The 72,089-nt window shown below is 41.9% G+C and overlaps 1 protein-coding gene across 9 annotated transcripts; it reads left to right on the top strand.

The window, feature by feature from the left end:
- The first annotated feature begins 14,853 nt into the window (after positions 1–14,853).
- Positions 14,854–69,342, top strand: MARK1 (microtubule affinity regulating kinase 1). Of its 9 annotated transcripts, none has more exons than XM_045587104.1 (19): positions 14,873–15,057; positions 39,123–39,326; positions 40,493–40,546; positions 41,417–41,465; positions 42,724–42,789; positions 46,859–46,929; positions 50,928–50,984; positions 52,330–52,566; positions 52,675–52,794; positions 55,300–55,399; positions 56,418–56,530; positions 57,190–57,199; positions 57,657–57,853; positions 59,239–59,339; positions 60,900–61,064; positions 61,991–62,242; positions 64,498–64,509; positions 65,139–65,183; positions 68,806–69,342. In XM_045587104.1, exons 1-19 carry the CDS (start codon positions 15,007–15,009, stop codon positions 69,158–69,160), a joined length of 2,259 nt encoding a protein of 752 aa, XP_045443060.1. In that variant the 5' UTR covers positions 14,873–15,006; the 3' UTR covers positions 69,161–69,342. The 9 variants fall into 9 exon arrangements, 8 of the variants coding, with proteins under 8 accessions (XP_036309360.1, XP_036309359.1, XP_036309358.1 ...); XM_045587103.1 differs by having other exon boundaries at positions 14,875–15,057; positions 57,190–57,343; XM_045587105.1 differs by lacking the exon at positions 60,900–61,064 and having other exon boundaries at positions 14,872–15,057; positions 57,190–57,343.
- Positions 69,343–72,089: the final 2,747 nt, after the last annotated feature.

The raw sequence follows: 72,089 nt of genomic DNA, 5'->3' as shown, positions 1-72,089 counted from the left end.
GATATGAAATACATTTTAAATATATTTTTTATTGACTTCGGAGAGGAAGGGAGGAGGAGAGGGGGATAGAAACATCAGTGATGCGAGAGAATCATTGATCGGCTGCTTTCTGCACGTTCCTAGTGGGGAATCAAGCCTACATCCCAGGCATGTGTCCTGACCAGGAATCAAACCATGACCTCCTGGTTCATAGGTAGATGCTCAACCACTGAGCAACACCAACCGGGCTGAAATACATTTTACATCAAGACCCTGTACTCAACACACGACTAAAGTGTCATTAAATTATACTTGCCCTGATTGCCTTGGAGGCACCAGGGATCATTTCCTCCTGTTCTAATTTGTTTTTAATGCCCATCGTGACTCATGGCACAGGTCACAACTGGTGATTTGGAAAACACAGTGTCTGGATGAAGAGGAAATGTTTCAGGAGGCTTGAATCTCACATTGGAGATCCCAAGGTAGAAAAAGAGCTTCTCTTCCATGATAATTGCTTACATTAGAGGTTTTAAACTTTTATATGCAGCCAAAATTGGTTTGGCTCAGTGGATAAAGCGTCGGCCTGTGAATTAAGGATCCCAGGTTCAATTCTGGTCAAGGGCATGTGCCTTGGCTTCGGGCACATCCCCAGTGGAGGGTGTGCAGGAGGCAGTTGATTAATATTTCTTTCTCATAGATGTTTCTAATCTGTATCCCTCTCCCTTCTTCTCTGTAAAAAATCAATAAAATATATTTTTTAAAATAAAAAAAAACCCTTTTATATGCAACTCTTGAAAGTCTGATGGGAACCAAAGCCCCATTTTACAGAAAAATTGACATGCACACAGGCTGTCTCATCTTTTCAGGGAGCTCCTGGGTGTCCCTCTTTCTCAGTCTTCAGTAAGGTAACCCTGAATTGACTTGTAGCTCTATGCAGAAGCAAGAACAAAGAGTGGGCGACCCCCATCATTCCAGCATGGGGGGCGGGGCTTGAAGTTCCAGGAAATTATTTCCTTTTCATCTTTTAAGTCATAAAGCCTGGTCCCCACGGGCTGTTCTTCTTTACTTCCTAGTTATCTGTTATCACAGGAATGCAGTCATCAGAGAAAAATGTTGCCAAAGGATAAGAATGGCTGATTGAAAGCATTTTTTTTTTTTTTTTAAGGACTCAGAGGTCATTCATGGACATGGCACAGGTCACCAAAATCAAAGGGTGGGAAGGGAGAAAGGACGGCCATGGTCCCTGACTCACTTAGACCAGGAATGGGGCCCGGGGAGGCGTACCTGGCATTACTCTGGGATGGGTTCCGCTCTGACTCAGCAGGGCCACAGCACGCCCCAGGAATCCCCCAGAGAGCCCCCGGAGTGGCGTGCAGCCTTGGAGTTGTTTGGGCAAGCCTGGAATATTTAGCTGTCTTACCAGAAGGCTGAGTGATTAAGTGATTAAGGCCACTCAGATGAAGCTCCTCGGCTGCAGCTCTAAACTTGAAACGGAGGAAAAAGATGAGAAGATGCTTGTCTGTAAATGCCCCGACACTAGCTGCAAACCCCTCCATGCGTGGTCCCGCTATCAGCAATAGGAAGGGTTTTGGGGAGGACACGGAGAGGTGATGGACAGTTTGGGAAGAGGGCTTTAGGGTAAGGTGACCAGACGTCCCGCTTTTGGCGGGACCGTCCCGATTTTTAACAATGTGTCCTCCCTGGGACTGTTAAAAATCGGGACTGTCCCACCAAAAGCGGGACGTCTGCGTCTGGTCACCTTACCTTAGGGCAGCTGACTCCACATGGTTCATTGTTGTTCAGCAATGAGCTAGGTAGAAATCGAGAATGCTTAGAAACACAGACTTCAGCAGAGTCATTTTACGTCTGTTGAAGGTAATAATAAATGTAAGCTTTTATTTTTGTATGTCTGTGTTTAAAATTCTTAAATGTTTTCTACAAATTCATTGGAATTGCATTTGACAGCAGTGTCGGTTTGGGGCAGATTTGAAATTTGGAGGGAAAAAACCCTGGCTTTTCAGCATGGATGTTGTGAGAAGCACTGTTCTAGGAAGATACATGCATGTTCTAGAACAATACATGCATGTTCAGAAGCCTGGGAGAGATTCAAAGGCCCAGCGACAAACCCCTCTCAGAACTGGGCCACACAGAAATGAGCACAATTTTCAGCAGCACTTCAGTTGCCATCTGAGAGAGCTAAGATGAATGGTCGATGCGCTATTTGGGGCATTTTCTTATGACGTCACCAAGATTTTATATTTTTACCATATTTGGAAGAGATCTTTTAAGCCTACATTTACATATTTATTTATTTATATCCTTTGTTTATATTGATACTTGCACTTCACTAGGACTTTGCATATCTCTCATATGCTTCAACTATGAAGTGAAAATGGCTCTCTCCATTTGATAGGTAGAGAAAATGAGGCACTGAGACAGAAACCAGGAATCAGCAGTTCCAATCATTCCATTCATCTGGTATGGCTTCACATCCAGACCCCACTGCCTCCCCGGAGGGGATTCTGGCGGGCTGGGGTGATGTTCCTGTATTGTTTATTATGTAAACCTCTTGTTATCACAAATACATGGCCCGTAAACACAACAGGCAGAAACACAGAGCAAAGCAAACATGTTTCTTCAGCAACGCATTAAGGCATCTGACGAGAATGAGTTTCCGCACGTCGAACTGGGAAATATTCTTGCAATACAAATAGTTGTGGTCTTGTTTTGGGGAAAGAATGTCAGCACACCCGCAATAATACATTTCAAGTCGAAATGAAAACAGTTCCGCCCTCAGGGGAAGGGAAAGTTTGGTGATTTTTCTTGTTGGGGTCTTTAAACCCCAGGGAGTGAGTGCCGCTAAAGTTCAGAACAGCCCACAGACACGGAGAACCGAATGGTCCCATTGGGAGAAGATGATGAAGGCTTGGAAGAAAGCAGGCAGTGGTTCCCAGCGTTATTTTAAAGCCCTATCGGTAGAGCTCATGAGCTTTCACACATGAGCACGCTTAGTGTGTCCTTAAATATATCTGCGTGTGGCCAAAGCCGGTTTGGCTCAGTGGATAGAGCGTCGGCCTGCGGACTGAAAGGTCCCGGGTTCGATTCCCGTCAAAGGCATGTACCTCGGTTGCGGGCACATCCCCAGTAGGGGGTGTGCAAGAGGCAGCTGATCGATGATTCTCTCTCGTCAGTGTTTCTAACTCTCTCTTCCTCCCTGTGAAAAATCAAAAAAATATATATTTTTGAAAAGTATATTTGTGTGTGAATGATTCCTCTGGGCTGCGGCCATCTTTGTTCCAGTCACGCAAATCTGCTTGTTTCCTCCTGTCCACGGCGAGCTCATTCTTGCCTTTGGCCATTTTATTCTCACCAGAGAATGAATGATTCACTCCGCTTCGCTGATACAGCTTCTTTCTGTCCTTCAAAAGGCAGCTCCAGGCTCTACTCCCCAGAAGCCTTTTCCAATCATGGCCCTGATGGATGCATCTCACATTATAGTTCTACGCAGTTATTTTTCTATATATTTCATTGATTTATTTTTTTTTTACAGAGAGGAAGAGAGAGGGATAGAGTTAGAAACGTCGATGAGAGAGAATCATCGATCAGCTGCCACAACCAAGGTACATGCCCTAGAACAGGCCGGCACTCTATCCACGGAGCCAAACCGGTTTCGGCTGCAGTTATTTTCTTTTATAGGTGCTTTGTTGTGAGCGTGTGCGTGTGCTTGTGCGTGTGCGTGTGTGTGTGTGCGCGCGCTCTCGCATGCGTGCAGGTCCTGCAGCGGTGAGATGTGGTGGGTGGGGGCCCTGGTCTCACTGGGTCCATTGTGAGCTCCTTGACTGTAGGAAGGATTCCCTGGTGGCCTCAGAGTCTGGCGGAGTCTGACGTATCCCCTTAGCGGTGTGTGGCTTTGGGTAACTCCCATAGGAGTACCGTGGAGATGAAAGAAAATGCCACATGTGAACTGCGGGGAGCTCAGTAGGTGTCAAAGAATAGGAAGCGTCTCAGGCGTCTTCAAACTACGGCCCGCGGGCCACATGCGGCCCGCAGAGGAGTCTGATCCGGCCCGCCAGGTTTTTTGGGCAGTGAGCGCAGCCGAGGTGTTACAGTAGGAATTAGTAGTTCATATAGTCCGGCCCTCCAGCTCTCTGAGGGACCGTGATCTGGCCCCCACTTTAAAAAGTTTGAGGACCCCTGGTCGGTAGTGATTCTAGCCCAAAGGTTGGCACCTGAGCTCTTGCTTCCTGATCGCTGGTTGTTTGTGTTGCTGTTGCTTAATAGCAATGACCCACAGGTGCTCCTCTGAGATAGACGGTCCTTAAAACGGACACGCCTCGGACACACCTTGTCTTTCACTGACTCCTTCTCGGGCAGGTGGTTGTGCAGTCAGTGAAGCTGCGTGCACTGAGGTTCTGGGACCATAACTAATAATAGTAAAGCAATCATAGTAGTATAATAATAATAACAATGAGAAGGGACGGCAATAAAATAACATTATTGAGAGATAATTACGGTGCTTAGAACTATATTATGCAATTTATGGACTGACTACATAAATTGTGGGCCCAGGGTACGGGCTCTTACTTAAAAAGTATTCAGAATTTCAACACAGCCAAAGAAGAGCGTAGCACCAAGCACAGGGTTCTTATGAGTGTGGGACACCTGTGACTGCCCAGGGCGCATGCCCACAGGAATGGCACTGCTATTCCCATGGGGGCAGTTGAGTTCTTTGTGTCCATTTGACAAAGAGGACTGGCCTCCTAAATCTTCTGAGGGTCAGCTCACCCTGTCCACCACTTCCCCGGTGCACCAAGTAAGGCACTTTCTCACACTTCCATGCACTATGCCAATCGGGGGTGATTTTATATTCAGTACCTGTGTTGTATGGTGGCCTGTCTATTCTTGGTGTACACTGGTCGAGTGCTCAGAGTAATTTTTAGCCTGATAGTTGCTTAAGTTACTTAACCTCCTCCCACTAAAAGAAAAGATCTAAAGCCTTAAAATATAATTTGTTGACCTGGCCGGATAGCATAGTTGGCAAGAGCTATGGTTGGCAAACGGCGGCTCAAGAGCCACATGCGGCTCTTTGGCCTCTTGAGTGTGGCTCTTCCACAAAATACCACGGCCTGGACCGGTCTGTTTTGAAGAAGTGACATAGAAGAAGTTTAAGTTTAAAAAATTTGGCTCTCAAAAGAGATTTCAATCGTTGTACTGTTGATATTTGACGCTGTTGACTAATGAGTTTGCCGACCACTGGGCTAGAGCATCGTCCAGTATGCCAAGTTTGCCAGTTTGATCCCTAGTCCACAGCTCTCTCCTGACTATCATCCAGGCGAAACTTCTCTCCATTTCCCCACATAAGTGTGCTCCCCTCCTTACCCGTCCCCGCACACACAAACATAACCTCCAGGCTGAAAGTTACATCTTTTCATGATTCCTTTCCTAATTCTAGTTTGCTCTTGGTTTTAAGTCTAATCTGATCTTATCCACATCAAAACATCAAACAAGCTACATAAGCCAGTATGGCCTCTAGGGCAGGACCTGAGTTTATTTCACATTTATAGCAAATAGGTTCACAGCAGTTACTCACATGGCTCTCTGTCCTTAACCCTCACCTCCACGCCTCAGTTGCAGTGGATTCAGAATGCTGATAGTGCTTAGTGGGGAGAGAGAGGAGGACTATGGGTACTGAGTCAGCGATCCTCCTGTAGATGTCTTGGAGTCCAGGAGAAAAATCCAGAAATAAATGAAGAGAGGCCCTGGCTCCGGGTGGGAACCCGTTTTTCCAGGTCAAGCGTCTCCTGAAATGGATGCCACTAGGCAATCATTTCACCTTTTGAGGTTTGATCTCTTCTCTGGGGAAAGTACCAAGAATAGTTGTCTGCATACCAAGACTTTAGTGTGGATCACAAGAGATAAGATAAACACGGGCTTTAGGAAATACACATAAACATTGGCTCTTTTTGTTTTATTTTCATTGAGGTATAATTGACGCTTAGCTTTATATTAATTTCAGCTATCCAACGCAATGACTTTTTTTTTATTTGCATGTGTTGTCAAATGATCGCCACAAATCCAGTTAACATTCGTCCCCTTACATAGTTGCAAATATTTTATCTTGTGATGAAAACTTTTAAGATCTACTTCCTTGGAAACTTTTAAATATGCAATGCAGTACTGTTATTAACTATAGTCCCCATGCTATGTATTACTCCCTATGACTTCTTTTTTAACTGCCAGTTTGTACCTTTGACCCACTGCACCCACCTCACTCTCCTTCCAGCTCCCTCCTTCGGTAACCACCAATCTGTTCTCTGTATCTATGAGCTTTCTTTATATTTAAATTTTTTTTAGATTCCACATACTCCATATAAATGAGATCATATGGTATTTGTCATTCTCTGTCCAACTTATTTCACTTAGCATAATGCCCTCAAGGTCCATCCATATTGTCAAAAATGGCAATATTTCATCCTTTTTTTATGACTGAATACTAAATGTATTATATGTTTTCCTTATCCATTAATCCTTTGGTGGACACTTAGGTTGTGGCTATTTCCATGGTTTGGCTATTATAAGCAATGCTGCAGTGCACATGAGGTTCAGATATAAGTATTTTTATTACCTTTGGATATATTTATATATCCAGTAGTGGAATTGCTGGGTTATATGGTGCTTCCATTTTTAATTTTTTTGAGGGACCTTCCCAGTGTTTTCCATATTGTTTGCACCAATTTACATCTTCACCAATAGTGCACAAGCACTCTCTTTTCTTCACATCCTCACCAGTACTTATTTCTTGTCTTTTTGGTGATAGTGATTCTGACAGGTGTGAGGTGATATCTCAGCATGGGTTTGATTCGAATTTCCCTAGTTGGTGATAGTGACCATCTTTTCATGTACCTGGTGGCCATCTGTAAACATTGGTTCTTAATAGAGATGTTGATGATGAGTATTTTAAAAAAATGTTGTTTTATTGATTTCAGAGAAGAAGGGAGAGGGAGAGAGAGATAGAAGCATCCATGATGAGAGAGAATTATTGATTGGCTGCCTTCTGCACATACCCTACTGGGGATTGAGCACACAACCTGTGCATGTGTCCTTAACTGGAATCGAACCCGGGACCCTTTAGTTTGGAGGCCAGTGCTCTGTCTACTGAGCCAAACTGGCTAGGGCTTGATGATGAGTATTGATGCTCTTATAATGAAACCTCTTTTTTTTTTTCTTCTTTTTTTTTACTTTTGTCTCTAGTACCCTTTGATCTAACAATTAACACTCTAATTTGTTCTTTATATTCTTGTGTCATTCTATCAAGATTGCATGTTCTTTAACTACATGAGCCACATGATCACGTGTAGAAGTGATTATAAAACAATGAGAACCTCTCTTTCAAGTAATCAGTTTTCAAGGTTTTTTGCTTATTCTAAAAAGGCTGTCATCTTTCAGTGTTTTCATTGTTTCTTGAAAGCATGATTCAACTTGATGAATATGAGGAAATATTGTTGAAACTATTATACTTCTAATATTTACTCAAATGTGAGGTTATCCCATTTAATCATCCCTACTATCCATCAAAGTTGATTCTGGATGACTCGGCATTAAAAATAAACCCTCCAAAGACTATGACTTACCACCACTGAGAATACACAAAAGCTCGGTGCCACAGACTCCAGAAGCAGTTACAAAAGAGGAGTTCCTTTTTTGTAGGGAAGGTTCAGCTCTGATTTGCGATACAAGTCTTGGCATATTTATGTAAAAATTAGAGCAGTACTAAGCACATAGTAGGGACTCAGGAGTATGCAGTTAATTTGTGGCTTAGTGTAAAGATGGAATAAAGGTTTGATATGCCACAAGGAGAGAGCAAAAGAATGGTTAAAACATAGTACAAAGGAAGTGCATTTTTTCACATATACGTAAACCTGGATTCTTGCCATGGTAATCTTCTGAGATGTATATTCCACGATTTTAAAGCTTTTAAAAAGGGGGCATTTATAATGTTAGAATTTGGATACTTGTTTTTAGAACTAGAAAAAGAAGATAAGGCAAGTAGTGGGAAAAGTTCATCTGGAGCCTTGTCAATGGAACTATTTAGCAATGGGGGCGAATGCCTAAGGGGTGATTGTGGAGGGAGTTTGGAAAGATGAAGGGACACGTAAAGGGGCCCTTCACTTATGAATGACGGTCTACCATTGGCTGCCTGAAAGTAATCTGGGATCTGAAAACATGTGCAAATGCAGAGAAAGCATTAGATCTGTGATACATCCTCCATTCAGTGTCCATTGTAGTTAATTGAATAGCTACATATTCCAGGTCTTTAGAAGGCTCTGGAGACACAGTACCAGAAAGAATGCTCAGTGTCTCCTATCAGTCATTATAAGAATGATGAAGGGAAGAGGAATATACCACCAAAGTGAGTAATAGGAGCTTCGTTTTTATAGGACAGATAGGAAAGAACTTCCCCCAAAATGTTTTGGGGTTTTTTTATGTTAAAAAGGGTTCTTCTCAAATGGCTATAAGCATAGGTTCTTATTTATTGCACGATTCTTGCAGACCTGCTAAAATATTGACAGTTGACTAGTGGTTGAAGGCAAAGCAATTGCTGATGAGGAAGCGCAGAAGTATCCCGGTGTCAAGATAATAAAGCTGAGATAATATTACAAAACGTAGATCAAATGCAAGTCACCTGGGCAGGAAGGCATCTTTATTATTGGGTTTAAAGTACCCAAGCTACCCGTGGAACCAGTTGAAGCCGTTTAGACAAAAGCTTATTGGAGAAGGGCCAAAATATCGAGAGAGAGAAAGCAATTACCTTTAGATTGGAGAAAAGATCTAGCTACTGCCATTCATTACTTAAGAAAAAAATAATCCTGGTGCTTTTGTTAGTTAAAAGAGAAAAATAAGCAATGTGTAACATAAAAGGTTATTTGTGTTAGGGGAGGCTCTGGTTTTGAACTGTCTAGACACTGCAAGTGCCTATCAAAATGTAAACTTGATGTGGGCGGGACTTCGGTCTATTTTGTCTACTGCTCTTTGTGAAGACTTTTGAATGGTGCCTCGCATTAGCAGGGCTCAATGTTTTTTTAATAAATGAAAAACAAAGTAACAAATGGTGTCAATACTTATGTAGAAAGGAAGGAACTCATCAAAGTGTAAGAAATGTAACATTTAACATAGAAAACACAATTTACAGGGATTGAATCAATTGAGCGTGTGGAAAGAAACTGCAAAACCGATCATTTAATACTAACAAAATAAGTATAAACTATAAGGGAACAGGGCACCGGAATATGGTCCCTGAAATCAGATAACCAAATCACAAGGCTGTTTAAAAGGGTGTTGAATTACATCATGTTCAATTTATAAATGCCAAGGGAAAGAGAACTAAACTCTTACTGTAGGGTGGCTACCATAAGACTGTCAAAGGATTGCTTGGCTTCCTATGTGTCATTACAGAACTGTTGCTTGGACAGGACACTAATGTGGGTGTAGCCACACATATGGGAATCTATACGTAACAATATCCATTATTTGAAGATGCTGCTGTTCATTTTCATCTGCGTTTTTTCCATGTTACCAGAGACGGGTGTGTAACTCCCACCAGTAGGCACATCCACTTACGTGTCTTGTCCTTTGTTTTGCTGTCCTGAGTTCACTGTCAGGTGATGCTGTGACGCTCAGCCTGCCGAAAGGGGAGGTTCTGCCAGCCCTATTGCTCTCAGCATTCCATCATCACGTGATTCCACCTCTGACTTTTCATCCTACCCTTCACTTGCTTCCTCACAACCAGGGAAGTACTTGCTGTCAATAGACCTTGGTTTATGGAGAGGCTTATTCAAAAGACTGTTTTATGAAATATCCGTGATGAGCACTTCCTATGGATGAATACAAAAGAATGGCGACAGCAGAATCACAGAGTAATAACATTAACAGCACTGTGTTAAGCTACTACTCTATAGGGGATAGAAAAGAATCACGTTGCCATCCAATCAATAACATTTATTGGGAAAATAGTTTGTATACTACGTGAAATCTTATCTGCTTCTACAGTCCCTTCCTGCAAACTTTAATGATTCTCCTGTACTATTTTCCACTCCTATGTGATGCTTCTTAGAAATTCAAAAGAATATGGAGTCCTAGCTGGTTTGGCTCAGTGCATAGAGCGTCGGCCTGTGGACTGAAGAGTGCCAGGTCCGATTCCAGTCAAGGGCATGTACCTTGTTGCAGGCACATTCCCAGTAGGGGGTGTGCAGGAGGCAGCTGATCAATGTTTCTAACTCTCTATTCCTCTCCCTTCTTCTCTGTAAAAAAAATCAATAAAATATATATTTTAAAAGAGAATATGGAGGTACAGGAAAGTTTACAACATGGGATGAGTCAATCACGGTCATTTAGGGAACTGGGTAACTGCCAATTGCTAGGCACTGAGCTTGGTCCTGGGCAAAACGAGTTAAAGAAGACATTCCCTCCCTTGACCCAGGCCTCAGTCCCAGTCTGGTGGGCCACCAGCCAGGCACACAGAGCGAGGAGAACAGCAAGAATGACCAGGGTGCGGAGGTGGCGAGAGACAGTGATTGATGAACTCTGTGGGTGTCGGGAGGAGCAGGGGTGTCAGGGAAGTCTTCCAAGCAAGGTTTTTAAAGACCAGCTCAGAGTCCATCAGACGGGAAGGAGGGAGGACATTCCAGGAAAGGAGAAGAGGTGACTCAAAGGTGCAGAGGGGTCAGTAGAACAGTGTGTTTGGGGAATTCCAACAGCGAGGCCTAGGGCGCCTGTGGGGATGAAAGGAGACTAAGTATTACCTGGACATAGATTGGACATGGAAGTGGGGGCTAGGGGGGTCCAACCTGGACAAGCCGACTCTTGGGCTGACACTGACAGCTATCAAGACACATGTAGGCCATGATCACAAGGACCTCTTGGGCCTTCTTCCACAGCCACATGCCCAAGGTAAGCAGCCTCACACAGTTTTCTTTTCTTTCTTTTCTTTTTAAAAAAAATATATTTTATTGATTTTTTTTTACAGAGAGGAAGAGAGAGGGATAGAGAGCTAGAAACATCGATGAGAGAGAAACATCGACCAGCTGCCTCCTGCACACCCCCTACTAGGGATGTGCTCGCAACCAATGTACATGCCCTTGACCGGAATCGAACCTGGGACCTGGTCCGCAGACCGAGGCTCTATCCACTGAGCCAAACCGGTTTCGGCAACCTCACACAGTTTTCAACCTAAACACCTCTTTTCCATTTTGGTGGCTGCACATTTTCAGTAAAGACTGTTGACATGCAAAAAACTGACCTTGTGAAGGGCAGGAGAGCAAGGGGACCCACTTGATTTTATGAAAAGAACTGATTGTTCTTTCCCCGAAGGACATTCACCATGTTCCTCTTTCGCTGGGACAACTCTTTGTTACCCAGCTTGCGGCTGTCTGCTGTGAGTTAAATAGACGATTGCAGATCATCTTGTATCCTCCAAAGTATGCCCTCACTAAATAGTGACCGACTGGCCAACACTATCAGGCATTTGATACATTTAAAACCCGAGCTGAGTATGAACTCCGCTGAATCTGTCACGTTTGAGAAAGTCTTTGTTTACAAATGAGTACCATCTGTGAACACTCATTTGTATGAATCAGCCATGTTTTCCACTTAGCGCTGTAAAAAGAATATTAGAATGCTAACTGCTAGCACTATTAGGTGAAGAACATTCCCTTTGTACAGTACAGTGCGTGGCATGTGTCTGAGTAGTGTTTGTTGAATCAAAGAACAATTTATTAATAGCTTCTAATCAAGGCCTTTGATTTTTTTTTTTTTTAGCACTTCTTTATTTTCAGCTTTTACCTTATAGAGAAGTACTGCCCAACCGAAACAGGATTTAAGTCACATATGTAATTTCATATCTTTCAGTATCCAAATTGAAAAGGTAAAAAAGAAACACTTGAAATTAATAGCATATTTCTTGTAACCCCACATATCAAAATATTAGCATTTCAATATATAATCAATATAATATTAAAGAGATACCTCGCACTCTTTTCCTACCCAGGTATTAAAATTCTGGTTTGCATTTTATTTTGGCAAACGTGTCTCAATTCAGATGAATCACTTTCATCAGACATACTTGATCTGCTCTGCATTGAGATTTCAGAATATTTAGAGTTAAGAAGTTAGATTCGTGGATCTGAGTTTTTCTAACATATGTTAAGTGTTTCCAATAACTGAATAAAAGATCAGCTTGTAAATGCTTTATAATGAAACCACATTAAAAATTCCGTTCCTTGGTGACATGTCAAGCGCTCAGTAGCCACAGGTGGTCCTATACTGGACAGTAGCGCCAGAGGATTCTGCTTCATAAAGTGCCAGAAAGCAACACTCTTCCAGCATTTTCCTTGTGAGTGTAGCACCCCCAGACCTTGTTTTCTCGGTATTTCAGTTCCCTCTCTTCCCCGAAACCTTTGTGACGCCAACACCTTAGGTTTGAAACCTCTAAATTCAACATGCCCCATTTGGCTAATACGCCTAAAGAAAATGACTCAAACCTTAAAATACTCCTATTGCCATGTCTTCCTAGTCACAGGCACAAGAAGCTGTACGTAGTGACATAAGAGAATGTTGCTTCTGAGCGTGCTCATTATTAAGTAAGGGCGATGGCCACCCAGCTCTGACTCAGCCACACTGCCTCCTGCCATCTCAAGGGGCAGAGCACGCAGGCAGGGGCACACTCTCCTTTTCAAGAACATGGTGCCCTTTCCTAACCTGTGCAGAGAGAATGTCCATTATGTAACAAGCCCACAATGGCAGGCATGACTTATTTGAATGCCATTTTTTTAATAAAGCTGTTTCTAGTCTGTTTTGTGAACCAGAATTATGGAGTTGAGTTACCCATCCAATGAAGACTCCCTTTGAATGTAGCTCTGCTATTATAAAACCTTTTTTTCCCCTCCTTATAGGTTGATTTAAAAATTAAGTATCCCGGACTGTTGTTATGTGATTTTCAGTTCAGGTTCCATAGGTGAACACAGTGTAGCACATAAAGCTAGGGAGTTTGCCCATAACTTGTTAAAAAAATATATATTTTTCTTGTTTTCAGAGAGGAAGGGAGAGAGAAGGAGAGAGAAACATCAGTGATGAGAGAGAATCATTGATCGGCTGCCTCTTGCACGCCCCACACTGAGGATCAAGCCCGCAACCTGGGCATATGCCTTTGACCGGGAATTGAACCATGATCTGGTTCATAGGTTGATGCTCAACCACTGAGCCACACCAGCCAGGCTGCCCATGACTTTTAACGCACCCTTTAAAGTCTTGGGAGCCACTGTACGGGACTCCTGGCCTCTCCGTGGAGCTCTGTCTATCATTAACCTGATGCATTACAGGTATAGTGAGCCTTACAGGGTGAACACACCACACATGACAGTTATCTCGTGGACACTACCTTTAATAAGACGGGATAAAACCCATCTGGTGCAGGGTTCTTTCCCCCTCCCCCCCCCTCCCCCCAAATGGGTGGACTTCAGGAGAGAGGCGGAATTGCCCATCTTAAGAGTCTCATTGGAAGCTTATGGAAATGGCTTAAACATGAGATCTATCCCCTTCTATTGCTTATTTTATCTACTCGCCCACCTAGGAAAGGAAGTGAACAGGAAATATTAGAAGGATGGGGCCGAGTGTGCAGAATGTAAGCTCTCAAGTAAGACAGAAAAGTCTTTCTGGACGGCTGGCCGCTGGGCCTCTTAGCAATGGGAGAAGTGGCCGGTGGGCGGGACGGGGGAGGAACCACCTGGAGAAGGAAGGACAAGGCCCAAATCAGAGGCTGCTCTCCTCTGTCTGACCAACTGGCCCCATGACACTTCCTTGTGTCCCAGGAAGTGACGACCAGCCGCTGTAAACGTTGTGGCTCCTGGGGACACCCAGTATGAGGGGCTGCGGTGGGCACCGGGTGACCTCTTCCCGGGTCCCCATTCCTAAAGGGCCACCTGGGCGAGCTGCCTGGCCTGAGCCCCAGCTGGCGCCTCTAAGGGCTTTTGTGCCCTGTGCCCACTATTAGGGTGACCCTGGCCGCACAGGCTTCCTGCAGAGGGGGCTGAGAGAAGGCTCGGGAAGGGCAGTGATTGGGGAAGCCTGACATCATGGGGCGAAGGAGGATTTGAGGACTGGAGTCGTCCCGAGGTAGCAGGTCGGGGTGCAGGGCCAGGTGGTCAGATGCATCTAATTCTTCCCCCAACGAAAGGGACAAAAAAAAGGGACCAGCGTCCCCCGTCCTCCCTCTGGCAAAAACCCAGACGTAGAGAAAGAGAAAAGGCGCCCAGGCTCGGAGACAGCCCTGCTCGGCGGCGGGGGGTGCGCGGGACCAAAATAAACGGGGCTCGAGCGATCGCGGGCGGGCGGGCCGGAGGGAGGAGGCGGCCCCGCATCCCTAATGAGGGAATGAATGGAGAGGCCCCGCGGCTGCTGGCGCCCGCCCACCCGCCGGCCGCCGCCAAGTGGCCGGGGCGCTGCTGCGAGCCGCGCCCGCCTCCTCCCGGCCCCGCGGCGGCGCCGAGCGCGGACCCAGCCGGGACGGCCCCGCGCGCGGCTGCGGCACGGCCCGCGGGCGCCGCTCTCCCGGGCGGGGCGCGGGCGCGGGGCGCGGGGCGCTGTCGGGGCCGCGCTCGCTCGCCGGGCCGCGATCGCAGGCGCGGGTTCACCTTGGGCCATGGCCCCGGGAGCCTAGCGGGGCCCGATCGCCGCCCCCCGGCGCCTCTGCCCGCGGCGCCGCACCCGCCCGCCGGGAGCCCGGAGCCCGGAGGAGCCCGCCCTCCCCGGCGCCCGCGTCCCCGGCGCCGCCGCCGCCGCCGCCGCGGGCAGCGCCCCCTCCCCTCCCCTCCCCGCCCCGCGCGGCCTCTTCCCCGCTCCGCGCCGGGCCGCCGCCTGCACCGCCCGCGGCCTGCGGGAGCGCCGCGCCCGGCCTCGGCCCGCCTCCCGCGCCCCCGGAGCCCGCACGCAGCCCGGCCCGGGGGACCCCGGCCCGGTCCCCGCCGCCCGCACAAGATGTCGGCCCGGACGCCATTGCCCACGGTGAACGAGCGGGACACGGAGAACGTGAGTAGCCCCGGCCGCCCCGCAGCCGCGCGGCCGGACACCCCCCCGTGCGCCCCGGGCCGCCGAGCCCCCCATCGCCCCCCGCGCCTCCGGGTCTGCGCTCCGAGCCCCCCCCCGCCCCCCCGGATCTCAGCCCCACGCTGCACCCCGACCCTCCCTCCGGCGTGGGGCTGGGGGACTGCGAGAGGCGCTCCCCGCCCGGAGGTGGCCCCGCCGGAGAGCAAAGGGGGTGATGGATGGAGGGCAGAGGCAGGGCTGGGCAGAGGGGGCATCCCGCTGGCTTCTCCGCGCCCCGGGGCGTCTGCATCCCCCATCCCGGGCGGGGCTGGCTCCGGGTCACGGACTCTTTATCTCCCACCCTTGCTTTTCTGGGTCTTTCAGTCCTTTGCTCGCATTCTCTACCCCCCCCCCCGCCCCCTCCTCCCTTTGCCCCCGCCCCCACGCCACCCCCTGCATTGCCCCATGACTTTGCTTTTTGTAGCATCGTGGTCACGCCGCCTCGCCGGGGTCGAGGTGGAGGGCGAGCGAGGATGGTGGTGGAGGGGGGTGTGCGTTTGGTGCACGGAGTTTGCAGAGCGCCTGCTACTCCTGGGCGGCGGGGAGTGGCAGAATCGCACCCACGCTTGGCTTCTCTGTGGCCCCGGGGTCACAGCACAATGCTGAGAAGCCACAGGAAACCAAGCGCCTGCCTGTTCATGCTTCTTTCTCTCCCTCGCGTCTGCGGGCGATAACGCAGGGAAGGTTTTACTTTAAGTATCTCCCCTCCTTCGTGGAGGGAGCGTCACAAGGTGCATTTCTCTGAAGGCAGGATTTTCTGCGTCTTGGATCCACTTGCCCTCAGGAGTTGGTTTTTTTTCCCTCCAGATACAGATGTCGTTCGTGTATTTACACTCTTGCAAACCAAAGGGACAAACAAGATCAGTTTGTATTTCCACCTCCTGAGAAGTACAGTTGTTTTGTGCGTGTGTGCGTTGAGTTCTTTTGTGGGAAAGACTTAAAACAGCAGCAGCAGCAGCAGCAGCAACAACGAAACAACTCTCCTGGCCTGTGAACGGGGCCTATGCTGATTTTTCTGACTTCTTCAAAGGAGCTAAAGGGGTAGTAGCAAGCTTTGCGGGGCCGACCAGATCTCTCCAGTTGTCTAGTTAACTCAGGGACCCTCCAGTTCTTGGTATACCCATGCCTTCAAAGGGTGGGTCAAATAAAATAACGTTCTTAGACAAAAGAAGGAGACAGAACAGATACAGACTCACCCCGCAAGTGTTGGAAGGAGGTGTGGTCAGAGTATTTGATCTTGGAGCGCAGGGGACCATGAGACTTCATGGGATTGTGTGAAGGAAGGAGAAATTCTAGGGTCTTAAGAGCTAGGAGGATGTTGCAGCGCGCTTTTGTCCTCTGTGGTGTGTGTCTTTGCCATGGCAAAGTCTGCGGCTATCCTAAAGGATCATATAATTTGCATCGTAATGGTCCCTATAAAAAACATGATATATAGTTTTGATGGAGAGATTGAAGGTCAGGGAATAAGACGAACATTTTGATAGAAGTCGATTTGAAAAAGCCACGTTTGGTGCCGACGAATTTTTCTAACGAAAAAGACCCCCTGGCATTCTGTGTGTCATTTCAGTGTGCGTGAAAAGTAAGACCTTTATTTTAATTAGCAAAACAGCGTGTGTGTTCGTTGACCTCAGACGGGTGGGGTAACACCTTGGGTTTATTTTTTTCCGGATTTTGAAATAGTCCACACAGCTTTTATGTGAATAAGGTAGTTTATACAGACATGAGCTAGCGATATAGAAATAGGAATACATCGTCACATGTAAGACCCCCCAGAAAGCATTTATAAGCTAAGCACTAATCATGCGATAAATTTTGTGGTCCCCTTAGAAAATGATTATGCTGCCTAAACTCATTTGCTCTGTTTCTGAACATGTTATTTCAAAGTCGCTGTTATGGTCTTGTCCCTTGCTGTCATTGTGTTGCACATAACGGTACCTATAATAAGCTTACTTTACCCGCATCCCGATTGCCTCCTAGTTGCCATGGAAAATGTGTTTTATTTTTTCTGCAGCTAACTTATCAATAAGTATACACTCAGCTTTGGTTCTGAGCTGGAAGAGATATAGTAGTAGTATTTTAAGACAAGACCTCTCCCCTCAAGGAACTTACAGAAAAGGCAAATATTCCAAACTATACAATGGAAACCATTGTGTAAATAGGGCTAATTTGGTGTTTAAGTGCTATAGGTGTTTATCAAAGGGACCACCAATGAAGGTTATTTAAATCACCAATTGGGTCTGGCCAGGTGGCTCAGGGTTGAGTGTCAACCTATAAGCCAGGAGGTCACAGTTGGATTCCCTGGTCTGGACACATTGTCTTGGTTGTGGGCTTGATCCCCAGTAGCGGGTAGGCAAAAGGCGGTGATCAATGATTCTCATCTCTGATGTTTTTATCTCTCTGTCCCTCTCTCTTTCTCTCTGAAATCAATAAAAAAAAATTTTTTTTTAAATCACCAATTGGTGCCCCTCATTATTCTCTGGTTGGTAGTAAATGTCATTATCCATTCTTAACTTCCCTCTCATCAATGAACTCACAAACCTGTTTACTCACTAATAGATCAATGCCAGTGTGGCAGTCAACCTACACATTAGTGTTGTTTCCAGTTACAATGACATCTTTTAAAAATTGGTTGTGAAAATTTACATTCATATGACAACCAAGCCTTCTCAGTCTTTTGGAATATTAAGGTCATAGCTAAAATCGTTTCATTACTGCCGGAAAGTAAAATAAGCAAATACAATCATTTAAAGAACCATCTTGGCATTTTATTGAAATCATCTGCAGTTTGTATAAAAATTTATTTAGCCATACAGAAATGTATTTGGATGTTGTGTCCTTGGGTGTATGTAATATCTACCTATGTCACTAATATATATTGAGGATGAATTTTTAAATTTGAAGAGGAATAGGCTAGCACAGAGCTTCTATAGACAACTGCTGTTTAGAGGGAGAAAGAATTGGTTTTCTTTGGCAACAATCTGTTGGCACTTTTTCAGAAGTATTTTGTTAGGTGAAGGATTCGTATGTGCGTTCACAGGCCTCATGTGGCTAAATCCAACAGCACACCAATGATTCGCTTGGGTGGAATAAGCATTTTATAGTGACATAGATAATATCATGTTGCAGATAATATCATTAACTTATGCAAAATGGGTTTGGTTTTAGATTGTAAAGAGTAAGTCCAGAAAAAGAACAGGTATTTGAAATATTTCTTTTCTTTCTGTTGGGTGACTTGGATAATTCCAGCATGAATATAGATAATATATTGCCATTACTTTTAAATTAAGCAAGAACATTTTTTTGGGAAAAATACTTCTTATGCTAATTTTTATGGATCCCAAATGTCCAGACTAGCTTTCTGTGGGGAAATGTGAACAGTATGAAGAAACTGATTTGACTCCTTTTGGGAATGTTTTTAAACGGACTTTGGTAATTTTTAAATGGCCTTTGAAACTCTGACTAACACAGCTCTGGATGGTGATTCTGTTTATAGATCTGAAATTCACTGACCGGAACAAGGATTGGCCGAGCTAAGGTGGCCGTCAGTAGTTTGTCCCTGGGAATCACTGTTGCTGACCACTCCCCTTGGGATTGCTTAGTACCCTCTCGTGTCACAGTATCTATCGCGCTGCATTCTAACTGTGGGTCTATTTGGTGTCCTTAATTCTGCACTTGCCAACGCCCAGCACAGTGGCCAGGGGTAACACATAGAAGATCAGTGCCATAACGTTCCCCTTCGAATTTTTTTCATTTGTCATCGAAATATATCAGTTCCTGGCTTTAGGGGTTCTGATTAGATTATGTTAGACCCTCACTCCTCCATGTGCCTTAACTTCTCATTCACTTTTCCCATGAGTTCCTTGCCTTCCCGCATTGCAGTCTGTGCGGTTTGTTTAGACCTAAACTCTGCAGATTTATATCTTTCATTCATTTTGGAAATGCAGCAACCATTATCTCTTTGAATATCGCCTTACCCTTCTATCTAGCATTTCTAACTCCCTCCCTCCCCCCCTCTGTGTGTGTGTGTGTGTGTGTGTGTGTGTGTGTGTGAGAGAGAGAGAGAGAGAGAGAGAGAGAGAGAGAGAGAGAAAAACATTGATGTGAGAGAGTCACGTTGATTGGTTGCCTCCTGCAGGATCCCAACCAGGCATCAAACCCGCAGTCCAGATATGTGCCCCTGGACCCTTCAGTCCTTGGGCCAATGCTCTAACCACTTAGCAAACTGGCCAGGGAGCCTATATGTATATTAAATTCTCATTCACCTCTTTCCCCCATGTTACTGTGTCTTTAGTACAATCTATAGTAAAATCTACAGTATAGTTATTCTAGGTAATATGTTCGGTTAGCTGACTGCTGTATTTAAATCACTGTTGAATTTGTTAGCATGGTAAAACACAGATAACATGAGATCTACCTTCTTAACACATTTCTAAGTGTGTGGTACAGTGTTGTTAACTCCAGCACAGGCACCGTGTTGTACAGCAGCTCTCTGGGACCTTTCCATCTGGCATGACCGAGGGTTTATACCCATTGAACTGCCATTTTCCTCTCTCCCCAGCCCCTGGCCCCCATAGTCCTTCTTTCTGCTTCTATATATTTGATACCTCATTGAAGGGGAATCATGCAGTATGGATCTTTCAGTGACTGCCTAATTTCACTTAGCATGTCACAGAAACCTTCCTTTTTATGGTGGAAAAACTCCCCTTGGGTGTATGTAACATTTCCTTTGCCCATTAATCTGTTGCTGGACATTTGGGCTAATCTATTATGAATCATGCTGCAGTGAACACATGAGTGCAGATTCGTCTTCCAGATCCTGACTTCTGTTCTTTCGAATAAGTACCTAGCAGTGGGGTTGCTGGCTCTATTTTTAAATTTTTTTTTTAGGAAGGTCCTACTGTTTTCCATGGTGGCTGCACCATTTTCCATTCCTACCAACAGGGTATAAGGTTCCACTTTCTCCTCATCCTCACCAACACTTGTTATTGTCTGTTTTGTTTTTTTGATAATGGCCATCCTAACCGGTGTGAGGTGCTATCTCATTGTGGTTTTGATTCGCAGTACCCTGATAGTGACCTTGCGCGTCTTTTCATATATCTATGGGCCATTTTTACATCCTCTTTAGAGAACATATATTCAAATTCTTTGTTCATTTTTTTTTTTAATCTGGTGATTTTTTTTTAATATTGAATTCTAGAAGTTCCTTATATATTTTTTATGTGAACCCTGTTTCATATATAAGTGGTTTGCCAATATTTTCTTTCATTCTACAGGTTGTCTTTTCACTCTATTGATTATTTCCTTTGCTGTACAGAAGATTTTTCGTTTGAGGTAGTGCCGCCTGTCTATTTTTGCCTTGGTTGCCTGTGCGTTCGGTGTCATATCCATGAAATCATTTCCAAGAACAACACACTAAAGTTTTCCCCCTATGTTTTTTTTTTTTTTTCTTGGAGTTTTATGATTTCATGTATTACACCTAAGTCTTTAATCCATTTTAAATCGATTTTTGTGTCTAAGTGAAAGGCCCAATTTGTGGCTATTCCATTTTCCTAGCACCATTTGTTGAATCCTTTCCCCTTTGTGTGTTCTTGTGTAAATTATCATTTGACTATATGTTCGTAAGTTTATTTCTGGGCTCTTGGTTCTGTTTCCTTTAGTCTATGTGTCTGTCTTTATGTCAGTACCATACTTTTTAGATTACTGTAGCTTTGTGATATGTTTGAAGTCATAAATTGTGAGGTCCACAGCTTTTTTTTTCTTTTCTTTTTTTTTTTCTTTTCTTAAGATGGTTTCAATTATTCAGGGTCTTAGTGGTTCTGTATGAATTTTAGGATTGTTTTTTCTGTTCCTATAAAAACCAATGCTGTTGGAGTTTCGATAGAGATTGTATTGGTTCTGTAGATCTCTTTGGGTATAATGGACATTTTTATTCATAATAAATCTTCAACCCATGAATGTAGGGTGTCTCTCCATTTATGTGTATCTTTAATTTCTTTTAGCAGCATGTTGTAGTTAATTGTGTATAAGTCTTTCCCCTTCTTGAGTTTTATTTCTAAGTATTTCATTGTTTTTTTGATGCTATTGTAAATGTGATTGTTCTTTTAATTTCTTTTTTTTCTTTTTCTTGCCAAGCTATTTCAGCTAGGACTTTCAGTACTGTGTTGAATATAAATGGACCTCCTTGCTTTGTTCTCGATCATAGAGGAAAACCTTTCACGTTTTCATCATTGATATATTAGCTGTGGGCTTTTCATATATGGCTTTTATTGTTGATATAATTCTAGTCTCAGGGAGTTGAGAATTTTTATCATGAAAAGGTGTGTGTGTGAAATACCTTTTTTGCACCAATAGAGACGATCATGTGAATTTTATCTTGTTCTGCTAATGTGATGTGTATGTTGAACTGTCTTTATATCTTCAAGATAAGTCCCACTTGATAATGGTATATGATCCTTTATTATGCTGTTAAATTTGGTTTGCTAATATTTTGTTTAGGATTTTTAGCCATTTTTTGTTTGTTTGCTTGCTTGTCTAAATAAGCTCTTTGTCCTTTCTCACTTCTCCTTCTGGAACTCCCATAATGTGTATATTGGTCAACTGGTTGGTATCCCAGAAGTTACTTAGACTTTCTTCCCTCTTTTTTATTTACTTATTTATTTTTCATTTTGCTCCCCTGTCTGGATAATTTCAAACAACCTGTCTTCAAGTTTGCTGACTTTTTTCCTGCTTGGTTAAGTCTCTGGTTGAACCCTCTGAATGTTGTTTTCCGTTTACTTATTGCATTCTTCAGCTCCCAAATTTCTGTTGGATTCTTTTTCAAATTTTCTGTTTCTTTGTTGAAATTCTCATTTTGGTCATGCATTATTTACATGAGCTAGTTGAGCATCTTTATGTCAGTTTTGTTTTTGTTTTTTTGGAATTCTTTGTCAGGTAATATACATACCTCTGTTTGTTTAGGTTTGGCTTGTAGAGATTTAATTTCTCCCCTTGATTGGGCCGTTTTGACCTGTGTCTTTGTATCCTTGTAACGTTGTGTTGGTATTCATGCATTTAAAAAAAAAAAAAAATTGGCTACCTCTATCAAGTCTTTTCAGACTGGTTTGATACATGGAAAGATCTTCAGCATCCGGTGCAGGTGGGGGGATCCTCTGGGCTCTCAAACCTTTTCTGCAGATTTGTCTTCTCAACTTGTGTGCATGGATTCCTGATGATAGAGGGATTTGCCAAGTTCATCTTCTTAGGAGCCCATCTCTCTTGCTCCCTCTGCTGTCTGCCTGCTGTACTGCGGTTCTCCTGAAGCAGCAGCACAATGAGCCGCCCTTTTTGTTCTCAGCGGGCCCCAAGGCATTCTGTATTTGCTGATGGTCCTACCAGCACCCGGAACACAGCTGGACAGAAACCAGTCCTTGGGCAGTTCCCTGAAAAGCCAGCATGCTCCCCTCTTCTCTTTACCCATCTGTGGAATTTTAAAATGATATCAATTCTGTTCTGTGTTTCTAAACGTTCTAAGGATTTGCTTCTCAAGTCAATCTGGCATTTTCTTAAACATTGAATGTATAGTTATTTACAGTCTCCGTCTGGAAATTTTATTATTTGAAGTCACTGGGGATTTAGCTCTATTGCTTGTGTCTACTGATTCTCATTTACTGTGGCTTCTTTCTTTCTGTATTTGCCGGTTCTTGCTGATAAGCTCCTGTTTGCCTGATGTTTATCTGTGTGCAAATTGGGAGTCTAAATGGAGGATAACTTCTAGACTCTGGTCTCCTAGAGGGATCCTGGCTCAATGAGCGAGTTTTAGGTTCATCTCTCTCCCTGTGTAGTGGGTCCAAGGCTTAGTATTTATCCCCAGGGCAACACTAGCCTTGGAGTTTGTTTTGTGGTGTGTTTGTTGATTTGTTTTTAATTTTTCCTTGGATGTTTCTCTTTCTTCAGGCTCACCAATGCATTTTTTTAAAAAGCACTTTTTATCTTAGAGTACCCTTCACAATATTTTTCTACTCCAGAAAGGCTAGAATAAGCTTTTGAAAATGGTGTTCAGAAATTTCCATACTTATGTAATTTTATTACCCTCAACTGCATATTGTTTCTGAAATTGTCCTGTTCCACTTAAACATGTGAACAATTTTCTAACGAATTTATAAAATTTCCACAACAAGACCTTAGTACTTTTTGGAAGCCATTTGTCATGATTATTAAAATGATGAGTTTTCAAGAACAGTTCATTGTTACCAAAGAAAGTATTTACTAACATTATTTTTATTAAAAATTTATAATAATTGGTGGATAGATTGAAATAGAAGCATCATAATAGGATGCAGACTTGTAGTTATGTGAGGTACTGTCTTTGGTCAGGATAGTCATTGAAATCAAGTACCAATATAAATGGAACTTACTGGCAGTCTTTCAAATCTCTGTATCATAAATTGTTAAACTATGATTTTTTAAAAATCAAGAAATATACTTATATTGCATAATTGGTAATGTTTTACTAATCAATGAAAAGTTTGTGTCATTAAAATTTAATGTTTCCAAAAACTTTTTCATATATATTTTTTAATGTATATTATCTGTTAGTAAAGTAATACATCTGTAATTTACGTTAGCATTTCTAAAATTGTCTATACTTAAACATTTTAAAGATCGGGGTACTTGATCTAAGTTTTGAAGACCATTCTATACCATAGAGTTTGCATTGTTCTACAATTTCAATGTTTGTAAACTTTATCTTTCTAACTCTATTGAAAGTACTTGAGGTCAGGGATTATTTCCAACATTACTCCTGAATATCCTATTTTGGGACACTCTACAATTTAATAAATCAAGGTCATTTATTCTCAAATACAGTGAGTGAACTTATGAACCAGCAGGGAGATCATTTCAAATTCACATTCCTTAACCCTTGCTTACTCCCACTCCGTGTTCTTAGTTTCTTTAGGGTGGAATCCAGGAATCTCCACTTTTATAACATCCTAGTTATAAAAATTTTTATAACAATTTTTTAAACATCTGACACTGACGCCCACTGCCTTGGCTTCGAAAAATAGTGAGCTATGTGACAATGATTACATCGTAACTGAATCTCATCTTTTGGTTAAAATGAAAAAGAATGTTGGTTGATGTTTATTACAGAAAGCGGGGTGAGGAAATGATGAACCCACCCTTTCAGCAGGTGATAAGAGCTGTAGAAAATAACAGGCCTTTGTCTGGCTTAGAGAGCATAAGGTACATACATGTATGTGGCATTCATGGGACTATATGTGAAGGGGATGATCAGGAATTTCACGTCACCTCCCTTCTCCCAGCTTTACCATATTAGATGGTAAAGGAGGTCACCATGTAGTGCCTTGGGGTATAGGCCTGATCTTTTTTGTTTTCTGAGAAAGTATTCTTTAATATTGTTTTGACCACCGTATCCATTTGAGTTCAGGTTGTAAACCAATCAGAGCTGAGGAGCAGGGCGAAGTTTGAATGGCATTCCCCGGGCAAGGATATGGTGACAGGTTTACTTTAAATCTGTAAAGCATGAGCGCCGGTCTTTTGGGGATTCACAGTTTCAAAAGAGGGTTCGCTTTTGTTTCCTTTTCTTTTGGTTTCATCTCAATTGGAGACGCGAAAGCTCCAAAGGCAAACGAAACCTGTGCCCTGCTCAGGAGGGACTCGGGCCTGAAGAGGGAGGTGGACACGGAGACAAACAGGTGCGGGAGAAAGCTCCAGCTCCTTGTCATCTGAGAGCGCAGGGCACAGAAGAAAGGCAGAAGGGGGAGGCGGAGGAGTGCTCGAGCAAGTTCATGGCCTCTGAACTAGGCTCCAAACACCAGGCCTCCTTCGCCAAGCGGCTCTCTGGAAAACTGAGCTGGTGGGAAGGAGAGAGGGCTGGTTTGAAGGAGCGAGACGGACAAAGGCCCTAGGCGTGAAGTTGAGGGGAGGGGAGCAGCAGCATTTTGGGGGGTGGCCAGTGATTTGCTAGAGGACCAGGCAGGAGGACAGGCAGAACCCTGCAGGTCTTATTACCAAGAGCAGGTCCTGGAGACGGAGGTCACCACAGGACAATTTAAGGAGAGGGTCGCATGATTAGATTTGTACCCTGTGTGTGCCTGCATGTTTTAGAAACACTCAAGTTTTTGTTTGTTTTTTAAATATATTTTATTGATTTTTTACAGAGAGGAAGGGAGAGAGATAGAGAGCTAGAAACGTCGATGAGAGAGAAACATCGACCAGCTGCCTCCTGCACACCCCCAACCTGAGATGTGCCTGCAACCAATGTACATACATGCCCTTGACCGGAATCGAACCTAGGACCTTTCAGTCCACAGACCGACGCTCTACCACTGAGCCAAACCGGTTTCGTCGAAACACTCAAGTTTTCAAATTTAGTGGCCTGCTTTTTCATGGCCCATGAAAGAGCCTCTAATATAGTATTTATAAACAGTTTATTTGGGGATATTGGGAGAAGGGATAGGTATGGGGCAGATGCCAGTGCTGGTGATAAAAACTTTCTCCTTGACCAAACTTCAGGTTGGCTCCTTTGAGTTTTCCTAACCTTGGCCTTAGCGCCTGTCCTATCCCTGCAGGGCCTGCACACCCAATCTAAGCAAGGAATTCTGTGGAAGCTACTTTATGAGAATCCCCCACCCTTGATATCTGACCACCCTGGATATCTAATCAAGTTCCTCATCCCCTACCTTTGAAGTCTAAGTTCTTGACCTGCCTTCAGCAAGAATCCTGTTGGGCTGGTTTAGCCAGAATCCCCCTACCCTTGATGTCTGCTTTTAGTAATTTTCCACCCACTGACCCCCTCACTCTGCCGCTTGGTTATAAATCCCCAGCTGTCATTGCTGTATTCAGAACTGACCCCTCTCCCCTATCATCATATTGAGTTGCCAATAATCTTGGGTCAAGTCTTCCTTACCATTTTAACAAGTGTCAGAGAATAATTACTTCTTGAACACCGCTTAAGATTCACATTTCGGAATGAAATTCCACACACATTTCACTGTGGATTGAGAGTGAATTTTGAGCAACCCCTGGCAACCACAAAGTATTCATAGATCAAAAATGAGAGTCTCTTTCGACGTAGGCCAGAAGAACAGAGTGATTTAAAGGTGTTAAGACAAGGATTTAACAAATGCTAGGACTGGTAACTCATTTTTTATGGTGTCCTGTCTTTGTGATTTTAGTTTATTATTTTTATCATTTGTGTGTGGTGTGTCTGTGATTCTAATCAGCGGTGAATACAGTTGTCCTAAGGGCGTGGGGGGATTGTTTAACTGCTGAGTAACTAGCTACAGTACTTTATCTTGGGTATGTCATTTAACCATTCTTCCTTTCAGCACATCCTGGTCCATCTCATTTTGCTACTTTCCTATAAACTGTCTGGCATATTTTCCTCTATAGAAATTTGTATTGATCGGCTGAATAGCTGAGACATGCCATTGATCCTTCTGGCCACTCTAGATTCCTCCTGTTGACTGCTGGGCTACCAAAAGCTAGAGGGAAATCAGTCATGTACAGTGGCCACTTGTTTAAACATGGGGGGTTGCCAAAACAGGTTTGGCTCAGTGGCAGACTGAAAAGTCCCAGGTTCGATTCCGGTCAAGGGCGTGTACCTTGCTGGGGATGTGCAAGAGGCAGCTGATTGAAGACTCTCTCTCATTGATGTTTCTAACTCTATCCCTTTCTCTTCCTCTCTGTACAAAATCAATAAAACATATATATTTTTAAAAAACACACACAAAAAAACGTGGGGGATTGACTTTCTAGTGAATTCTTAACTACTAGTGCCCAAAGGACATGCCAAGGGGGAAAGCCTTGAATGGAGAAGGTTGGTAGGTTGATTATCTGTGCTTTTCTCGTCTACCTTCCTCTCCAAGAACAATGGTAGTCTTCGCTCGTCTCTGTTTTGCCAGAATTGAATCTTTATCTCGCTGCTGATTCCACCTCTTGTGCACTTGGTGACAGTACTTTCAAACTCTTCTGTCGTTTTCTTAAACCTGCCCTCCTGAGACCAAGAACCTCACAGCCCACTCGCCTCTCAATCACGCATTGCTGCCCAGCATGGTTGGCTTGCACAAGTGTTCTGAGTTGCCTGCTGTATTGTGTTAAAAACAGCAAGAGCCGAAACCAGTTTGGCTCAGTGGATAGAGCGTCGGTCTGCGGACTGAAAGGTCCCGGGTTCGATTCCAGTCAAGGGCATGTACCTTGGTTGCGGGGGCACCTCCCCAGTACGGGGTGTGCAGGAGGCAGCTGATCGATGATTCTCTCTCATCGATGTTTCTGACTCTCTATCCCTCTCTCTTCCTCTCTATAAAAAAAATCAACAAAATATATATTTTTAAAACAGCAAGAATATGTCAGTAAAACACACACCCCTCCCACAAGAACCACAGTGCTGTGCACATAGGAGATACCTGATGGGTGTTGAGTAAATATATGCAATTACGATTCACTCATTCTCTGGACAATGCTGACGTATTTTAAAAATCCAAGGTGGTGCTATGCAGATACAATATTTGCTTTTTAAATTCTGTTGTTGTCTCCCCCCCCCCCCCCCCAGTTTTTTTTAAATGAATTTCTTAGGAGTTTTAAAGAGAGATTACCCTCCCCCCCAATCTCTGTATTCATGTTCACAAGTTAAAATCATCAGTTAAAAGTCTACTGTACTTCAAAATATTTACTTAGAACATGTATTGACATTTAAGTTGATATGGTTATTGGCTTATATTAGGGAATGTTTAGTGGATTTTGTTGGATTTACTCACTCAATCTGACCTGAAGGTCCTAGAATGGAGCTTTGCCTGCAAGAGTGTTAAATTCAATAGAATCTGATGATTTTAAAGAACAAACATACATTGTAATTTTTGGCATGAGTTTGCTCGTAAGGGTTTCATACGTGTGGGAGTGAAAGAACTAGGAAGTTTCTAAAAGAACCTAATACCATATTTTTAGATATCATTTAAGCCAATGTTTTCTCTTATCCCCTGGGGACTCAGTTGCTATCTCTGGCAAGCAGTAGTGAATGAGCTCCCGGAGGATTTTTTTTTTTTTTTTTTTTTGGTGTAGAGGAGAGTATTTTAGGGAGGAGTGCCTCTAAAAATAAAACCCAGGCTCAGCCACTCTCTTTCTTCCTCCTGGAGAGAATAATTGCCCTTTGTACATTCCAACTCAGAGACAGAGTCTGTAGAACTTCTTGGTTGAGGCACACACTCTGGAGTGAGACTGGGGGTTCAAATCCCAGCCCTGCCATTTATGAGCTCTTTGGCCTTGGGAAGCCGTGTCATTTCTTTATGCCTCAGGTTCTTTGTCTATAAAAGGGAACAACAGCCATACTCACCTTATGAGGTTTAAATGTTTCAACACGTGTGATACCCATAGAACAACTTGGCACCTAGCAGACACTCTATAAGTGGTAGCTGCTGCTATTATTATTACTATTATTATTATTACACTTAGATAAAGGAAGTAAATATGCCAATGTTTTATGTCACTGAATTATACACAATTTTAATTTTTTATATAAATATATTTTATTGATTTTTAACAGAGAAAAAGGGAGAGAGATAGAGAGCTAGAAACATCGATGAGAGAGAAACATCGACCAGCTGCCTCCTGCACACCCCCCACCGGGGATGTGCCCGCAACCAAGGTACATGCCCCTGACCGGAATCGAACCTGGGACCTTTCAGTCCGCAGACTGACACTCTACCACTGAGCCAAACCGGCTTCGGCCACAATTTTAATTTTTAAAATTTCTGGCCTGACCCGTGTGGTTCAGTGGTTGAGCGTCAATCCACGAAACAGGAGGTCACAGTTCCATTCCCAATCAGGGCCCATGCCCGGGTTGCAGGCTTGATCTCCAGTAGGGGGCATGCCGGAGGCAGCCAGTCAATAACTCTCATCTTTGTTGTTTCTATCTCTTTCTCCCTTTCCCTCCTCTCTCTGAAGTCAATAAAAAATATAATTACGGTTTTTTCTGTGTTTTAAGTCATAGATTTATATTCCTTTTTATACCAAAACTACTGGCAAAAATTGTGTTTAATTTTCATGCAAAAATTGTATTAAATCTACAATGGAAGGTGTCCTTTCTGGGTTGGCTGCATCAAGCGTAAGCGAGCCAAGTGGGAGGCAGAGTGATCGGCAGGGGACTTGGTGAGCGAGGCTAAGAGGCCAAGGATGATATTGTTCGGTGACAGCCATGCTGTTTGTCAGTGGGAATGGACATACATGTCAGTGTGTTGTGTGTAGTGCTTACTTTGTGACAAGACATCCCAGGGGTTAGTTTATTCCCAGTTTGGTAATTTATGAGGTGCATAGCTTTGGGCATCTTTCCTTCCCTAAAAAATGAGCCTAATATGCCGAAACCGGTTTGGCTCAGTGGATAGAGCGTCGGTTTGCGGACTGAAAGGTCCCAAGTTCAATTCCGGTCAAGAGCATGTACATTGGTGGCGGGCACAACCCCAATAGGGTTGTGCAGGAGACAGCTGGTTGATGCTTCTCTCTCATCGACGTTTCTAGCTATCTATCCCTCTTCCTTCCTTTCTGTGAAAAATCAATAAAATATATTTAAAAATAATAAAAAATAATAAAATAAAATGAGCCTAATACAACCTGGCTGAGAGGTTGTCAGTTTTCAGTTAGTAGGTGCATGTATATTATGTACTTTGCAGTAGTAGGTGTTCAGTGATGGTACCAGAGAATCCAGGAATCCAAACAAAGATGATGAGAAAATTCAGTTGCTCATCAGGAGATATTCTTCCTGTTCAGCTGATTATCATTCCTCGCCTGGTGAGATGACCCCAACCATCATTCCTGAAGAGTCTGGGCCAGTGGTCGGCAAACTCTTTAGTCCACAGAGCCAGATATCAACAGTACTACGATTGACATTTCTTTGGAGAGCCAACTTTTTAAAACTTCAACTTCTTCTAACGCCACTTCTTCAAAATAGGCTCACCCAGGCTGTGGTATTTTGTGGAAGAGCCACACTCAAGGGGCCAAAGAGCCGCATGTGGCTCACGAGCCGCAGTTTGCCAACCACGGGTCTGGGCCATCAGAGGTCTTGCCTGTACTGGGTGATTGTAATTTTCCATTGACTAACCTCAGGACACGGGAGCCATTAGAAGGTGCTCCCGGAGGATCCCTGCATTCAGACACACTTCTCCGGAAGCCTTTATGTAACAGCAACCCAGTTTCCCCTTGATGGTCAGGATCAGTCACCCGCCAGTATAATGACCCCCTTCTCTGCCCAGTGAGTCATTGTGAAGCAATCTTGGGTTTGCAATTTAATGGCACGTTGCTATGACACCTGGTGGAAGCATTTCTCCCTCAGGTGTGAGACTTGGTTTGCCAGCAGAACCCAGAGTTGCAAAGACCAGAAAGAAAAACATCCCTGGTGGATCACCAAGGGTAACAGTGAGAGGAGCCACTCCTATTTCTCTCTCTTGGTTCCGGGATCTGTGTGTCCTGGCTATGGATTAGTCACTGCTTCAGAGTGCATATCGCATCCTGGAAGGCGTTACCCCAGCTCTGCAAGGCGCTGTCACCCAGCTGGTGTCCTAACAGAATCCTTAAAAAGCCATTCCACTGGTGTATCAAGCCAGCTGCTCCAGAGTATTGGGGAACAGGAGACTGCCGGGTTCTTCATTTGCTTTAAAGTCAGTTCCTTTCTTAGAAGCAGTGCCGTGCGGGATGCTATGATGGTGAAAACTGTATCCTGTAAGCCTCCCCGTGGAGGTGTCAGCATAAGTTTTAGGGCTAGGGAAGGCAGCTCCAGCAAGTGTTTATTCCAGTGAGATCAGAGCCATGCCCCTCTTAGAATGAAAGTGGGCCAACATGACACCAGGTCGTTGGCCAACCGCACCCCCGCCTCCCGGGAACCGTGGTGTCATTTGGGGAGCTCAGTATTCTGTGCATGTGGCAGCTTAGCCCTGATCGCTGTTGCTGGGAAGACCGGTGGCTGGAGAAGGAGGCTGACCGGCATCTACAGCATGAGGTCCCGGTGGCTAGCCTTCACGCGGGATGCCACTGTCGCCGTGTGCTGCGTTCCTTAAGGGAGATCTGCTCACGGGCTTCTTGCGTGGCATTCGTTTCCCAACCGTGTTCCTTCTAAGTCCTTGGTCATTCTGCCAAGCCACAAGCATGTCTGTGAACCTCTAGCTCCATGCTTCACACTCTTGCTCTTTCTAGGCAAAGTGAACAGCCAGGTGCACTGCTGGAAGTTCCACCCACTGGGGTATTTTTCTCTCTGTCATCTGTCACTCTTCCTTTAGGGCCGCCCAGCGTGGAGCTCTAGTCCTGCCACGTCCACTTTTGGGCGGGACCAACGTGTTTTGCGGAACCTGATGGTCTCATTCTGGGGTGGCACAGAAGAAAGAGGGACAGAAACACGATTTCCAAAGTATCAGCAGTTAGGTGAACCGTTGGGTTCGCCTCAGCAATAATAAGTATATAAAACACTGGGATAAGGCCTTACAGACTGTGAGAAAATATAACTGTCGACCTCAACTTCTCTTCTAAATGAAGCAATCATTTAAGAGTAAAGGACAAAAAAAAAAAAAAGAAAGTATTTTCTGATTAATGAAGATTGAGCTTTTTCTGCCTACATTTTCTTACTTCTTGAACTACCAAGTAATGCAATTTGTGAAGAAAGACATAGAACCTAGAAGATAGTAGTTGGATGCAAACGTCACAAGCAAAGAAATTTTCAGGTTGGTAAAATAGACACGGACTGTAAAAGCAACAAAAAAACAGAGCAGTTGCTTATTTTTAGGATGTTGGGGGGAAAGTAAATACAAATGCTGGTTAAGAATAACATGGAAAATGGCAGAAGAAACATTGGAGCCAGAACTGAGGTCTTGGGTTATGGGGAGGAGGATGGAAAATGGATTATTTTTAAATTTAAGGCATAGTATGCTGTTCAGAATTTAACCAAAAGAAACAGAATGTATATCAGCATGGAGTGGGGAAGAAAATTAAAGTAAACCAAATTCAGTTAAGGAGAAGGAAAGGAAAAAAAATAAGTAAAATAATCATGGAATAAATATGAGGGTTAAACTCTCCTCTCAGCTCATATAAAAACTAATAAGACCTAACTCCAATAGAGGAGGAGCATGATTAAGTTTCACAATGGTAAGGGGTTTGCCAAACAAATATGAAAGATGGAGTGAAGGATGTTTGCATGGGAGTGGCTATAGTAAAGGATCATGGCATATCACCTGAGTAAGGAGATAAGTGATAACATGACGGGAATGAATGATAGTGAGAATGGGGAAGGGTCAGTGGGTAGGAGGTTTTGAGGTGTTAGGAGGCTTCCACTATTCTGCAAGATATTGGGGACAAGAGTGAATTGCATGAAATAAATGCTCTAAATGATTTCAGCTACTCTGTGAAAAAAAACTTACATAGAGAAAATACATGAAAGTAAAGAAGTCACAAAGAACGAAATCAAGAGCACAGTATAATCATAGGTTGTTTGCATCCTTGCATGACAAGACATAAGCATTTTCTGGAAAAGGTCATACCATTCCCAAGCATGTGGTCAGGAAAATGTTGATAATATTGTCTCAGTTATAACTAAGACCCACTGGATTAATCCGGACAATGGTTAATGAAAATTGGGCATGGGTGAATGAAGAGATAGTATGTTAATAAATGAAAGAAAGATCATCAAGTATTCTCTGCTTGGGGTTTGGCCAGGCAGCTGGTAATTGTGTTCTGTTTGCTTCTAGATGTTCTGGATTTCAGAGTTTCCTGGGTAAAATTTGTAAAAAGTAAATGAATAGATAAACAAACAAATAAAACTAAAAACCTTTTGAAAATGGGATGAAATGGTTAACTTTTTGCCAAGTAAGTGGGGAAAAACTCACCATCAGTTGGCAATATAATTACTTAAAAGAAGGGACAGCTTAACCTCAAGAATATAGGACATGGTGTCCAAATAAAAAGAGGGCCTTTTAAGAGAACACTTGACAATCTTATCCTAACATATGTATACATATGTATATGTTAACATCTGTATAACATGTACAGCATGCACACACACCCCAAATATATTCTCCTTATTTCTGAGAACCTTTTAAACTTCCACTTATTTGGGAATATTTCAGAAACACCTGCCTTGCTTGGTTGAGAACCTGGGCAGTAAGGAGGCTTGCCTTTTGGTGATACCATTATCAACAAAAACTGTTGGTACCAAGTTCAATAACCTGCCCAAGGTCACACGTCTAATTATTGGGTAGTTGCAATGCCAGTATTTAAGCAGGCAGCCTGACTCCAGCCCCATTTCTCTTAATCATGAGGCTAATGCCCGTGGAAATGAGTGATCATATTTTCAATGGAAATGTTTTATTTGAAGGCAGCCATTTTTTTTTAATTTTTTTTTTTCTTGTGTGAAAACATAGATAACCTTGTTTATACCGAGTGCCCTCCTTCAGTATGCTGTCTTCCTTTTGGCCATTTCATTGTAAGTCAGCGCTCCTTACAGAAGTAAAGCAAAGAAAGGGTTGCCAAGTTAAAATGCATCACATGCTCATTTATTAAAAACATTAGTTTGGGGAAGGACAAAGTAGAAACCATTGCATTAAATGGCTTTTAAATAGCCTGTGGATTTAATTTCTCTCTGTTCTCTATGACTTTCATTTAATCCAAATACTTTAGTTTTTCTGTTTTATGGCTGTTCGGTTTGTAAGAACTTCTTGTGGCTTGGAGTGAGACTATATTTAACTCAAGGCCGTGTCTTATCTGATGAGTATCGGAGACAGACTGAATCAAGGGTGTCCATTCATTGGTCGGGATAACATTTGCTCATTCATTCCACACATGAGAGCCTGTGGCCAGGCGTCTCTCTTATAAGAAGGAGTTTTGCTGAGTGTGAAACAACCAAATCAGCACTTTTCATACCCCCTGGAGACAGACAGTTGATTATTTAAATTATAGGGATCACTGCCAGAAAGGTAAAGACCAGATGTATATGCAATTTGTTTCCTATAAATGTAACCCAGAGAGGTCCCATATGGCCCACGGTGGGTAAAAGATCTACAGAACTACAACTCAGGGGAAGTGTCTAATGTTGGGAAACAGGTCCAGCTGACAGAAAAACAGCATCTGTGTACACCTCTCATCAATTACCATTTCGTGTCAAAACTGCGTATATTCGTTTTTCCTTCTAACCTTTCATAGTTAGGGTCATTTCTTGCAATCATGCTTATTCCTCTGCAGTTGTCGGTTCTCATGATTATTTGTTAAACTAAACAATGTCATGTTGAAGTGTAGCGGTTCCATCTTACTCCTGAAATAATATTTTTTCACCTACGAGAGTTTATTCAAATTCCAAAGAGGAAATAATTCAACATAATTTCATTTTCATTCTGTTCTTTAGAGGATGAGATTGTCTCCTTTGTCTCATTTTTATTTTATTTTATTTTATTTTTGAGAGAGGTGAATTCTGTTTATAATTTAGTACAGTACAAAGCTACCTATTTTTATGCAAAAGTGTACTTTCTGCTTTCCTATCTCAGCGAGGCATTGTTTGCACCGGCTCTGGCATTCAGAATGGAGTGATAGGTATGAAAAATGAATATAATTTAAGGGGAAATTTAGTACACTTAAATTGCATCCATCAGAAAATTTTCCATTGCGTTCTCACTGTCGCATGGATGGCCAGTTTTCTCAGCAGTGACCGTCACTTGGAGCCTGTGATGTCTCTAGGCAGCTGACACCTGATTTCAGAGGATGCCACACTAGTGAGGTCCCTGTGGGAGCCACCGATATCCCGATAAGAATAACCACAGACCTTTATTTTAGCACTTGCTCGGGTGAACTCGTCCATAGTCTTGACTTGTTGAAGTGTTCAGTATTTCCCATGCTGAGACTATAAAAATAGCTGCCTCCCTGTCATTTATTTTTCTAGTGCCTGCTTTTATGGCTTCTTAGTTTTTGTACTTTTAAACATTAATATCCTTAACTATTTGAGAATTAATTTTGATGTAAGGAGTAATACAGTAACCTAGAGATCCAACTCAATATTTTTCTAGTTGTTACAAAACCATTTGTTGAATAATTTATCATTTCCGCATTGATATGAGATGTTAACAGCATGGATATTGACCTATCACTAATTCTCCTTTGTATTTGGGTCTGTTCCTTAGATAAACTTCGGTAAAAATTTTGCCACCTGGAAATTCTACAAAATTTACTCTCTTTTATTGTTTTGTCATGCATGAGTCACAGTTTAATTGTGGTGATCTTCTGGTTTTCACTACGTCATGATTCTAAAAAATCCAACCATCTGGAACAAATCCAGAAATAAGTGGGAAAACGCTCCTTTGTCCTTGTTCTGGAACCAAGTGATTTATTGTTTATATGTGAAGTTAAAGAAAAATTAGTTGCAATGCTTTAGAAAGTATATCACCTAAACCACACACACCTACCTGAAAAAAATTCTCAAACTAGAAAAAGTGAATCTAAAAGAGGGAAATGCAGGGATGTAGGAAACTATGGTGAATAATGTAACCAGTGAAAATTATAATTAAAATAATTTCTAATCACGTGGCTATGTGGTTTAATGGTATTCTTTAAAACATTTTAAGAAATAGAATAGGCATGTTTTACAAATCTGATTAAAATTGCAGAACAATTCTTGGTGGTAGTAACAGAGTATTCTATGCTGGTAGCATTAATCCCATCACCCATATCTCTGACTGCAAATATTGGGCCAGGAACCACGCTGTCTTAGCTTGTCTTGCTGTGATCATTCTCTGGTTTCATTGCAATGAAATTATTCTGTGAGTATGAACCTTTAAACCTGCAGGCCTTCCAGCATATTGGCTTCTACTGCTCTCTTTCCATCAACACTTTTTGTCTTTATTTCTTTCATTCTCCTGTTTACATTTCATAATCCATCATTTCAATAACTCGCCAATAACCTAACTCGTCTTGCCCCATTCTCTTTGTTGGTATCTGTTTGGCAAACCCCAGACCAGGATGAACTCATATACTATCTGCTTCTTTCGTCCTTGCTGTGTGCTTTTGAGTGTTGCTGACACTCAAATGGTACAACTGAAAATGGTACGCTGAAAATGGTACAACCGGACAGGCCACAATAAATTTGTGGCCATCAATGTCAACTAGACCATCAGTACTGCCCAGGCTGCCCTACTAGGCTTCTTTGATTAATGCGCTTTTCCTCTGCAGAGGTTCTTTCAAATCTCTTCTACTCTCTGCAAACCTGCAGCCTCCCTTCACTCTTAGGAGGTGACCTTACCTCCAGCCACACAGAGAAAGTTAAGAGCCATCAGATCGGAACTCCCTCAACTTCCTACTATCAAGTGTTCGTACTTTTCTGCACCTAGACCTGATTTCTCTTCCTTTCTGCTTGTTACGGGAGAAGAGATGTCTTTCTTCCCACAGAAGGGCCATCGCTCCATCTGTGCTCTGCCTCTTCTCACTTTCACCTTCCCAGGAACCTGACTTATCTTTTCCCTCCCTCATCTCAGCTGCTTCTCTCTCTCCACTGGATCCTTCCCTCGGGATTTCAACACGCTCAAGTCTCCCCCATCTCAAAACAAGCAAATAGACAGTAACCTCCCCCAGCTGCGCCCCTCTCTCGCTGGGATGCCTCCTATTGAAGTCACACTTCTCAGGGACATTATCTGCCCTCCCTGCCTTATTTCCCACAACCCACTTCGCCTTGACTTTTACCCTTAAAATTTTAAAATGAATACCAATAGAGTAGGTAGAGCTCCCCATACAGGAGAGGAGAAAAAAGGAAATCCAATGAATACAGAAAAGCTAAGGAAAAGAGAAAACACAAAACAATATGTAGACATAAGTAAGCATGCCAGGAATTACAGTGAACGCAACAGGTTCAACTCTTTGTGGTGTGATCTACTGACCTAATGGTCTAGGAAAGCAAAAGTATGGTATCCGAGGAGGGGCATTGACAGCACTGGGGCACAGGGGACTTTTTGACATGATGAAATGTTTCGTACATTTACACTGTGGTCGTGTTTCATGACTTTACACATTTGTCACGGCTCATCTTGTATATAGAAATTTGGTGAGTTTCATTGTGTGTTCTTTGTACCACAATGAAGCCGACAAATAGAAAGTTTAATAGGAGCATCGTACTGTACTACTTGGCTTTCAGTGAGTTAGTATTTATAAGTCGTAATTACATAAACACAATAGTTTTTAACTGAAAATTTGATTATATGACATTAGGAAGATGAGATGTGGGGCTGGGGGCTAAAAGATCATAATTAGCCATAGTAGGAAATTGAGAGGATGTCTAAGAGTGATGAACCAAGAATTATCAAATAGGAAAAGAGAAGGCTAAAGGAAAAGACTCTGGAGAGCAGGCGGGTGGTACAGCAGACTGATAGCTTTTGATAATAGTCTGTTAGAGTTACTGACATTTTTGACCTTGTGCATATGTCATTTTAATAAAATTAATAATTGGGATCTATGCATTGCCAGAAGTAACTATAGAAAGACCAAAAATGGACATGGAACCCAGCTTAGCTGAGAGAGGAACAGAAGCTCTGATATGATGGATGGCTTTTCCTGGGCTGTAATGTCTAAGCTGAATTTGAAAGGATGAGTTAAGAGTTCACAAAAGGATTCTTTCCAAATGTAATTGATTATTAAGGATGTTTCCTCTCTCTGGTAACTCTGTTAAACTCAAGTAGTGCTTCCAAGAGATTATATTGATTTACTTGCATTTTCTAGGCTTATATTTATGCCAGTGGTGAAAAGATTATATATATATATATCTTAAAAAGCATGGCTGGTCTATCTAGCACATTCATAATATTGAATGAGTGTTGATAGGATATTCTTGTTTCTGTTTTTATGACTTATCACTCAGTGCTACTATGTTTTTCAAATTGAGATGATAAATTGTTTTGTGTGGGGTTTTTTAAGTGAACTTGGCCTTCTGGTTGTATATCTTATTTAATCTTGAGCCGAGGTTTTAAAAATCAGAAAGTAGTAACAGACAAAAAGGACTAACCTTGAGTCAGGCCTTGCATGAGGCCAGGAAGTGGCTACCTTTAAGACATTTCTGATAAAAAAAAAGATTTTAGTCAAGTTTTCATCACGTAAGTCAACATAAATCTGACTTACTTTACAAATGAATGATATCCTCTTCTTTTGCTAATGTGTCCTGCTCGTCTTCAGCTATTTTTAAGAAGCTAATGGGGAAACGATGTTGCATTTATTTGTGATTCAATGTTTTCACAAAAACAGCTAGGAATTTTATATATGCAGGCATGTAGACAGAACTAGACAAGGGCAGGAACAATCAGAGCTGGTGAAAAAGGTCTGTTAGGCAGCTCTACCTGAACGCTCACGTGCAGAACGTGCAGGTGAACAAGGTTTGCTCGTCATTGCAGTCGTAGGCTAGTGTGAGTCAAGGTGACATCTTTGTCCCAAGAGCAGCAGGAGGATGAATGAGGGGACACTAGGTCCTGGAGGCAAGCAGGGCTTTCAGTACTTCTTGGGAATGGTAAGCTGAGAAAAGGATTGGGCAAGAATTGACTAGAGGTATACCAGAAGCCCGGAGCTGATCAGTCAACTGGCTGAGTTCTACCTTTGAGCCAGCAAATCAAAGTGTGAACATGTCAGGTTTCGAGAACTAGAACCATGCTCAGGAGGTTGTTTGTCTTGGCATTAAAGACATTTTAATAAAGCAGTTCTAGACTATGATGTCATTTCAACTAAACAGATAACACTCTTAAGGAGTAATGGCCTGTAGGGCTCCTATCTACCTAACCATTTGTATTTTTAAATCCTAAGCATATGCCTGGAGCTGTGCAGAACACTTCATTTTAAATAGTCATGTTCCCTCTGGCAAAAGGAGCTCCAGTGCCATAGAAATATAAATAGAACCCAAACTTTAAAATTGTGTAGTGCGATGTATTTTCATTGAAGAGTCATTAATGAAAATTATTTACAGTGTTTTGAACTGCCCTTTTTTTAATTGAATTAACATTGACCTCTTGTAACCTTTTTCTTAGCATACATCTGTGGATGGATATACTGAACCTCACATCCAGCCTACCAAATCGAGTAGCAGACAGAACATCCCTCGGTGTAGAAACTCTATTACGTCCGCCACAGATGAACAGCCTCACATTGGGAATTATCGTTTACAAAAAACAATAGGGAAGGGGAACTTTGCCAAAGTGAAATTGGCAAGGCATGTCCTAACGGGGAGAGAGGTAAGTTCTTCAGATGTCTTTTTGATATGGATTAGAACATTTACCTCTCTCCAAAGTCTTGTTGAAAAGCGTCCTCAGGGCTGATGCTGGGAATTCATGACAGTTGCGGTATGGGATATGTGTGAATGGGACATGCCGAGCAGAGCTGTATCATGGCATGCAACGTTGACCTTGAACGTTTAGAATAGAAACATACCTACATTTTAGCATCTCAGAGATGGAGTCTGGTGCAAATGAGCTTTTCTCAGACTTCTGTTTTTCAGATTGCTACCCAACCTTAGGAACAAGGCTAGGATGAAGTCTTTTATTAAACATTAGGCATAAATGTGTAGAAAGTAACTCACTCATTTTTATCTACTTAGAGACCACATTAAACAAGTGTTGTTATACACATGTTTTATAGGAAAATTGGGTTTCTAAAATTCCATGAGCTTTAAATTATGTGTATTAATATTTATATAGAAAAATTGTATATATTTAATAATTATTGTTAATATTAATGTCTTTAGTAATTTCTATGTTAAAGATGGAAAATAGTTAAATATCTAACATTCTATATACCATAATATTTACCGGATCCAATTAGGACATTGTGAGAAATCTCAGTCATAAACTGTTTTTGATAAGTTTTAATTTTGCTCTATGCCTAGTATTATTGTCACTTCTAGGTGAATTTAGTCCTCCCTGTCCATTCTGATCCCATAAACTATTCAAGTACAGTTTACATTAGGCAGAGACTTAGAGGACATTCAGATCCACTTCATTGGTCTGCTATAACTAAGGCTGGGTGGCCAGTTTCTCTACCCACCTCGTCATTTTATTCACACAATACTTACGTTACTGAAAGTTTATAACCCCGTCCCCTCTGATATTTGTAACTTATCAATATCATGAGTAAAAGATTAAGATTTAGAGGATTCTTATTTTTAAAGAGGAAACTTGGAAGTAATACCACAAGTGTGATTTCATTGACTCAATCAAATGGGTTAAAAATGTGGGTCAATGGTATATATTGTAAGGCTGCCATATTATCAAAACTTTGGCATCCAATTATATGAACACTAAATGATTTCTAGTTAGAAATGAAAGAACAGATGTTTTCTTTCTAAGATTTTATTCATTAAAATATGTATTCTCAAATACAGTTTAATTATTCTCTTTTTTAGGTTGCTGTGAAAATAATAGATAAAACTCAGCTAAATCCTACCAGTCTACAAAAGGTCTGTAATTATTTTGATAGTAATTAGAATATGAGTTTCCTAATTAATATATGAATTCTGTAAAGCCAGCTGACCTAAATTTTCAACTAGGTGCAATATTGCATTTCATCAATCTGTGAAGAAGAGACATGATGTAAAACATATTCATATTTAAATAATATTTTTGAAATAGTTTGAAAAATATCTACTACTCAGATGCATGTACCCTATAAAAGGAAGTTATTTAATTCAGCAGAATAAGACTTGGTTTAAAATATTTGAAGTATTCAGGATTCTGCTTGGTTAAACATCTATGGATGAGTTAATATTCTCCATAAGTGGGTTTCCTTTTATAACTTCACTTACTTTTCTTCCTTCTTCTACAAGAACTAGTGTTTCTGCAAACTTACAGGAGAAGATATGGATATTTCTTCAAAAAGTGGAGATATAAGAAAACGGGAATGGGGGAGGAATTAAAAGCAGTTAGGATGGGGATTGCCCTTAAACCTGGTAGCTGTTTCATGTTGCTCTATTACTTGCTTATGTGGGAAACTTGCTCATATGCACATTTTAAAAATGTGTACTTTGAAAATGAAGCAGATATTTGAACATTTCTGCCATATCTATATGTTCATTTTGTATAGTGATAATATCCATTGTGATTTTTATTTTGGGTAAGGATGGAAGAAATATTTTGGGTAAGGATTAAAAAATAAATAAAAGTTGTCCTGGAAACCAAGTCTCAGCAGAGTTAGAGATGGGATGAGAAACAAATGGTTTCTTAGTTCATTACCAGGATCTTGTGGTGTGTTGTAAACAGATGATTTTCTTTGATTCTCTGCTTAAGTGTTCTTTTCTAACAGGAGTGTGTCCACCTGTTTTCTTTGACAGTTGTTTCGAGAAGTACGAATAATGAAGATATTGAATCACCCTAACATAGGTATGTAATTTATACATGAATAATGAAGTGTTTTCTTTCATTTGAGCGTATTTGAAAGATATAGTTTTAAGGGTGTTTTATAGAAATAGAAGGAAGGTGATAACTAGAAACCTGAGCATGACCTGAGAAAGTAATACTTTGGGTAAAAACAGATTATGAAGAAGTTAGCTGAAGGCTACTGCTTGTTACTACCTTGCTGTCTTCTGCTTTCCCCTACAATGAGGGATATGAGTTGGAGTTGATCCATATACAGCACATGCTTTTTTGTATCTCTGTACTCAGTCTCTCTAAAGATGCTATTTAGATATTTATAAAAAATAAATTCCAGATAATTTGACAATATGCATTATAGTTTTCTTATAGTTTATAGGCAAAATAATTAATTTGAATTAAAAACTAGAGCTGATTTCAATTTTAGTGGATTTATTTCCATAAATTCTGGGTTTCCCCCATATTTACAAATAAGTGTATTGCTTGCATGTATTACATGAAGTTATCAGATTTTAAGAAGTAGAAAGCAATTCTTTTTTTAATTTGTTTTTAAAACACTTGTTTATTGCACATTAAAAACATTTATGTTTATTAGAAATTGTGGTGTATAATTTCAACTTACATAAATCTATAATTTAGTAGTTTTTAACCATAAACTTTTATAGTATCACATATTTATAGAATTTTTCTAATTTCTGTACTAAAGAATATTTAATGTTTTATGATAGGCCCATTATAACATAGTCTCTTTTAAAGTTTTAGTTAAAATTTATTATTGTAAAAAAAATTTATTATGATTTTAAAAATGTCCTTTTCATTACCTTATTCTAATTAGAAAAGGTAATGGTTCTTTAATGCTGGAAACTTAACTTTTTTTTGACCTACCTCTTTATGGTAAATACTGTTCTTCCACAATAGTAATAATCCTTAAGAGAATTTTAAAATTTTAAATTGTAATTAATATTCCTTAATAAATATTCAAATTTTCCACTGGCTTAGTGTTACCTTACACTTTATTGAAACATACCCAGCCATGCCATTGTGGCTCAGTGGTTGAGCAAAGACCCATGAACCAGGAGGTAGCTGGTTTGATTCTCAGTTAATATTGTGGGCTCAGTCCCCAGTAGGGGTGTGCAAGAGGCAGCTGATTGATGTTTCTTATCTATCCTCCCTTACTCTCTCTGAAATCAATTAAAACATGTTTTTAAAAAAATATAACCAATACATGCTAACAGTTACAGAAGTATATTTCTAATTTCTTTTTCAGTAAAATTGTTTGAAGTTATTGAAACAGAGAAGACCCTCTATCTAGTCATGGAATACGCAAGTGGGGGTAAGGATGTGGGGCTTGAAAAGTTCTCTTTGGTGAGACGGGATTGTCCACACCTCAAGATTATGTCTTTATTGTTATTGATGAACTTACAGTTTTATTAAAATGCCTTTACTTGATACTTTAAGGGAAATTCAGTGTTTGCTTTCAAGACCTATTGACTCTATATTTAAAAGTAGGATTTGGGGCTCATTTTAAAATTACCGTATTTTTCAGACCATAAGATGCACTTTTTTCCCCCCAGAAGTGGGGGGAAAAAGTCCCTGTGTCTTATGGTCCAAATATAGCCTACACATATACTTTTAAAAAAAAGTTTTTTTACTTGCCCGGCTCTGTGTGGTCTCTGTGTGCTTGCCCGGCTCTAAAATGGTTCTAAATGCTGCTGTTTACTTTACAGGGTTAATTACATGTGTTTATGACTGTGATGTTGGGTTTTAATGCACATAAAATATTTTAGGACACTATTTGTTTCAGAATCTTTTTTTCCTCATTTCCCTTCTCTAAAAACTGGTGTGTCTTATGGTCCGGAGCGTCTTATGGTCCGAAAAATATGGTACTTAGGTACATTTTTAAAACTCTAAATTTGCATTGTTATCTATGAATGGTTTGATTCTCTTATCTAAGTAGTAGTATTATATGTCATATTATTATGATGACTAGAAGCTAGAAATCTCAAATTCACAATGTATTTAATAAAGACTACGGCAAAAGAATATTCTAGGCCAAATGTTTATTTCTCTGATTGTTCATACATGAAAGATCCTAAGTATAGATACATTTTCAAGATAATCCATAAAATGTTTGAATTTAAACAAGTATTGATCTGTATATTCTAAAAGCAGACTGGTTGAATTGAATAGTAAGATGCATTTGTAGTAGAATGTAAAGTGTATTTTGACTACAGAGTGTCAAAAATAGGAATGATTTTTAAACACTGATATATATATAGAAAACCATTTTCGCCTGCCTTCCCCTCAAGTGAAGATACTCACAGTTCCGCTAGGCGTAGGACTCAATGTTCTCAGAAACAGGTTTAACATGTATGGAGTAAATCATTCAATAAGTAGAAAAGGAATACTTGAAGGTTTTAAGAGCTCAGAAAATTGAAGAAGAGGGAAGGCAACTCCAAGTATTTAAAGCACTTTAGCTAATTAACTCTTTTGCTAATCAATAGAAAACCAGTGTTGAGTCCTTTTAGCTGATAAAGTACATAGATTTTCCTGGTGCGTCAGATTTTATGTAGCTAGAATAAAGAGGATTAATTCTAGTTTATAAAACACCTAAATTATGTGTTTGTATACTGTCTCTTAGATTTCAAAAAATATATATACTGCAAATATTAAATATATTTTAATTGCATTTTCAGTTTTTTTATGGAGATTGAAAGTTTTAATAGATTTGGTTGTTTACAAAGCTTTTTTTCTATCCTGAAGATATTTCAGTGTAGTTTTTTTGTTTTTTTTTTTTTTTTTTTTTACTTAACCCGAAAACCGATGTTATTCATGTTTTATTTTTTTTTTAATTTTAAACAATTATTCTGCCATGCAAATTTGCATAACGTGAAGGGCTACAATAAAATTAACAAACCTATAAAAAACACATAATGAACTCTTACTCTATTTTTCCATCCTTTAGTTAGATTTACATAACATTTTGTCAGCGTGGGAACCTTGAGCATTATTTTTAGTTGTTAGACTTTTTTTTTCCTTCATTTTAGTCATCTTAAGTCTAAAAATAGGGGCTAGACATGCTTTGATAGGAGAAATGATAGACTGCTAAAAATCTGTGGACATCATTCTGTTTTAAACAGTGTAATAGATATATTATATATACTGTTTTAACGATGAATGGTCAGTACAGTCAACTCTATTGGTGCTAATGAAGGGACCGATGGCTGGGGTGATGGGGAGCACAGTTGGAGGGGTGGTGTGGTATAGAGACATTGTGTTGGGGTTCAGCCCCACCCTGGTGGTCCCTCATTTAGTTCTGACTCCTAGGGCTCCATTTTCTTTGGTCTTGCCAGTCAACAATCTTGTAGCAAAACCATCATGGCTCTGGCAGTAAATCTAGAATCCTTTCCTTGCCCTTTTGATCTATAAATGGCAGAGCTCCTCTGGAAAATATTCAATACAACTCTTCATATTTTCCGCTGAAATGTCCAGATATTTTAGGATTGAGTCCGACATGAACAGAGAAATCTAACATGGACAAGAAGTGGCGGGGGGGGGGGGGGGGGGGCTGTCAGACAGCTCCCTCTTGGCCACAAGTAGATCAGCTGATTCTGGTTCCCTGATGGGACGCAAACATTTCTTTACGATTTGGTCCGAAAGAGCCTATTAAAAGTAGGTGTCAGTGCTGCTCTGCCATGGTCTGTTTATTCCTTCTTTCCCTCACACAAACTATTGATTAAATGTTTACTACAAGTAGGTAATATTCTGGGTGCTTCGGCTCACGCCCTCAAGAAGATTACATTCTAGTTGGGGAAGCAAACCATAAACGAACAATATAATAAGTGAAGGACTAAGTCACGCCAACATTTGGGGCCTGAGTGTTCCAGGCAGAACCAAGAGTAGTTTTTTTTGAACTCGTGTATGTATCTTTCCCAGCCTCAACATATGAATCTAGAATTGCCTACTATGATGGGTCAACTAGAGCATCCATTCATTTCTCTGTTTTCATCATCCCATTTAATCATTTAAGTAATATTCTGCCTGACATTGTAGATGACTTAGTTTCATCTGCCATACGCCTTTACATATTTGAACTTTTAGCTGATAAAGTTCAAAAATCTATGAACTTTATCAGCTAAAAGGACTCAACACTGGTTTTCTATTGATTAGAAATCAATAGAAATATCTCACTTACATCCTAGGATTGATATTGCATATACTTGTATATGTAATATATCCGTCTACCTAGATGCAAACCTATAATTTATTGAGTGCTTACTGTATGCCAGTCACTGTGCTTAGCACATGCATTATTTCATTTAATCCTCACAGAAGCCATCTGAGATAGGCAATAGATAGAAACTGGGTCTTCATGAAGTCACCCAATAGCTACTTTGGGGCTAAACCAGGATTCATACCAAAATTGGTCTGATCCTAAAGTCTGAGTTTTAACCACTTTGCTGAACTTTACAAGAACTCTTTAAGCCACTGTGTGAGTTTTTAATATACATGTCTATCTATATGGTATCAATTATAATTAAAAGGACACAAAAAATAATTTCCTCTTTATACAGAGATAATTTATTTTTAAGATTGTAACTAAATAGTGAAGTTTTTCTTTCTCTGTATTGACTAGAAAAAATAAAGTCACTTACAAATACATAAAGTAGTAGAGCTAACAGAAAATTTCTACAGTTTCTAGTTGTCTTTAAATTATTTCAACAAGTGTGTATGGTCTATCCACTTTGTGTTCTGTCATAAAGCTGGGGATACAAAGAAAGTACGGCAATGATGATGGTGCTCAAGTAGTCTAAGTTCATTTAGGGTGATAGGAGATGCACAAAGGACGATTTAATTCTGTATAATAAGTAGGTACAAAATAGATGGGATGGGTATGGCATAACCAGAATATAGGAAGAAAAAGCAATCAATGTGTGTGGCGATAGTGAGATGGACTTTGACCAAGGCTTCATGAATTGAAAGGAGAGAGATCAAACATAATAAGACTTGTTATTTTATTTGAATTATAGGCCCCCTATACAAAGCCAAATGTGATTTGATTGCCCACGCTATACGTTCCCTTTATTAGAACAGATAATAAAGAGTTGACTGTATTCTTTTACATAAGACTTGTCAAGCAGAAAGCAAGTTTTTCTTGGTTATGTTTTTTATGACTTATTCTTTAAAGAGTTTTGCCAAATCATCAGCTGCTGCAGATACTCAATTCTGTATGTAACCCCCCTTTTTTTATATTCATGGAAGCGTTTGCGATTTATGTAGAACTATCAGAAAATCGGGGGCCAGAAGCTCCTTTAGGCACAAGCCACAAACTTGACATTGCTTATGTTGTTTATTGAAAGTCTTATGTATATTTTACTGCCTGCTTTACCTTTCTGATTCAGGTGAAGTATTTGATTACTTAGTTGCCCATGGAAGAATGAAAGAAAAAGAGGCCCGCGCAAAGTTTAGGCAGGTACGGAAAGTAGTTTTCACCTTTGTTTTGCTGCTCTTTTTACTGGTGTATAATGGACAGTGTCATCAACTGGACCTCAGGGAACGTGGTTTTTTTTAACAAGAAGAAGTCTTGCTTTCTTACGCTCCTTATAAATGGAAAACTGACAAAGAAATCTGCTCTTCCTGAATTTAAGATTCAGAGGTTATTGATAGATGATCATAACTAGTGAAATGCTCATAAGTGAGACACTATATTTCTTTTGATAGTCTTGGAAATATAGACTAGACTGAGATAGAAAAGAAATACTTAGTCCGATATCCAGTAATCATTGTCAAGTATTATTTTATTAGTTCTGTGTATACAGTATATAGGTGTACTGCTTAAAGAAGTATTAGTATTATTTTCTTTTATAATTAAAGGTGTCTTGGTATTAGGACTCATCTTTTATAGATTTAAAGATATGGTCAGTTTTATTTAGTCAGGTAGGCAAGGAACCTTGCAAATTGGCCGAAGAATATGGTAAGATAGTTGCATTTCCTAAATATGACTTGTTACAGAAATGATAAAATAAGAAAAAGTAATTTAAGTTGATCTAGGATTTAATTTTTAAGAATTAAGGGATTAAAGAAGTATACTAAGGGATTAAAGAAGTATACTATATGCATTACTATAGACATGACACATTAATAAATTGTAAATTGTTTTTTAAAACACTTTAAAATGCAGAAAGCATTTTGCAAGTTGTGTTCCAAACAGTCATGTAACAACAGAGGTTTCACAAAACAAACTCATTCAGGGATCAATGTAGAGCATGCTGACCCAAAAAGTTAACAGGGTTCTCTTCAACTCCTGGTCAGGACACATGCATCTGTAACCATAACATGTTTTCTGAGCAGAAATATGATGATGGATCTCTCCCTCTTCTTTCCTCTCTCTCTCAAATAATAAAAACATATTTTTTTTTAAAAAGCTTAAACAAGTTTTTTCTGCCCCCTTTCTTTAGGACTTCTCCAACTGTTTATACAGGGGTGGGCAAAAGTAGGTTTCCAGATGTAATACAAATAAATAATACAATAATTAATCAAGAATAAACTCGTGTTTCATATACTCAGAGCTGTAAACCTACTTTTGCCAACCTCTGTATATGCCCTTGATTCTACAGTTGGATACAGCAAAGACCCTGGACAGTTTAAGGCCGCTTGAGCAGACATTGGTCAGACAATGCCTCTGCATTCCTTAGGATTTGATGGCCTGCAAGAAAATTATAGTATTGACTCAGCTCTTCCAATACGAAGGCGACTAAAGCTTAGGAATTCCTGACCCACTTAATAACTGATTCCAATGACCTAGCAGTTGCATCTCACAGCAAAACACTGCCACGCCTGGTCTTGGGAGCAGTGCAGGGCTAACAGTTCATGTTTGCATGACCTAGAGCAGAAGAACCATAAATAAATCCCTGCACCCCATTTATAGATGTCTTGAGATGGGGGAGTCTGGCCTTAGAACAATGCAGTACAACCTGGACTTGTGGGTGGCGTTCTTGCAGTGAGTCAGAAGCCAGAATTTCCTTCACATCAGACATTGTACCTGGCTAGATAAGTGTGGTGATACTCGAGACCACCATGTTTGACTGCTAGAAGTCAGAGGTCAAAGAGTTTGGGGAGAATGAACGCTTCATATGGACCATTCTCTTTAATTATCTTTCCATGCCTAAGGCATTAGGGCCCAGGGGATTCTTATTTCAGAAGTGCCTATAGAACATGGAGATTGTTCTGTCTGATGTGACGTGTATGTTTGGTCAGCAAGTCATTATCTATATCGTGCCTCCTTCACTGTGTCAAGACAAAGGGACTCAAAAAAGATAATATCATTATCAGCACTTTTCTGTCATCCATGATACAAATACAGCCTTATAGCATGAACATACTACAGCCAATGTATTATGTTCAATAAGATGTACTAATATCTACATATGAATGCGCAGATCTGTGGGCTAATCAACATATTTCACTGAACATAGGATATTAGAATTTTGAAGCAGATTGCTTAAGAGAACATGCTACAAATATTCATTGTCAGTCTCTGCTGTATTTGGGGGACTCACGCTTCAGAGTGATCCTTCCGTCATCATCTCTCTGCTCAGAAAGCATGCAGTGGTTACTTAGTGCCTGCTTAGTTTGGAACTCAGAGACTTACCAGCCTACCAAGGTGTAGTCTGACCATTTCCCACCAACTTTTCCAAGAGTGAATTTCAGCCCTTTACCCTTCCCCTTCCTCCCCCCCACTCCTCCATCACCAAAGCTCCATGTTCTGTAATACTGCTCCCCTTCAAGGATGGCCTCACTCAGGTATCACCACTCCAGGAGGCATTTCTAACGGAATCAATTCTTTATTTCCTAGGATTTCCCCACTTCTTTGCACTTCTGCTTCTATGCTTCTGCCTTATGTTTTATGATTACCTGTATACATGTTTTCACCTCCTAATCAGCCTGCCAGCTATGTTAGGGCAGGCAGGATCCATGCAGTGTTAATTTTTGTGTTTCCCTAGCCCATTTTCTCGCACATAGTAGGTACTCAATAAACTGACTGTTGGCTCAAAATATATTTACTGGAACTACACGTTGCTCGTTGTGTGTTGGTTTTGTTTTGAATTCATATCTTCTCTGTCTTTGAACCATTTTAATACACATCAGGATAATGTTAGAATACTGAACCACCAGTTTCACATCTGTTACTTAAAAGTAGTTGTTTGTTTTTAACCCATATTCCTATGAGCATGGTCATACTTCACATCACCTTTAGACTTTCAGAAATTTCATTGCTATCTCCATTTGTAAATGCCTAACCAAGTTTTAACATTCAGACTGTGTTTCCATTTACCTGAATCCACAGAATGGAATGTTCTGCTGTGCATTATAATGGTTGTCCTCCTAGACAGCAGATACAATTGTATGTACAAAATAGCTCTTAGCCTGGGCTGGGGTGGCTTAGTTGGATGAGTATCTTCCCATGCACCGAAAGGTTGCTGGTTCAATTCCGGTCAGGGCTGTGGGCTCAACCCTGTGTGCAGGAGGCAACTGATCAATGTTTCTCTCTCACATCGATGTTTCTCACATGGATGTTTCTCTCTCTCTCTAAAAAAACAACCAACCAATAAAAACATGTTAAAAAGCAGCTTACGTGATTGCTATCAGAACCTTTCCAATTCAGTATTTAATGTAGTAAATAACTATGAAAGAATTACTATACCCTATTTCTCATTTGTTTCTCTGGCTCTTAATCTGTTAGGTTTCTCCCTGTTTAGATCTTGTTCCCTAAAGAGCCCTATGTATTGGTTGAAAATTTTCACTGCATACAAAATCTAGTTGTAGTGTAGAGTACTTGGCCCACCTGAATTAGTGACAGGTTTCAGATTAAATTTCACTTTCGAGTCTTTTCTTTAGATAATTGGGTTTCTTTTTAAGGTACTACATTTTTCACATTCCTTTGTACATGAACACAAAAAGGAAGTTGCTAAGTACCCACAGGGTAAGTTCTTAGTCAGTTGTCCTCACTGAAGAAACATGTGTTGAACACATTTGATATAATTCCTAAAATAGAGTTTTGCCTTTTGAACTTGAACCAACTCTCTTGGAATACTGCTTCACGTTTGCCAAAGCTCTTATTACAACACTCGAATAAATAAACCATTTGACCCAAACTATCAAGTGTACACATTTGATCGTGTAAACAGGGAAATATGACAACCCATAAAAATCTTCACAACTCGGACAAAAATTTTTTAGCAAGAGAAGTCTACTTTCTCCTTTTCAGTATTTACTATGTGTAAGAGTGAGTTTCACCACTCTTAACTTTTATATGTATAGTTTTCTGAACTGAAGGAACAATGAAATTATTAAATGTTACTTTGAAATTCAAGCTAATAATCTAAATGAGAGATGATAATTGGGGGAAATTGTGATTTTTTTTTTACCATAAAATAATTTTTTAATCTTTTATCCCAATATTCATTTCAGATTGTATCCGCTGTACAGTATTGTCATCAAAAGTGCATTGTTCACCGTGATCTTAAGGTAAGCTCTGATTTTATAACATAAAATTTTTAATTATTAATGGATGATTTATAATAATAGAGCTATGTTGGTTGCCTCATTGTACCAGGCCCTCTATAAGGAAATTAGTTGTTATTTAATCTTCACAGCAATTTTATGAGAGACAGTATTGTCACTGAGAAAATAGAGAAAATATATGAGTAGTCATCTAGCATTAAAGGCTAGAAGATTTGATTCGCCACGAATAAGCTTGTTCTATAGATAAATGTGAACTTTGTCCCAAACTAAAAACATCTAAAGTCCAATTCAGTCAGAAGCAAGGTCTGGGCACTAATTCAAGTTAGTCTGATAAAAGAATCAGTTCTCATTCTTCAAATTAAAGCTCAAAGACACATTGAAAACTTTTTATTTGAGGGATGTTCAAATAGGATTTTGGAAAAGCAGCATCTCGTACATTGGGAGGTCGGGGGGGGCGGGGGTGAGGAGAACCACTGCTTTCTACCATCATATACCTCCAGAAGAGAATTTAGTTGTGAAACAGCAGAAGAAAGCTTAGACAGACCTGCTCTAATGGAGTCTGCATTGCATTGTACTGTTTAGACAGACCTGCTCTAATGGAGTCTGCATTGCATTGTACTGTTTTTCTGAGAACAGAACTCTGTGGAGAAGTATTCTCTCAGAGGGCAATGGATTGAACCACAGTAACCTGATTTGCAGTTACTGTAGGTATCAGCCTTGTGCTAACCAACGGTTAACCAATGGTCCTCTACTTGTTGGTTTAAGCCCCAAACAGATCAGTGTCATTTGACTGATGTTCTTTTGACTAGGTCATATTAAGATACTGCTCCTTGCCCTAGCTGGTTTAGCTCAGTGGATTGAGTGTCAGCCTGTGGACTGAAAGATCCCAGGTTCGATTCATGTCAAGGGCACATGCCCGGGTTGTGTGCTCGATCCCCAGTGGGGGGCATGCAGGAGGCAGTCGATCAGTGATTCTCTCTCATCGTTGATGTTTTCTCTCTCTCCCTCTCCCTTCCTCTCTACAATCAATTAAAAACAAAAAAATTAAAAATATATAGTAGTATATAGTTCTAGGTTATTACTCTGAAGGGAAAAAAAAAAAGGGGGCTTTGAACAGTTGCAGAGATGCGTAAAAATGAGAGCTCCTTGTCTGGTGCTAAAAATGCAGCCCTCTGCAGATGGAATTCCGAGCAGGTACCCACCGACCTACCTGCTGGGCTTCTCCATCAGCTGCTACCTTGGCAAGCGCGAGGCCCGAGAGACAGGCCTGGGATGTGGAAGAGGGATGATGGCGGTGTGGTGCGGTGCAGGCTCTTCAACATTGTCCTTTTTATTATTTTCCTCTTAGGCTGAAAACCTTCTCCTTGATGCTGACATGAATATTAAAATTGCTGACTTTGGTTTTAGTAACGAGTTTACAGTCGGGAACAAACTGGACACATTTTGCGGGAGCCCCCCCTACGCCGCGCCCGAGCTCTTCCAGGGGAAGAAGTACGACGGGCCCGAGGTGGACGTGTGGAGCCTGGGCGTCATCCTGTACACGCTGGTCAGCGGCTCCCTGCCGTTTGACGGCCAGAACCTCAAGGTATCATACGGCTGAACTTGACCTTCACGTGCTGGCCCCCCCCCCCCTCCCCCCGACGCAGGATCGTGGTGCAGCCCAGTCCCTAAGCGCTTTCTTCTGTCTGTCCAGGAACTCCGGGAGCGAGTCTTACGCGGGAAGTACCGCATCCCCTTCTACATGTCCACCGACTGTGAAAACCTCCTGAAGAAATTATTAGTGCTGAACCCCATTAAGAGAGGCAGCTTGGAAGTAAGTGGTTGTTGTTTTTTTTTGTGTGTGTGTGTGTGTGTGCTGCGGGTGTAACTTGTTGTTTTTATTTTTACATCCTGGTTACCTGGATGTTGATGAGTCTAGGTTGTTTTTTTTATTAGAGAGAAACTGAAAAACGTCTGTGCGATTCCCTCTCTTTCATTTTCCATTCTTTTTTTTCTTTTCTTTTTTTAAATATATTGGGTCGGCAACTAAGTACTTGCGGATTTTTTAAAGAAAATCAAAGACAATTTTTTCATGGAACTAAATAACTTTATTCTGTAATGTATTGCCCATTTTGATCAATGACCTTTTACCATCTTTCAGGCAGCATCATAATCCCACGTTCAAAAAACTTCTGGTTTTTATTAGCAAAAAACTGAATCAGGTACGATTTGACATCATCATCATTATTGAAATTTTTACCATTCAAGGAGTTTTGTAAAGATCGAAACAAAAAGTAATCAGATGGTGCAAGGTCAGGACTATATGGTGGATGTGGCAAAACATCCCAACCAAGCTCCATTAATTTTTGCCGAGTGACCAAAGATGTGTGTGGCCTTGCATTGTCATGATGGAATACAACACCTTTTCGATTTGTCAATTCGGGCCGCTTTTCTTCAACTGCATTGTTTAATTTCGTTAGTTGTTCAATGTAGACATCAGAATTGATCGTTCGGTTGGGTGGTAAGAGTTCAAAGTAGACAATTCCTTTGTAATCCCACCAAACTGATAACAAAACCTCCTTTTGATGAATATCAGCTTTTGATGTTGTTTGAGTTGGTTCGCCTGGCCTGCTCCACGATCTTTTCCACTTGATATTGTTGTAAACAACCCATTTTTCATCGCCAGTTATCAGTCGTTTTAAAATGGATCATTTTCATTACGTTTCTTTAGCAAATCGCAGCTGCTAATGCGTTGTGTTAACTGTGATTCTTTCAGTTCGTGAGGAACCCATGTATCGAGTTTTTGAACATAGCCAAGTTGTTTTAAGTGATTTTCAATGCATGTATGTGATACATGAAGCTTCTCTGCAATCTCACGTGTTGTACTGTGACAGTCCGAATTGATTATTGCTTTGATTAGGGCGTCATCAACTTCAACTGGACGACCAGAGCGTTTTTCATCTTTGAGTGAAAAATCACCAGAACGAAATTTGGCAAACCAATTTTGACACTGCCGTTCTTTTAAGGCTTCGTCACCATAAACAGCACATAACTTTTTATGAGCTTGCAATGTGTTTTTCCCTTGTGGAAATAAAAAAGCAAAATATGACGAAAATGTTCCTTTTGATTTTCCATTTTTCAACGAACGCCAAACGAAAACTACAAAACAGATCAAAAAACTTTTTTCACTGATTAACAGCTGAATAGCCAACTACCAAATAACAAAATGTGTTTTACATTTGTACTACGTCTGCAAACCTAAACATTCAACTGAAGCCATATGTGTGTGAAACCCGCAATTACTTAGCTGCCGACCCAATATTTTATTGATTTTGTACAGAGAGGAAGGGAGAGAGATAGAGAGTTAGAAACATCGATGAGAGAGAGAGAGAGTCATCAACCAGCTGCCTCTTGCACACCCCCTACTGGGGATGTGCCCGCAACCAAGGTACATGCCCTTGACCGGAATTGAACCCGGGACCTTTCAGTCCCCAAGCCAATGCTCTATCCATTGAGCCGAAACACAGTCTCGGCTCATTTTCCATTCTTTAACGAGGATGAACTGTGTTACCTTTCAAAACAATGCAAAATTTGAGCAAAGGCAAGACCCCTCCTTTTTGCCTTTTCTCTGTCCTCTATGGTAAACCTCAAGAGTATTTTAGCCGAAACCAGTTTGGCTCAGTGGATAGAGCATCGGCCTCCGGACTGAAAGGTCCCAGGTTCGATTCCAGTCAAGGACATGTGTCTTGGTTGCGAGCACATCCCCAGTAGGGGGTGTGCAGGAGGCAGATGATTCTCTCTCATCAATGTTTCTGACTCTCTATCCCTCTCTCTTCCTCTCTGTAAAAAACCAATAAAATATGTATTTTTTAAAAGTATTTTAACACCTTTTTAGCTGTAGCTCAGATAATCTTAAGCATCTTCTTGATGTTTGTCTAGTACAAGTGATGGTACTGCCATTCCTCCTCCTCCTAATAATAACCTCTTCTCAAAAAATGAAAATATAAACTCAGAAGCACATGAGGGGCTTTACAAAGGTGGAAACCATTTAAGCAAAGTTATTTCCTTCTGGCCATCCCAAAGTCCATCTCTTTTCTCGGTGCACCTCAGTGTAAGGTGTGCATTTCCATTGCTAATTTGCTTACTTCCTCATCATTCATCCGCATGAATTTATTTGTTAGAATGTCCCAGCAAGCAGTCATTGATGTCTACAGGCAGTGGTGGCTAAAGTAAACTTCCTTTTGTGAAGTTTGGAATCCTGTTTGTCTTACTGTCTCTCGTTTTGAAGTGGTTGAATGTTCTGGTTGGCCAAACATAACGTAGAATTTTTTTCCCCTAGCAAATAATGAAAGATCGGTGGATGAATGTTGGTCATGAAGAAGAAGAACTAAAGCCATATAATGAGCCTGAACCGGATTTCAATGACACAAAAAGGATAGGTAAGTATTTAAATGCTGTGAGATTTTTTTTTTAAAGTAAGTAAGGGTCCTTTAGTCTACCAAAATAGCGTTTCAAACTATAAATAGGAAGCTATTTTTACTTAAAAAATGCCTGATCTGTCATTTTTCTTTCCCCGGATGTACACTAATCATTGCAAATTTCAACTTCCTTAGTTGGTTCTCATGCATATTATAATCTAATTCAAGTGTTGGCAACGGTGATACACAAATGAAAACGATGTAGATAAATCTCATTCCTTTCAGCAATTTCTAACAGAAGGAATGACTGATTTAAGTATCAGCATTGATCAGACTGATATCAGCAAGACATAACATGTATTTCAACCAAAACCACAGAGGCCTTGAGTCGATAGGCCCTCTCGCTTTGTGTTTTCTGCGTCTCATCAGTGTCCACCCTCCCAGCCCAAACTGTTTTCTTTGTTTCTCTCTCCCTTCCCACAGACTAGGAACTCAAAACAGAGTCATCTCAGCTGTGCTCCTGTCTGGCTTAAAGACAAAGGGAGGAACATTCTAGGGTGTTAGGACTCTGCTCAGGACAACTATGGAATTCTGGCCTCCCAAGGAGGACTCAACCTGCCTTCAGATCAGAAAGGAGGGGTGTTCAGAGATGGGAGAGACCACTCCATGGCAGGCTGAGGGTGTGCTGAGAGATAGAGAGAGAAGGGATTTTGTGTGTCGCACACAGACAGATATTGTGTGTCTGGGTGGACAAAGGAATTCAGCTCGGAAATGTGCTAGGCAATAAGAAAGGGAATGGACTCAATCATATGTAACTCATGATATAGTCTCTGCAAGAAAAATTGTGAACGTACAGTATCCGGATAGACAGTATCCATGTGTTAATAATCCAAAAGTCTTCATAATTGATATTCCACTTTAAAACTTTAGAACTTAGTTTTTATATCTAATGTTGGCAAGCATGGCCAATTTTTGTTCATTTGTTTACTAAAATAAACACATTTTCATAAAATTTGCATTTTTTTCCCCAAATTTCCAGATGTCATGGTCACCATGGGTTTCGCACGAGATGAGATAAATGACGCCTTAATAAATCAGAAATATGACGAAGTCATGGCTACTTATATTCTTCTAGGTAGAAAACCACCTGAAGTAAGTTTTTCACATGTTTAGATTAATATAAATTATTTCTTGCGCTAGTAACGGCTAAGTATCTATATATGATATATAAAAGCCTAGGCGACCATTCAACCTTTTTACCAGTAGCTATGCCACACACTGACCACGAGGGGGCAGACACTCCTACAGGTAGGTTAGTTTGCTGCTGGGATCAGGCAGATTAGGATTGGGTGAGACAGCCTGGATACGCCTTCCCGAGGTCCCACCCCGGCCCCGATCATGCACCAGTGGGGTCTCTCAGCCTGGACTGTACCCTCTGGGCTCTGTTGACTCTTAATCTCAATTTTTCCATTTCTAAAGTGCAGATTAATAAGTCATAGGGTTGTTTTTTTTTTTGGTAATGATTAAACAAAGTAACCAATATAAAGAGCTAAGCACAGTCTATAACCACCATCCAATGATTGGTAGCATTTGGTGTTTTGACTAACCCAAGACTCCTAAGCCTTTTCCTCCCCTTCCTGTTTGCCAGCTTGCAGTTCTGCACCCAAAGTATTTTTGATTTTTAAGTTCTGACTACTCATCTATTATGGCTTGGAATAATAGATGAGAAAAAAAATCAAGAGTGCTAGATGTATCATTTGCATAAACATTTCCACGTTTTGAAACCCTGGTGGTCTCTCTTCCTCTTGCAGTTGGAAGGCGGTGAGTCATTATCCAGTGGCAACTTGAGTCAGAGGTCGCGGCCCAGTAGCGACCTAAACAACAGCACCCTCCAGTCCCCCGCCCACCTGAAGGTCCAGAGGAGCATCTCGGCCAATCAGAAGCAGCGGCGCTTTAGCGATCATGGTGGGGGAAAAGTCACATCAGTGCACACAGACCAGACCGGTCCCATCCAGACTCGCGTTGTCTAGGCCTCATCCATCCACGCCTTCACGTGCCTGTGTCCCCCCCGTCCCCCCGCAGGCTCTCAGGGGATGACAAATAGGATCCCCTGTGCAGGGACCCACCTAATTGTTGTCACCAAACAGTCTCATCTTCCTTTAGAGTGGAAAAATACGCAAATAAAGATATTTCTCACGCAGTATTTGTTCGTAAGGAGAAGGTAAGTCAGTTGTTTTGTAGCTCATTAGGCTTTTTTTTTGTTTGTTTTTTATTCTAGCTGGTCCATCCATCTCCGCTGCCGTGTCGTACACAAAGAGGCCGCAGGCCAGCAGTGTGGAGAGTGAGCAGAGAGAGGAGTGGGACAAGGACGGGGCCCCGCGCAAACTCGGCAGCTCGACCGTGGGGTCCAAGAGCGAGGTGACCGCCAGCCCGCTCGTGGGGCCCGAGAGGAAAAAGGCATCCACTATCCCGAGTGTGAGTGGGCCGCCGGGGCCGCGGCAGCTTGGGGGGCTCATCTGTGATCAGGAGTTTCCGTTTAAAGGTGGTTTTTTTTCAATGTTTCACAATTTAAAATAAATATATTTTATTGATTTTTTTACAGAGAGGAAGAGAGAGGGATAGAGAGTTAGAAACATCGATGAGGGAGAAACACCGACCAGCTGCCTCCTGCACACCCCCTACCGGGGATGTGCCCGCAACCAAGGTACATGCCCTTGACCGGAATCGAACCCGGGACCTTTCAGTCCGCAGACCGACGCTCTATCCACTGAGCCAAACTGGTTTTTTCAATGTTTCACAATTTTAAAGCGGATCGTGCATTTCAAGGACATGCAAAAAGGTCCAGGCTCCTCATAAATGCAATTTAGGAACAAAAAAGGTAGAATGTGAATTGTTTCCATTACACCGAACCTCACCACAGAATGGCACACGAAACTCGCCTCCTTTCCCCGTTGGTAATACGTACTTCATGTTCTATTGGCTCATTGAATTGTATGTTTATAAGTAAGGTGTTGGATGAAGGCAGACTCTGCTAGTATAAAATTATTACTATAAATTTAGCTCACATCATTCACTTAAAAACAGCAAACTGGAAATTATATAATGAAAGCTAGAAGAGACATTGAGACATTGTCCTGTAATGCAGCAGGAAATAATAAAGCGAGATCAGAACACTGAGATGTGTAGTATACGGTGTATCTGTTAACTTTCTAGCTAGACCTCACGATTAAACCCATCATAAGCTAATTATGTATTTTAAAGGTCCGTGAATACTGGATTGGCCAAAAATAGGGAAAGTTTGTCTACTGGTGTAAGGATTACACAGAAGGGGATTCATCCCTATTTTTTTATTTTCTTTTTTTAAAAATTTCTTTATTGATTAAGGTATCACATATTGGTCCTCAACTCCCCATTCCAATCATCCAACCCTCCCTCCTCATGCCCCACACCCCTATTGTCCTTGACCACTGGTTAGGCTCATATGTATGAACACAAGTCCTTTGGTTGATCTCTCCCTTTTATCCTCACCCTCCCTCTGAGGTCCAACAGTCTGGCCCATGGCTCCTTATCTCTGGGTCTGTTCTTGTTCTTCAGTCTATGTTGTTCACCATTTCCCCTAGATGAGTGAGATCATGTCCTACTGGAAATATACTTATAAGAATCAAAAGTGAGACAAACAATAATCGTTGTGCTGAAAGGCATATGAATCAGTCTGTAGTGAGCTTTTCTGGGCCACCAGTTCTTTTGAGACCCAATTTCAATGCCAAACAGTTCCTTACGTGTACATGTCAGCCATGCTATTTCAGTTCTGGATGGTGGGCAAATGGTGATAATGCGGGTCTTCTTTTTCCTTTTTAAAGAATAACATATATGCTGGAGGAAGCATGGCAAGAAGGAACACGTATGTCTGTGAAAGGACCACAGATCGCTACATGGCCCTGCAAAATGGAAAAGACAGCAGGTAAGCATCACAGTGCCTAGGGTTCTGCTGTCAATTGTGCTGTAGCCCCTGCTGATGGGTCAAGAGGGAAGGAAATACAGAATAGTAAGATTGCAGCCAAAGCATTCTTTTTTTTATAGTATATTTTTGTTGATTTCAGAGAGGGAGAGAGAGAAATATCAACGATGAGATAGAATCATTGATTGGCTGCCTCCTACACGCCCCCTACTGGGGATCGAGCCTGCAACTGGGGCATGTGCCCTGACTGGAAAACTGAACCATGACCTCCTGGCTCATGGGCTGATACTCAACCAATGAGCCACACTGGCCTGGCAGCAGCCAACCATTCTTACGAGGGGAAATACTTAGGGGAAGCAGGAGGTAAATCTCTTAGCCTGAGAATTTCCTCTAAAATCTTTTCTAATCCAATATTCATAATTAGGATCTCATTCTCTTTCTTATATGCCCGCTGCTTCCTTACCTCCTTCCCTTCCCCCCTCCCTCAAGTCATAACTATATTCAATACCAAAGGCGTGGTTTTTCTTCCTCTACAGAAATGTGGCCATCTCAGCTGATCCGAGAGAACCATGCAATTCTGTGTTTTATTTTAAATAATGAGAAACCCTATTTTCATTGTATTTTAAAAATTTAGCTTCTTTTCACCACGAGTTATAATACAGAACTATTCATCAATATAATACAAAAGGGCAGGAAGTTCATTCTAATAAAATTCTGTGCTGAGTTCCATCTCTAGTCATTTAGTAGACGATACAGACCATTCTTACATTTGCTTCCTCTCATGTCATAGAAATGGATCTCCTTGGACTTAAGATCCTTTAGGGAAAATAATCCTTGGGGATTGATTTCTGACTTCTTATTTTTCCTGTGCTAAGCCCTCACCTGGAGTTTCCTTAATCGGCAGCAGTTAACCTATTGGTTCATGATAAGAACTGAAAGTGTTTTAATAATACTTCCAGCGATAGTATTTTTGCTATAATTATGAATCCTTTTTGTATAACGGGCAGTGACCCATAGCAACACATCACACCGCACTGTGATATCCCCAGCCACAATCATTTTATCCACAAAAATCATTTCAGCCGAAACTGGTTTTGCTCAGTGGATAGAGCGTCGGCCTGGGGATGGAAAGTTCCCAGGTTCGATTCCGGTCAAGGGCATGTACCTTGGTTGTGGGCACATCCCTGGTGTGCGAGAGGCAGCTGATGGATGTTTCTCTCTCATCGATGTTTCTAACTTTCTATCCCTCTCCCTTCCTCTCTGTAAAATAAATCAATAAAATATATATTTTTAAAAAAAATCATTTCAGACCACCTCTGAATCCCTTTGAGAGAGAGGGTAAGAGTGGGTGAGGTCCTTATTTCCTAGGAAGGTGATAGTAAGTTCACCCGATACATCGTTCCCAAGAGCGTTGACTTGTCCGTCACTAATAATGCCATCAGTGCTGACTGACTTTAAGGGCTGCAGTCATGAAAGGTGTTAGTCACTTTACCTTAAAAACATCGTCCTGAAATGTTAGTGACCTGCGCTTCTCCTCTGCATCCGTTCTGTCCCATGTGCAAGCCTCACGGAGATGTCGGCCAGCAGCTTGTCCTCCGCAGGCTCCGGCGTGGGCCCTGCCGTGCCCTCAGCCCGGCCCCGCCACCAGAAGTCCATGTCCGCCTCCGGCCACCCCATCAAAGTCACACTGCCAACCATCAAGGACGGCTCTGAAGCGTACCGACCCGGGTAACGTGCTGGCTGCGTTTCATTGTGTTTGTTAACAGAGTTATGTTTTTATTGATTTTAGAAAGGGAAAGGGAAAGGGGGGGAGAGAGAGAGAAAGAGAGAGAGAGAGAGAGAGAGAGAAACATCAGTGATGAGAGAGAATCATTGATCAGCTGCCTCCTGCACGCCCCCTACTGGGGATGGAGCCTGCAACCCAGGTATGTGTCCTGACCAGGAATCCAACCGTGACCTCCTGGTTCATAGGTTGATGCTCAACCACTGACCTACACCGGCTGGGCATTTAATTAAAAAAGAAAAAAGAAAGCCAAAACTGGATTGGCTCAGTGGATAGAGCATCGGCCTGCGGACTGAAAGGTCCCGGGTTCGATTCCAGGCAAGGGCATGGACCTTGGTTGCGGGCACATCCCCAGTAGGGAGTGTGCAGGAGGCAGATGATCGATGATTCTCTCTCATCCATGTTTCTAAACTCTCTATCCCTCTCCCTTCCTCTCTGTAAAAAACCAATAAAATATATTAAAAAGAAAAAAAAAAAAAGAAAGAAAAGAAAGAAAGAAAAAGAAAGCCGAAACCGGTTTGGCTCAATGGATAGAGCGTCAGTCTGCAGACTGAAAGGTCCCGGGTTCGATTCCAGGCAAGGGCATGGACCTTGGTTGCGGGCACATCCCCAGTATGGGGTGTGCTGGAGGCAGCTGATCGATGATTCTCTCTCATCCATGTTTCTAAACTCTCTATCCCTTTCCCTTCCTCTCTGTAAAAAAAAAAAATCAATAAAATATATATATATTTTTAAATATTAATAGTAATAAAAAGTTATTGCCCTTAAAAAAAAAAAAAAAAAGTGGGCATAGCAAGTTCTGTCTGGTTTGGGAGCGGGAGCTGCCTAGGTCATCCCTCTGAACAGTGTGCATGGCGCCTTGTCCCCACAGGACCAGCCAGAGAGTGCCTGCCGCTTCCCCGTCCGCCCACAGCATCAGTGCCAGCACCCCGGACCGGACCCGCTTCCCCCGCGGGAGCTCCAGCCGCAGCACCTTCCACGGGGAGCAGCTCCGCGAGCGGCGCGGCGCCACCCACGCCGGGCCCCCCGCGTCCCCGTCCCACGAGAGCGGGGCCTTCGCCCACGCGCGGCGGGGCACGTCCACCGGCCTCATCAGCAAGATCACCTCCAAATTCGTCCGCAGGTCAGTCCCGCGGCTCCGGTGTGCGGGCTATAAAGGAAGCGTGTTTGGGGCTTCTCCTTCCTCTCTATAGTGACGTTTCAAAGTGGTTGGATGACGTTTCATTAAGCTGCTCTTTTGCAGAAGTTTGAAGGGGAAAAAAAAAAAAAATCAAGAAAGACAAAAATCTTTTTCCCTTAAGAGAAAGAAGGAAAATGGACAACATGAGAATTAAAAGCTTTTCTAGAGCAAAACTTGACCTCAACGATGTGTTTTTAAAAGCCTTAATTTAGAAAAGGGAGTTAAATAGGACTTCTATTTATCCTTTAAACTGCTCACTAATTATAGTTTCCCTCTTTCTTGTAAAAAGCCTATATATACATATATATATATATATATATATATATATATATATATATATATATATATATACAGCCGCATAGATGTCTTAGGTGATTTAACATAAAATCGTAACCTCAGCAAACGCAAAATGAACAGCCAACTTCTGAGCTAGTGAAATAGCAAAATGGCACTCTCCTGAGAAAGCAAGCAGAAGTGTGCAACACACACTCATGCTACACGTCGCTGCACACTGTGCAGGTTGAGGGAGATTTGATGTTGGCTTCCAGCAGGTGGCCTCCGATGGCAGCTGGCATGGCCGTTTCTAAGGCTCCATGATGCTCTTATACTCATGGTGCTCATATTCGAGTCCTCTGAACAGTTTTCCGGGCCGAGGAGGAGAGAGAGGGAGGGAGGGAGGAGATTGTGATGTTTTGTCAGCAGTTTGGCAGGTTATTTTCAGTGTCTTGGTTTTAACCTCATGTCAGTCAGTCAATTCTGGATTTGGTTAGAGAAGAGAAAAAAATGCTCCATTCTCCTCCAAGGTCATTGTCACCGTGTGAATGAACAGCCTTGGCTTTGCTAAAGTGCTTGCACTTGGGCTGTACCATCTACCACAAGTGACTTCCTGCAGGAAGACACACCAGCCATTGGTTTCAGTCCCGGGAAGGAGCCTGCTAAGTCCTTTGGCAAGTGGCAGACCTGTGATGCAGCTGCTCTCTCTGCGGTCATAGCATATTGAACTTGGGGGATGTGGGGAGGGAGGGTCTCGGAGGCTTGGAGATAAAGAGAGCATTTCTCAAAGCTCAGGATATAGTCTAGCCTTATCATTTAATATTTTCAACTCATCTCTCCAATGACCCGTTCTTTCCCCCTAGTTCTCCTTCTGAAGTCCATCCTGGGCTCAAGCTCTGTTTTTCCCTGGTTCTCTCTGCCTTTCTCACTTCCCTCTGGCTAAGGCCTGAAGAAGGGGAACCCTCGCACAGACACCCTCTGTGACCAGAACTCGGGGTCATTTTGGGAGCCAAAATGCCTCACAAACTTTGGGTCCAACCAAGTCGGTGCGCCATTAAATGCTTAGATGAGAAAGTGGGGCTTTCATAGGGGGAACATAGAGGAATTGGGCTTGCTGAGCACTAAGAAAGGAAGGATAAGAACAAGGGAAAGCTCCAGAGAGGAAGCTGGGCAGTAGCTTTCTGGCCATTAGGAAGACTGTTCGCCAAAAGGACCACCTAAGAGAGTTGCTTTCTGGTCTTCAGAAAGCCATTTACACTAGAATCGTTGATCAAGGGAGATGGAGATTACTGTATTATTTCAACGTCTTTTAAATAGCCTTTAGACCCATTTGCTGTGGGTAGGTTCTTTATACCTACTATGTAAGCTGGAAATTGCATCACACCTGATAATTTTTTTTTTATCCTCACCTGAGGATATGTTTTTATTGATTTTTAGAGAGAGAGAGAGAGAGAGAGAGAGAGAGAGAGAGAGAGAGAGAGAAACATCCATGAGAGAGAGAAACATCCATCCGTTGCCTTCCATATGCACCCTGACGGGGATCGAACCCACAACCTAGGTATGTGCCCTGACCAGGAATTGAACCCCCCACCTTGCAGTGTATAAGACAATGCTCCAACCCACTGAGCCATCCGGCCGGGACAAACCTGTGATTTTTTCACCATAGCTCACTCTTACATAGGGATGCGTAAAACATAAACTTAAAGGTTCAAGTTGGTAATTTTTCCCAGCTGTTTATTAATATCTTGCTATCACAAGCCACCTCTTCCTATATTTAAATGGGTTTACAACTTGATACTCCTATGTCAATACTTAATTAACTTTGAAAAATGGCAACGTAGTTAAACTTTTGGTAGATTTTTAAAATATCAATTGCATTCAACAGAAGGACAATTAGTAGAGTTTTCCTGGTTTTTCTTTCACAGGTGGATATCCAGGTAAGATCAATGTTTCTGTTTAAGATTGAGTTCATGTTTTTAGACTCACCTGCTTGGGTAGTCTGTTCGTTTGCTGTAATATTTTATCATGTGCATGAATCGTTAGCTTAACTCCTGAAATAAGTTAACTGCTTATTTAAAAATGGGTAAACTTATTTTTAAAAATACTTATATGTGTGTTGAGCTTTATTTCTAACTATAAGGTTAATGTGTATGTTTTCTAAAATTGAGCGACTACTAGCATTCTGTTTCGTAACAAACATGCAGTTGAATCTTGCTGATGACCATTATCCAATCGTTTTAACTTTAGATTGAACTAAACTAAACCAAAAGATAAATTACAACTTTAAAATCACGTCTGAGAATTGGAAGATCATGTATAAAAAAAAAAATCCTAACCCGTCAGCCAGCATTTCCTCCCTGACAATACCCAGTAGACGCTCAATGAGTGACAGTTCAGTGCGGTTATGTTGAAAAACATGAGAAATAGCATTAGACTTGACGAGTCACAGAAACTGTCACGCTAGAAGTTGGCTCAACAAGTTGATTTTAAAATCATTTCAGATGTAGGATTTCTTGATCTCTTTTTCACTCTTATCATTAAATCTCAACCTTCACTTTGTTTTGAGGGATCCAAGTGAAGGCGAAGCCAGTGGCAGAACAGACACCTCAAGGTGAGGAGCCACTATTAACCCTTCGCTGCCAGGGCCCGTGTACGCAAACGTGCTTTTGAAATACCGACAGCACTTCATAAACATGAGTAGAATGAATCACTAGCTAGTATGTGCATTTCAAATTTTTATATTGGGATGGGCTTCCCTCATATTGCTTAGCATTTAATTACGTGTAAGTTAACTAACTGTGTGTGTTTTCTAAACATGATTTTGAATTGTGTGCTTTGTAGAGAAATGGTCTTTTCTGTCATAGATGTGTTGGTAGAAGAATGAATAGATTAAAATGTACAGATCCTTTTCTCACTAAAAAATGATGTAACTAATATTAGTCTTAAATAGCATAGGTCACCAAGGTGGCCAAGTTCATAGGAAGACTTGATATTAGTGATAGTCTTCAGGTGAGTGTTCAGCCATAGACCATGCGTGGAAATGGTCACCAGGCATGCTCTGTGGTTTTCTGACATTTAATGCTGGTTGTGTCTTCGACCTGGTGATGAGTCTCCAACTCGAGCACAGTTGGGACTGGATTTAACAGATGGCTGGTCCCCCTCGCAGGGTTTGTGACGGGCAGCCTGGGGCCTGGGGACCACATTAATGGCATGTCGCTACTTGTGTTTATATTTATAAGTGGGAAACTTAAGGAATAACAGCACTGGCTTCCTTCAGGAATAAATTTTTGACCAGCTGGATGCACACCTCAATTTAATTTCTACTTTTTAAGATGACTTGGGATATAAAACATCATGAGCATTGGAAAAAACTTAACTGAACATTCCAAGGTGCTGCGTTTGTGTGTAGTCATTATAGTTGCAGCATTTCTTTATGGAGGTAGGTTCCTAGTTTAAATTGAGGAAGGAGCCAGAGGCAGGCAGGACACACGTACTGTTCACTCTCTCCTGCCTGTTCATAAACACGAAGGCCTGGTGTCATCCCTCAGGTAGTCATCCCTCTGAGCCCCCTTCTGGAACCTTCCCCTCCCTTTTTTCTAAACTTCCCTCTGAAACATTGAGTAGCAGAGAGTGTCACAGGTGCCTGCTAATGTTTCAGTTCATGTGCATGGTTCTGTTTTTGTTTGTTCTTCGGCTTTTGAACAAACCTTTGGAACCATCCTGTCTCTAAGGTACTTGCTAGTCATTGAATCCGCACAACCACCGGGAGGAAAGTGTCCCATTGCACAAAGGAAGTGGGGGGGTGGGGGGGAAGGGGAGGGGCAGGAGGGACCAAGCCAGTCCTAATAAGTCTCTGTCTTTGCAGAGAGATGAGGGGTGTGATGGTGAATAGCTGGGCCCTTGAGCTCAGACCACATGGGTTGAGCTGTGTTCGTCTACCATAGGGGTGTCGAACTCAATCAGAGAAGGGGCCAAAATCTAAAATCCAGCCTAAATCGCGGGCCAAATGGTTTACTGAACAGTCATAAACTGTCATTGTGATGGAAACGCAGCGGAGTGCAGTGATGACAGCGCGGTGCGGGCCACATTGCAAGGCCTGGCGGGACGGATTTGGCCCGCGGGCCTTGTGTTTGACACATGTGGTCTACCAGTTCCCGGGATGGTCTGTGTGGTTTTAGAAGAGTGATTCTACCTCTCCATGCCTCGTGTGCTTGTGAGGGGCCCACAAGGAACTAGCACATGTGAGGCGGGTAGAACAGCTCCTGGCACGGAGTAAGTGCTCGATAAAGAACAGATGTCATCATTACTGTCAACACTTCCAGGAGCTCCTGAGTTAACGGTGCCATTGGGATACACCCAGAAAATGTCCCATATGGGCCTGTTGTCTGAAGCTCACCAAGTTTCCCGGGTGGGACGCAAGGAAAATTAGACTTGCAATAAGACATCTGATTTCTAGTCTTTCTTTTACGTCATCAGCTGTGTAACCTTTAGAAAGTAATGTAAGTTTCCGAGCCATCAGTTCTCTGTTTTTAAACTGAGTGGCCGATCACGTGACTGATCTCTTGGGTCCCTCCCAGCCCCGGCATGCTGACCCATGACCCGAGTGTGCGTGTGCTCCTCCTGATAAATGTCTCTGCTTGGATCTGCACATTCCTGGAGGAGGCCTGTGGCTCAGGGTCAGAGAGCAGAGAGAGAATGCCGGAGAAGGCATTGGGATAAATGTGCTCTATACTTAGTCCATAGTCTTTGGAGATTTCTTTTCTCTATTTACTTCTTCCCTTGTTGTTGTTTTTTTTTTTTTTTTTTCCAAGCTTGCATAGTTTGCAGAGCTTTGGGGTTTCAGATGCCTCGGAATTAGGGGGGAAGCATGAATATACACGCATCCCTGAAAATTCATATATATAAATGTATACATGAATATACATTATAGGATAATGTTGATATAAAATGTTTAATATAGGTAGATAGTAGACTATATTTTCAAAGTGTACCACTACTTTAAATCACATGTCGGTGAGACGGGTTAGCAGATTAAAATTATACCATCTATATTTGAATAATTGCTCATTAAATGTAAATTACAGGGTATTCCGAATCATCAAATCGACTACGTTTACCTCTCTGTGATTCTGTGAAATGGGTTTTCTGGTTCTGTATCATTCATGGGCGATCTACAGTAAGGAAAATTCAGTGAGGTTGATGCGCTTAGGAAACACGTGTCACTCATCTACTCTGGTGCGAAAGCCTCAAAGCCAGCCCAGAGCCTGTAGGTCCCAGGAACAGTATGGAGGCCGGTGCGTGTGGGGAATGAAGGAGGAGGACAGTCGCAGCGGCGAGGGGCGGGGCGAGGAGTTGGGGTGTAGGTGTGCGGAGCCTCCCTTGTAGGCTGTTTTGAGGGTGTCTTCAGCAAAGCATTGGCACGATTTGAGGACCCGATGCCCTCACACCTGTGTGTGGTACGACCTGGCGTCTTTACCTCTTTGCAATACAACCTTCTTTTCTTCATTATCAGGTAGTGCCCATTGCTACTAGCCTGTCCCAAGTCTTTCTCCTACCCCAGCCCCCCCCCCCAAAAAAAAAAGATAGAGAAGGGGGAATTTTTCTTTATATTTCAAAATTGTGTATGCACAAGCACAGTGCTGGTGGCTCTCCTTTTGTACAAATGTACAGAAAATGGAGTTTAAACCGTGGAAGGACCTCAAAAAGTACTCAGTTCTTCACGTTCGGCTGCAAACCTGTTCCCTACAAATAAGTACATTTACGGAAATATGCCATTTTAAATATATATTTTATTGGTTTTTTTACAGAGAGAAAGAGAGAGGGATAGAGAGCTAGAAACGTCAATGAGAGAGAAACATCAACCAGCTGCCTCTTGCACACCCCCTACCGGGGATGTGCCCTCAACCAATTGTACATGTCCTTGACCGGGAATCGAACCTGGGACCTTTCGGTCAACAGACCGACGCTCTACCACCGAGCCAAACCGGTTTCGGCTGGAAATATGCTATTTTAGATGGAAGCTATTAACGAAGTCAAACAGGGGGCATCCTGGGGCCGCTTTTTGTAACAGCGAGATGGCATGAGCTTTTGCGCTTGCCTGACGGTAGTCTGCCCAGCAGGCTGACGTAGGAAGCACTGAATTCCGACCCCCGCGAGTTTGCATGTGTGTCTCCATCTCTGTGCTGAACGGAACCTTCTCTGCGTTCTCTCCCTGTGCCCTGTTGTTCTTCCAGAAGCACATCCGGGGACCCGAAGGAGAGAGACAAGGAGGAGGGGAAGGACCCCAAGCCGCGCTCCCTGCGCTTCACCTGGAGCATGAAGACCACCAGCTCCATGGACCCCGCCGACATGATGCGCGAGATCCGGAAGGTGCTGGACGCCAACAACTGCGACTACGAACAGAAGGAGAGGTTTTTGCTCTTCTGCGTCCACGGTGACGCCCGGCAGGACAGCCTGGTGCAGTGGGAGATGGAGGTGTGCAAGCTGCCGCGGCTGTCGCTGAACGGAGTGCGCTTCAAGCGGATCTCGGGGACGTCCATTGCCTTTAAGAACATCGCGTCTAAAATAGCCAACGAGCTCAAACTGTAAGAGGGAACTCCACTTGGCGGGATCAGGGAAGACACAGCCGAATGAGGTACCGTTCTCCAATGTACTCGCGATGGGCCTGCGAGTCACCCGTGTAGAATCTGCCCTTAACACGATAAGGTTATACATAGTTACGGGACTGTACAATTCAAGTCAGTATGAACTGTCATAAATATCTGTAGCTACAAAAAAAGAGTTAGGTTCACATGTACAGGTAAGTATATTGTGTATTTCTGTTCATTTTTCTGTTCATAGAGTTGTATAATAAAACAGACGATTGCTTCAAAAACTTGTATAGTTGTCTAGATTTCTGCACAGAAATGTACGTTTGATGCTCTGAGATGAGACTATTCTCCCCTGTTCTTTACATTCTGGTGGGTTTTTAAAATTCTTACCTCCATCATGTAATCTTGAAGGTGACTGTGTCCAGAATTGAAAGTGCACAGCAGTAGTCTTTACGATTGTAGCATGGACTTTAAAAAAAAAAAAAAAAATTATTTTCAAGTCATATTGAAATTGAAGCCAGAAGCTGACCCCCTAGATCAGCTTTATTCCACACAGAATTATCCCTGCTTCTCTTTGCTCTTATCCTTGTCACCAGACAAGGTTTAGTTGAGACGTTACGACAGTGTTTACAGTGTTGGTGGCGCTTAAGAGTTTTTAAAATAGAGCCCATGAAATTACGTTATTAGCTTTGCCTTGAGCTCGCTAAGAAGTACTGAGGGAACGTGAAAACTACACCCAGTGTCTTTTGAACTTGAAAAAGTGTTTCCTCACCCTCGGCTAATGGTAGCAGCAAAATGAAAAAGAATCAATACCTTACCTGGCTGTCATATCGCAATAGATTTGCTGCCTTCCCAATACTGCAGTGTCCTTGTGGGAATATAATAATAGCGGACTGTTTCATAGCACAAACCCCTCTTCCCAGTGTTGGTCAGTGCATCAGTTAAGAAATAATGCCACCTCAGGAATTAACTGGCATTTGGGGTTGCCTGCCTCCTTCTCCCATCCCCCTCTTCATCCGCCCCCTCCCCCTCCCCGATACAGTGATATCTGTGGGTCCTTAGGAGACTATGGAGCAAAATATACTATTGATAGCAGCATCTTTCTGATTTACACTCATGCGGTCGTTCATTTGGTTCCCACGTAACCTTTCTGTTTTTACCATTTTGCCAGATGTCATGTATTTATTCCACATCGTTACGCCTAGAATGCGCGTGGCTTTGTAATCGCGCATTTGCCTAGTTTCCTTTCCTCCTGAGTGATCCCTGCGATGTAAAACCCCTCGTCAAGGTACCTTTTTATACCCATCGCTTTATACGGAATGAGCCTCAAAGGTTGAATGTGCAATGTTATTGGATGCTGTCATGACTGTACTGTCTTCACACGGGCCCCCTCCGCACACAGGGAGCGTTCCCAAGTCTTCTGAGTCTACAGAACACGAAAGCTGTGACAAATACTGTAATCCCCGCCCGCGTGAGACGGCTCTCGGTAGGGGACTTGGCATTCCCCTTGGCCTCCAGACCCGGGTGGATTTTACCTTCTGTACTGTACTGTGATGTAAGCTCTCTTTCTGTACCAGTTCTGTTCGAAAACCAAGTGTATTTTATTTTATTATCTTTTTGCCTTAGCCGGAGGGTGGTGTTCGGAAAACAGCAACTGTGGAAGCCCCCTGTTCACCTAGTGTTCATTCCCAAACAATTGATGCAAATTCTTTTCACTTCCACTGGTGCACACTGAAACTTTACTTGAACAGTTCTCATAATAAAGCACTTGTCTTTTGCTCTTTGCCGGAATGCGAATGACCTGTTTTCTAGGACAGAAGGAGGGGGGTGTGTGTGTGTTAATTCTTGTGTTCTCCATTCTGTTGGCAGCGGATGACGCTATGTAGGTTATCAGGATGTTGTCACGGCAAGAAATCGCTCATCTTTTTATAGCAGCTCCCACTGTCTAAATGGTTTTATAAACACCGACATCACGCCTTTTCCAACATAGAAACTGGTGGGTTTTTTTTTATACTTTCTCTGGTCAACTCTTCTATGTTTGTGGGAAGGGAATTTACTTGAATATTTTTTATGAAACAACAATGACATCTTGATAGTCACTTTATTATTTTTAAATTCTTTTAAAAAATGTTAATCATTGAAAGTAATACGAATGTCCCTTGGAGAGTCACTTTAGATTTTCGGTGTTATATATTTCATTAACAACATGCATTTTCTTGAAGATTCAGAGGAATTTTACAATATGTTTGCATCAATAAATAACCAGTGTATGCCTCGCTGGCTATGTGATATCAGGCTGTCCTTGGTCTCTGTTTAAATATTATTTGCCATAACATCCCTAACATTAAATTAATAGTCACGTAAAGCCTGGGGCACAGTATTAAGTTGAAAAGTTAAAATTTGATAAATAAAATGAACTATGTCCCAGAACTTGGACCCAATCATATTCTCGAAGGTAGGATTTTCCTGAAAATCCTAAAGGCCTTATGATGAAGAGATTTTCCCCAGCAGTGCCATTTCCCAATGCGGGCAACCAGAATCCACACGAGCGAAGCACCAATTCCCTCTAGATACGTAATTCCATCAGCATGTGTTCATCCATCGAGATAGTCCCAGCCTCGATTCTTAAAATATCTATTGAGGCACCTACTGCATCTTAAGAAATATAAAGGGATTGTCAAAGACGGTTCCTCTTCTCCACGACTTCGATTCATTCTGGATGGCCAAGTGTACACGCCAACAAAAACACACACCCAACCAGGAATGGATGGATTCTGAGAGATGGCAAGGATGGAGCAAATGTCCGAGGGAGGCCGGAAAAGACCCTTTCGGCGGAAGGAAAACGCGAGAAGAGGCTTGATGTTAGTCACGGGTGTAAGACACGTGTCCGAGATGAGCCACTTGTTCCAGGGACCGCCAAGGCCCAG

This window comes from Pipistrellus kuhlii, unplaced genomic scaffold (genome assembly GCF_014108245.1).
Source record: "Pipistrellus kuhlii isolate mPipKuh1 unplaced genomic scaffold, mPipKuh1.p scaffold_m20_p_25, whole genome shotgun sequence".
Lineage (NCBI taxonomy): Eukaryota > Metazoa > Chordata > Mammalia > Chiroptera > Vespertilionidae > Pipistrellus > Pipistrellus kuhlii.
Note: the sequence above shows the minus strand (reverse complement) of the source record. Positions and strands in the feature narration are given on the sequence as shown.

Excerpts from the sequence above, each read along its gene's own strand:
- MARK1 (XM_045587103.1), top strand. The coding sequence starts at position 15,007 with ATGTCGGCCCGGACGCCATTGCCCACGGTGAACGAGCGGGACACGGAG. Across the intron at positions 50,985-52,329 it reads TTGTTCACCGTGATCTTAAG|GCTGAAAACCTTCTCCTTGA; the intron begins GTAAGCTCTGAT and ends TTTTCCTCTTAG. Across the intron at positions 56,531-57,189 it reads TAGGTAGAAAACCACCTGAA|TTGGAAGGCGGTGAGTCATT; the intron begins GTAAGTTTTTCA and ends TTCCTCTTGCAG.